The 72,089-nt window shown below is 37.6% G+C and overlaps 3 protein-coding genes across 5 annotated transcripts in view; all 3 read left to right on the forward strand.

The window, feature by feature from the left end:
* LOC114662969 (tripartite motif-containing protein 16-like) overlaps positions 1-1,663 on the forward strand; it is a 17,652-nt gene extending 15,989 nt beyond the window's left edge. For 2 of the 3 annotated variants that reach the window (XM_028816717.2, XM_028816718.2), the window contains exon 6: positions 213-1,663. In XM_028816717.2, the coding sequence (XP_028672550.1) occupies positions 213-736 (524 nt within the window). In that variant the 3' untranslated portion in view covers positions 737-1,663. The remainder of the gene's footprint in view (positions 1-212) is intronic. The other variant, XR_007936345.1, reaches the window with a different exon arrangement.
* A 14,777-nt stretch (positions 1,664-16,440) lies between these two features.
* LOC114662976 (tripartite motif-containing protein 16-like) lies at positions 16,441-40,565 on the forward strand. The gene is made up of 6 exons (XM_028816725.2): positions 16,441-17,078; positions 21,521-21,616; positions 31,653-31,886; positions 32,038-32,197; positions 32,338-32,403; positions 39,091-40,565. The coding sequence occupies exons 1-6, from the start codon at positions 16,491-16,493 to the stop codon at positions 39,618-39,620; spliced, it is 1,674 nt and encodes a 557-aa protein (XP_028672558.1). The 5' UTR covers positions 16,441-16,490; the 3' UTR covers positions 39,621-40,565.
* A 5,634-nt stretch (positions 40,566-46,199) lies between these two features.
* LOC114663008 (GTPase IMAP family member 4-like) lies at positions 46,200-49,902 on the forward strand. Its single transcript, XM_028816772.1, has 2 exons — positions 46,200-46,347; positions 48,304-49,902. The coding sequence occupies exons 1-2, from the start codon at positions 46,335-46,337 to the stop codon at positions 49,524-49,526; spliced, it is 1,236 nt and encodes a 411-aa protein (XP_028672605.1). The 5' UTR covers positions 46,200-46,334; the 3' UTR covers positions 49,527-49,902.
* Positions 49,903-72,089: the final 22,187 nt, after the last annotated feature.

A 72,089-nucleotide genomic window follows, 5' to 3' on the forward strand; every position in this document is an offset into this window, starting at 1 on the left:
TTAATGGTTATCTCTTATTGTTATAAACTTTTTGTTATTAAAAATAGAATTAAAGTACCTCTGAAAGTTGTATGTCAAACATCAGGTTACAGAGAGACAAGCAAAACACATGCACTTTCTATTCGAATGCTGCCATTTATGGTCTTTTTGACTTTACAGGAGAGCGGGTTTCTTCATTTTCTCTTTTTTTTATTCTTCTTCACTCCTTTTAGACGCCTGTCCTCTAAGTCTGGACGCCAATACTGTAAATGGAAGCCTCCGCATCTCTGAAGAGAACACGATGGTGAATTTTAACACTGTAAAAGCCCACTACCTAATCCACCCTGACCGATTTGAGCGATGGCCCCAAGTCCTGTGCCGAGAGGCTCTGTTTGGCCGTCGCTACTACTGGGAGGTGAAGTGGAGCGGAGAACACGCTGATATTGGAGTTGCGTACAATGGCATTTGTAGGAAAAGCGGGGATTCAAAATGTCTCCTCGGAGGCAATGACAAGTCCTGGAGTTTAGTCTGCTCTGGCTCTCGTTGTTCTGTACGGCACAACGGTTTGGATACTGTAATATCTGCACCCAGCAGCCAAACAATTGGAGTCTATCTGGACTGGCATGCCGGCACGTTGTCCTTTTATAGCATTTCAGATACACCGACTCTTCTGTTTAGATTTCATACCACTTTCGCTCAGCCACTCTATCCAGGATTCAGAGTGACCGGTAGTGTGAAAATCTGTCAGCTGAACTAGCTGGAATATTAAATGCTGTCGTGTACTGTGGGAATTGTGTCTCTCATATAAGGGGGCTACATGGACCTAAGTGGGAGGAGAATCAATAATGTCAGGATATTTAAAATGTTATCAATGAGTGAAGGTGAATGTTATTTAGTACTCAATGTAACAGTTATTACAGCCTTTCCAAAAGTATTGGAACAGCAAGGCCTTTTCTTTTGATTTTGTTTTGATGTCAGTTGCTCAGTACACCAGTGGTTTCTTTTTTTTCCAGAATATTCCAGGTGTTTGTATTGACTATATACTCAGTGTTTGTGCAATATCTCTGATTGCTTTTTCCCCTCACTTCTCCAGTTCAAAATGGCTTGCTTGTCTTCCATAGACAGCTCTTTGGTCATCATGTCGCTTTATCCTTTCTAACAACAAATGCAGTCTTCACAGGTGAAGCCCAAGGCTAAACCCAAGACATACACAGAGCTATTTATTGTTTAAACAATCAAATCTATACAGGGCACACTTGTGGAACTTGATTGGTTTTGGTCACCTAAAAAAATTGGGGTTTTGTTACAAAAAATGTGCTACCTTCATACACATCTAGATGTCAATACCAGGAAATAAAAGCTGAAATTCTGAACTCTAGTCTCATATTTATCTTTTGATCTCAAATCCAAATATCTTCAGTGTAGAGAAATAAGAAATGAATCAGCCTTGCCATTTCAATATTATTGGAGGGTACTGTATCTGATTAATAAAAAGGAATATCATATTCACAATAAAAAGGATTCCAAGGGTATTCTATAACCCATATAGTCAAGTCTGATGTAACTAAAACTGCAGAAAGCAATCAATATGCTTCATCCACATTGCTGTATCCAGCTTTCTAATATTTCAAACCTAAAACTGTTTTCTGATAATTCATAATATAACAAAAGTAAATCATTTGTATTAAGGCTGTTTATTATTTTTTTTATAATACTATTGTTTCAATACATTATCATATCTTTTATGACATGCACTTAACACAAAAGGGTTTGATTATTATTTTTTTTATAAAACTATTGTTTCAATACATTATCATATCTTTTATGACATGCACTTAACACAAAAGGTACCAACTAACCTCTTGCGTTCTTTTCTTAATGGGTGATAGGAAGAAATGTCAAAATCAGCTTTGCAATTCTTTCATGTAACTTCTTACCTGTTTCACTGTCAGTGCTGCATCCTGTTGTTTCAAGCCTAGGAACCTTTAATGGCAGGGTGCTTGCTGACTGGGACTTTTACTTCCAAACTTTTACTTCAACCCAGTTTACTACCAAAACAGGGCTTCACGAGGGCATCTTCATGAGCCCCAAAGGTCTGATGTTAGACAAGAAATGGACAACCTAGCTTCTTGGATTCCAAGCAATAATCAAGAAATGCTGACTTTAAACGTTTACTTGCAAATGATATCTGCATCAATATCAAAACAAACAGCTGTAAATTAAAGCAAATCCACAACCTGGGTGAGTTCATGCAGTCCACATTCAGTCCAGTTAGCAGCAGCAAAGATGAAGATGGTGCCTTTGCCAGGTGGTCCAGTTCCTTAGGTACAAATTCTGCCTCCTCAATCAAAAAATGAAAACTTTTTTTTTTTTACTGGAGAGAGAGAATTTGTTGCATTATTGGAACATCAACAGAAATAAAGAAAAGCTCACTGAAAGTGTCTGTAGCACCATCAAGGCTGAGCTCTTTTACGAAAGTGTTAGAAAGCAGTAACTGGACTAAAAAGTCCTTTTTCAAACAGCAGCTGAAAGAGAGTGCACACTTTTTGAAAAATGTCTAATTAAAAGAGGGCTGCTCTCCTCCACTCTTCTTGAACACACAAAACACCTGGTTTATGTGGTTTTATTTCTGTTTGCTGAATGCACCTTGACAGTTCACAATATCTGAAAACATACTGTATGAGTCAAGTTCTGTATTAACATTTTTATGTTCAGTTAATTTGAAAATATGTTTGTAGTTCAAGATTAGTTTATATATTAAGAACAGGGCTAAATAATTATTTGGTTCTAATGGGGTATTGTTACTTTAAGAAGGGGTGCTGGGTAGCGGGAACTGGGAACTTATTGTAAATTTGTCCATGGATTAATAGGGCTTTGGAAGCACACAGTTTTCTTAACGTGTCTGTCTTGAGTCTCATTTTGACTGTGGAAATATATAACCTGGAAAATAAACATTGTTTTTATAAAACAACAGAGTGGATTAAATATGAAACGGCAAGGACTGGACACGCGTAAGTTCCTGCTGCAGCCACACTTTTTGTTTTGCACCTTTACATACATAACTGTACTTTTAACTAAGCAAAAATACTTTGAATCCTGCTTTGCCTTTCAGCTTTCCCAGAATACACTGCACTCCTATTCTGCTTGACAAGATTTTCAGAAGTAAAGATAGGGGTGGTTTTAGGGCTGGAGTCTATCTACCCCAGATAGCACAGGGCACAAGGCAGGAACAAAGCCTGGACAGAGCACCAGTCCATCGCAGGGTGAACACACCACTAGGGCCAATTTAGCATTGCACCTAACCTGCAGGTCATTTTCTAACCTGCTTAATTCAGATTAGAGTTGTGTGGTGAATAGGAGGGCAGGGTGTGTACTGGTAGAGGTCTGGAGTCTATCCCAGCTAGCACAGGGTGCCAAGGCGAAAACACAATCGAGCCAATTTAGCATTGCCAGTTCACCTAACCTGAATGTCTTTGGACTGTGAGAAGAAACCAGAGCACCCAGAGAAAGTCTACACAGACACAGGAAGAACATACAAACTCCATGAAGGAAGAATCCAGGATGTGAACCCTCATCTCCTTACTGCAAAGCAGCAGTGCTACTACTGCACCAATGTACTGCTCCACAAAAATTATTAACAAAAGGTTATATAAAAATATAAATTGTATGTCATATCATTTTCTAACCCACTCAGACCAGACCAGGTTCCACACCTATCCAGGCTGTGCTGCCCATTATATATATATATATATATATATATATATATATATATATATATATATATATATACATACATACATACATACATACATACATACTATATAAATTTGTTTGACAGTAAAGGGAAGAGAAAGGGTGGCACATGAATGGAGGGGCGGAGTATTGGAAGTCAGGGATTTCTGAATGATTCAAAGAACAGCTAAGGAAGGGCTTAGTATGGGAGGGTCTCAAAGGTATTTACCATTACTGGAAGAACGTCAAAAATGGCTAGCATCAGGAAGAAATTTTGAACCAGGAGACATCGTTTTAATAGTAGACAGTGCAACTCTTGGGCAATGGGTTGAGTCATCAAGACAATGCCATCTGACAAAGGTGCAGTCAGAAGAGTTTGTGTGCAGACCAAAACCAGTACACTGGACAGACCCATAAATAAACTGTGCCTGCTGCAGGAAACAGCTAATGTGTGAAATAAGAAATTTTAAACGTTTGTCTGGAGTTGTATGAAAGTGATTTGAAAACAATATTTAGAGTATAATAGCATAACAGTATGATTGTAGCTCCTTTGAAGTGAAATATATGAACTCACTGTGCTCCTGAATAAACAATTAGGGTCAGAAATGTAAGAGCCAATGTTAGAAAGTTAATGCTTTAAGAAGTATTTGCTTAATTTGAATAGAATGTAATTTTCTCTCATAAATATAGATTATGGTATAGTCTTTACCCCCTGCAGTTAACATGAAATAGAACTTTCTTGGCTATACCTGTAAATACAGAATGTTTGTGAAGCAAGTTATGAATTAGTCTTATTGCTAGCATGGACTGTTAGACTCATTTGCAGTTTGTAAAAGGGATGGCACACAGTTTTCTGAACGTGTAGAAATGATTTGATGCTATGACCAAACTTAGAAAAATGAAACAAGGTAAAAGTCAAACAGAATTTTCTTTGAGCAATGACTTTATTTTTGTAATACCAACTTATTCTCTATTTTTGTGTGAACTGTTTTGCTTTGAACTTTTAGTAAATTTTTAAAAACAAAAACAAATATTTGGGCTGTGGAATTATTTCAACACGTGTCACACTATTGTTAGAATCCAATGAAGCAAACTAAAAGCTGCAGAACTTTGGTAATTTTGGATAAATGCAGCTACACCTGTTACTGTTTTGGATTAATCTCTCCTATCACTGAGAGATTCTTTTCAGTATAAATAGCATAGTTAAAACAAAACACAAAACAGCAATTAGCAAAATCTCAAAACAGCACAAATATATCCAATTATGTACTGTAGATGCATTCATACACATGTTTGCTCATTTTCATAATGAATTTAAATTTTAATAATATTTTTTACAAAAGTACACTAGGAACAGATGGCAGTGAAAAAACAAAACTACGTAGTGTCCCTAGGCCTTTGGCTAACTGGTCATTGCTCTTCCATCTGAGCACTCCAGCAATAATAAAAAGACTAATCCATTTAATAATAAGACTACCGTAACTTAAGAGTGGCAATTTACATTCAACAGTTTTGGGATGTGGGAGACCAAGACAACAGGAGACATGAGGAGGATCTGAAAAGTCCATAGAGACAGGGGTGGGCTGCAGGTTTTACTGTCTATGATGGAGCACTTCTAACCATTACACCACTCACTGATCCATCAGCAACTGTTTATATATTCAAAAATATTTTAATTTTTATAAAGAGAAAAAAACAAACAAACCTAATCTCTTCATCTGATTGCTTCAAACAGTTACCAGTGGCAACGGTTTAGTAATAATGTTGTAAATCTGACCGTTTCTCAATGTTTTTGCTGAATTAGTGTGTCGTTACTGCACTGTGACTTAGAGTTAGACAGACAGACAGACAGACAGACAGACAGACAGACAGACAGACAGACAGACAGACAGACAGACAGACAGACAGACAGATAGATAGATAGATAGATAGATAGATAGATAGATAGATAGATAGATAGATAGATAGATAGATAGATAGATAGATAGATACTTTATTTATCACAAAGGGAAATTCACATACTCCAGCAGCAGCATACTGATAAAAAAAACAATATTGAATTAAAAATAAAAAAAACAATATTAAATTAAATTAAAGAGTGATAAAAATGCAGGTATAACCGACAATAACTTTGTATAATGTTAATGTTTACCCCCCCAGGTGGAATTGAAGAGTCGCACATTGTGGGGGGAGGAACGATCTCCTCAGTCTGTCAGTGAAGCTGCTTCTCTGTCTGGAGATGATCCTGTTCAGTGGATGCAGTGGATTCTCCATAATTGATAGGAGTCTGCTCAGCGCCCGTCACTCCGCCACAGATGTCAAACTGTCCAGCTCTGTGCCTACAATAGAGCCTGCCTTCCTCACCAGTTTGTCCAGGCGTGAGGCATCCCTTTTCTTTATGCTGCCTCACCAGCACACCACCACGTAGAAGAGGGCGCTCACCACAACCATCTGATAGAAAATCTGCAGCATCTTATTGCAGAGGTTGAAGGACGCCAGCCTTCTAACGAAGTACAGTCGGCTCTGTCCTCTCTTGCACAGAGCATCAGTATTGGTAGTCCAGTCCAGTTTATCATTCAGCTTGCACTCTGCACTGTTACAGAAAGACTAACAGTTTGATCCTCTGCTGTCTAAACCCCTGCCCCCCTCCCTTACAAGTTTTAGTCTGATATGTTTAGACTTTAGCAGACTTCCTCAATTTGTTTCTTTATTATCTCCATTCAGATTTTTGTCATCTCACCCTGGAGCCCAACTCAGCACATAGACACCTACATCTGTCTGAAATAAACAAGACAGTTACACTGGGGTCACATATGTCATACCCAGATCACCCTGACAGATTTGAGCGTCTTCTCCAAGTTCTGTGAAGAGAGACTCTGACTGGGAGGTGGAGTGGAGTGGAAAGTGCATTGATATTGAAGTCACATGTGACGGAGCTGTCAGAAAAGGAGAGGGTAACAAGTGTCACCTTGGATGTAATAACAAGTCTTGGAGTTTGCAGTGCTCTAGTTCAGTTTATTCTGTGTGGTACAATAATAAAGAAACTAAACTCTGTGCTCCCTACAGAACCATAATTGGTGTATATGTAGATTATGTTGCTGGTACTTTACCCTTTTATATTGTCTCATTCAATTACTTTTCTGCACGGGTTTAATGCCACTTTTTCTCAACCACTCTGTGCCGGGTTTCAGTTTTATGTATGTTCACCTTCAAGTGTAACAATCTGCCAGGTGGTCAACTATGCCCCTAGCTGCTCTCCTATCCACATAACTTCAAAGGTCATGTTTTCCTGTTCTGAGGTTGTAATAATCATAAATGATCTTTTACTGATGCACAAGTTTAAGTAATTTATATTTATACACTTGAAAGAATTTCACCGATCATGTTTGAACTTGATATTACAAACGCTTTGCCAACTTACCTGTAACCACAAGACTGAAGTTCAGCTTTTATACTTCACTTGTCTATCAGCACACACAATGAACTTTGGATCAGATAACTGAAGGGATCAGTTCCCCTCAGTGGGCACCCAAATTACAGCCTGGTAACTTTCATTTTTACTCATAATGTATTTGATCCATCAGTCAACCAGAAAATCTACAAACATCAGTTAATATGCTCTGTCTCCCCATACAGCATGTAAATAAAAAAATAACATGTCCACTGTGTTGTTACTTTTTAAAAAAAATATTTTTCCTCATATAAATCAGGGTAGATATCATGAATGAAATTGTCCCTTTTTGAACAGCTGTTTCTTCCATTTATCAGTTCTTTAAAATCTTTGGTAATCTATGACTTATTTTAGGAATATAATTTTGACTTGTTTATCTGGGAGTTTTGGCGTCCTTGCAGAATCACATGTAAATGCTTATGGTGTCTGTCAGTTCATCAATTTGAGCACAGAATTGTTTAAATATGTCTCACTTAGTCCATTCCCCTCATGTACTTAGCATTATCCCAGATTTTGATTTGCTTAATTATTAGCTTTTTTCTTTTAAACACGGTTTTGTATAAAGAAATTAGTTGGATACAGTTATGTTCTGTAGAACCCAGTGGAGGCTTGGGTCCACATTCATAAGTACCTTCAGTGCTCCTTTAGCAGTGATCAAGCACTCTGTTGTAAGGAATCAGACAAGTCCCATACTAATAAAAGAGTTTTGTTTAGTGAACACTGATTAAAATTTTATCTTACTGTAATAACAAGCAGAGACATTAAAGACTGTTGGGATACCTCTGGGCAATCCCGGTATAAATGGTTTTGAAAAGAAAAAAAAATATCGTTGAAGAAATTGTCTTTTTAGACAGGAATGTGGTTGCAACTGATCAAAATGGCGGAGCTTCTGGTTATGTTGACTTCCGACAGGAACAAGCAGGTCCAGGTGGACGGACACCAGAAGTGACATTGGTGGTGGAAAACCCATCAATCTTATGGTCTGCAGTGGGAGAAAAGGAGAAGGCATTATCACACAGCATCAACCCCTAGAGTGGCAGAGAATTATTGTCACCAGAGCCCTTAAATTGTCCCTCATGCCCTTATCAAAGTTAAAGGTAAGTAAACTTACAATGCAACTGAAGCTAAAGATTCCGGTATATTAATGGAGGACCCACTGGTAATGGGCCACTGCAATATCACTAGATCTTCAACCTTATCGAGTATACTGTATGACTATGCTATCAATCTTTTTCCCGGGTAGTCCATTGTACAAAATAAATTTTTAAACTTGACTAGATTGAAAACCTAAGCTATGGAACATTACATTAAAAAAATCCTGAAAAATATAGTTTTATTAGATCATCTAATAGTTTTTGTCTTTGCATCATTTAACATCAGTTCATTAAAATAACAGTTAGAACACTTATCCATTCCTTTATATTTTCTTGGTTACATCTGCTTATTCAGCTCATGAGTCTAATAAAGATGATTGCTGTTGAAAGACTTTCATGCTCTGACCTCTGCCTGTTAGTTAGTTAATCTTTTACTTGATCATAATAATGGGCCTTCACCTGTTTTCTTATAAATAAATTGACACTAAAATTTGTCTTTGATTTTTTTACCCCAAAAACACCATTATTACTATTAATAAATTATAGACAATACACAAGGCAATAAAACAAAATCAAATAATTAGATTAAGATGCGAGTTTATTAATTAAAAGTCCAGTCAAACATGTTTTAGATTTCCTTTTTGTTCCCTTATAATAAAGCAATGGTAAGAATACGGCCTGTGATGTAAGTTTTAATGAAGCAGCTTAAGTTCTGCTTTGAAATGCAAACCTGCTGCAATGTTGAAGATAAAAACTAAACTTCACACATTAATGTAATCGATTAAAGGTAAATTTTCTAATAGCAAAATCGACAAAAAGATTTAAATTACTGAATCCAATGCAGAAGGGCACAAGGAAGACAAAAGATATCAGCAAATCAGAAATTATTGAAGACATGTCTTAGGATGACACAAATTAACACCAGAGGGCCCCAGAGAACACAGAAACTAGACACTGTAATGATAGAGTTCTGTAAAAATACACCACATGTAAAGCTGCTTATTCTTAAAAACCAGCAAGCCCGCGATTCTCAAAAGAATCGCCAATCCAAGAATGGCAATCACTTTCTGTTCCCTCCGATACTTGGAGAGGTGAAATATCATGGAGGGTGGGTGCGTCCTGGGAAAGCTCATTTAATTAAATAAACATATTTGTACTAAAGCGGTTTCTTTTTGGAGCTGTGACTCATCTGGTTCTGGTGTATCAGAAGCGCGTTGTAGGTGCCTTTGTTTATTGTTTTAATCCAGGCAGTCTCTTTTTTGTTTTTCTATGGCTGTGTCGTCAGCGAGAAGTCGTTTGCTGACGGCGGCGGATTTGCGTGCTGAAGTTACCAAGGCGGCGGAACCTCGCATGGAGGCTACATTAGTAAACGAATGTGGTATATGCGGTGGTGTGGGCGGTTGCGTTCGGGCGGCTTTACAACATGGTGTGCACGCTTTTCCTCAGGTTTAGTTCACAGGTCGTAGCCATGGTAAAGTTTTCATTTAATTAAATAAACATATTTGTACTAAAGCGGTGTCTTTGTGTGGGTGCCTCCGTTCATTGTTGTTATCCATACGGGCTCATGTTTGTATTACTAATTGTTGAGCTCCTTCCATTTGGAGCCATGACTCCTTTGCCTCCGCTGTGTCAGAAGTGCATTGTGGGCACGTTCGTTCATTGTGTTTATCCATACGGGCTCGTTTTGTATTTTCCATTAGTTGAGCTCTTTCATTGTAGAGCCGTAACGTCTTTGCTTCTGGTGTGTCGGAAGCGCGTCGTAGGAGCCTCCATGTATTGTTTTTATTCATGCGGTCTCGTCTTTGTTGTTCTGTGGCTGTGTCATTAGGTAGAAGTTGTTTACTGTTAGGAAGCATACTCCAACTTACACACACTGACTGCTGGCACAGTGGATTAGAACAGGTGTAGTTTACAGGTTGTGGTGTTTGGGCACCACGCACTGACTCTGGGAACTACGGGCTCGATTTTGTATTACAAATCGTTGGGCGCCACGCACTGACTCTGGGAAGTACGGGCTCGTTTTTGTATTATAAATCGTTGAGCTCTTTCCATTTGGAGCCGTGACTACTTTGCCTCTGCTGACACTGACTGCTGGCAAAGTGGATTAGAGCAAGTTTAGTTTACAGGTTGTGTTGTTTGGGCGCCACCTACTGACTCTGGGAAGCCGCTGGGTTTGACTCTGGGGTGCTGCGGCGAAGTGCGCATGCGCTTCGGTGCGTCCGCTGTGCATAAATTAAACTGTTGTTTAGTAATATAGATATTTTCATGTATAGATATTGCATATTCATTTTAGCATTATTGATACTGTATATGAAGAAACAAAGTAATTTAACAATTAATTCTTTCATATTGTAACTACTTCAAGTCCTCCCATGGCATTTCTTTAACGTGGCCTTTCCATAAACCTATATTTCTATCTTTAGTGCCATTTTTTTGTAGATTTGCACAAGTGTTTACTTTCATTGTCTTCTGGCAAGGCATATTTTTGTTACATTTTCTTACAGTTACTAGGGGGCTCCGCCCCCTGCTCGCTTCGCTCGCCAACCCCTGGTGTTGTGAATTTACAAAGAGCGTGATGTATGAATGAGATATAGCATAGTGTGAAGGTGTAGATGACGCATATAGGAAGCAAATAAAGTTGTCCATGTCCAAAAACGGGCTCAGAGAGGTAGATGCTAACTTTGTCTATGGTTTGTCCTTGTGATTTGTTGATGGTCATGGTTAAGGCAGGTCTAATGGGGAACTGCTGCCGTTTAAGTGTAAAAGGTAATTCCAGGTCAGAAGTTGTAAGGTAATTGTAGGAATTAGAACAGTATTGTTAGCATGTGATTCTGTAAGAAGTTTTGCTTTAATAACATTGTGTGGCATGGTGTTGACGAGTAAACGTGTACCATTGCATAAACCCTGTTTAGTGTTAAGGTTTCTTAATAGCATGATTATTGTTCCATTTTTAAGGCTAAGATTGTGTTGTGGTAATCCGTCTGGGTTAATAGTATTCAAATATTCTAAGGGGAAATTAAGATGGTCATTGTCGTCATCAGAGTCAACTTTGTCAGAGCTTAGAAAGAGCTGTGCCACTCCAGGAAGTAATGAAATGACCTGGTTATTATTGTGATGAACATTAATATTTTTTGGACATAATATAGTTCGTTGTGTTAAAAGGGGTATTTGGTGTAATGAGATTGTTGTTCCAAACATCTCCGTAACTGTTTTGAAAGCAATGCCAATTGTCTGCGTATTTTAAGGTGGATTGAAGAATAGCCGAGTGCATGGCATGTGAAACAATAGCTGAGCACAGTGTAAAATCTCCTCCTAATAAAAGTACCTTTCCTCCAAAGGGAATATTATTAATCATCAACGTTTGTAGAAGTTTATCAATGGTGTTGAGTAAGTGAGTGGATGCCATTAGATGCAAAAGCAAATGAACTATTGTAGGATGTAATCCATCCATCCATCCATTTTCCAACCCGCTGAATCCGAACACAGGGTCACGGGGGTCTGCTGGAGCCAATCCCAGCCAACACAGGGCACAAGGCAGGAAACAATCCTGGGCAGGGTGCCAACCCACCGCAGGACACACACAAACACACCCACACACCAAGCACACACTAGGGCCAATTTAGAATCGCCAATCCACCTAACCTGCATGTCTTTGGACTGTGGGAGGAAACCCACGCGGACACGGGGAGAACATGCAAACTCCACGCAGGGAGGACCCGGGAAGCGAACCCGGGTCCCCAGGTCTCCCAACTGTGAGGCAGCAGCGCTACCCACTGCGCCACCGTGCCGCCCATAGGACGTAATGCAGTTCATAAAGTTTTTACTTTCAGGTACTTCGTTAGTTAGAAGCTTCTGTAGATATGCAGGATATGAATGTAAAGGAGGCGGTCAAATTTGACCTTTTTGACAATAACGTGTAAATTCATTACTTGTATTGCCAGTTGTTTCTTCAGAGAAGTTAAGTGAATGACAATGATTGCAAATGACATTCATTAATCCCAATGAATTTTCATGAATAGTGGACTCATTATTGAACGCGTTGTCAGCTAACTGGCGCAATCGTTTAGCAGGTGTCTGTCGTTGATGTCCTTGACGTGAATGTTTTGTCTGTGCCATTTGAGAGGCGCTTCGTTGTATGTGCAGGAATTGGGACGTGCTATTCTGGAGCCGTAATCGATTTGCCTGTGCTGTGTGAGAAGCCCGTTGCAGTTTACAGCGGTCATTGTTTGTATTGAGCCTTGCCCGTTTTTGTATGTCGGTTAGTCGACCGACATGTATTGTTTTTTTTCATGCGGGTTCGTGTGTTTGGTCCCGTCACTCGAGCCGTATCGTTTTGTACCCGTGAGCGTGAATTCATGACTTGTTTATTCTTCAGCGTTATAAATATGGATAAGTAATAAGGAGGATCGCACTCACTGTTAATATGGAGCCTTTTCTGTGGTTGAACGGTTAATAGTGCATCAGTGTAATGAGATCGACCTATGCTGCATAATTTGAATGTGTTCAGATGACGTATATTTAATACGGACGGTTCGTTTAGTAATGGTGCTTTGTGTCTCATTTCTTATTTATGTTAGTGTGGTCGTGGGTCCGAATCCTGCTTTTTGTGTATGTTTCGTGTGCTATGTCCGTAGTCTGTCCCGTTTTGTGTCCAATGGGTTTGTGTGGCGCTCGCATGTGACTTCTTTTTTTTTTTTTTGTGCTAGGGGGCGTTGCCTCATTTGTGTGTCGTGGGTCTCAATTCTCTTCTTTGTGTATGTTCCGTTTCGCGTCTGACTCCTTTTTTCTGTGTGCTATGGGCACCTCATTTCTTGTTTTATGTTGCTTTGCATCCGGTTTCCTTTGCTTGGAAGGGAGGTTTTGTGGGGGCGCTTGCGCAGTACGTCTTTTGCGGCTACGGCCCATGGCCGGATGTCCCTGCGTCCATCCGGTTTACCATTCTCGTTTAGTAATATGGATATTGCATTGTAAAGAATATCTAGATGTGCAAAAGTCCATATTAAGGTGGAATAAATCACTAGAGTTAACTAGAGTAATTAAAAAAATTAAGTAATTTGACAGTGCTGGTTTTGTTAATTTAGGATTGTTTTATGAAAAATAAATGATCAAAATAAAAGTAAAAACAATAAACTGTGGTGCTTGAAATGGAAACATTAACACACTAAAGACTTTACAAAAAAAAAAAAACCTACAATAAGCCACCATCTTTATTTTCCATATTACTTTATTAAGCCGAATGCTTGTGATGTGCACATGTGCCTGTGTGATGGGCCACACACAATCTGTTACTGTAGTCCATTAGATGAAAGATCTCTTACTTGCTTTGGATGTTTGTTAAGACCAGATTAAGTGGGTGTGTGACTTTAGAAATAAGTGCATGAAGAACTTTGTTATAAAACATAAGTTGTATATTACATATAAAACTTTCATTATGATGACAAATTTAATACCAGAATACTTAAATATGTGATGTTTTCATATTTTGTATTTTTTTTCTATTTGGACATCAGTTATTCATCTAATACACCATGTAGCTGTTTGCTTCCTGGTAAGTTCTTGAAATCATTCACCATTTCTATTTATGTACTATTTCTGTACTTCTGCTATGCAGCCCTGGTTGTTGTCAAACCAGTTTTATCACATGATTATCTCATTATCTCCATAAATTTCCAAGGCTTCTCAAATATGTGTTTTGCATGTCACACTCTGTATTGTATTCTGCACTGTTTTTATGTTGTTTAGATCTGGGTATGACACTTAATGCTGGTGTTGCTTCTGTGCAGAGACACTGGGCTTGTCAAGGCCTGTTACTTTTCCCTCAGGATCTGCGTTGTACTGTGGGATCATATGTCAACAACATATGGCAAATTAAATTGTTCCTTTTTTCTTCTTGATTTTCTTTTTTGTCTACCTGTTTTGATGGATTGTGTGCTCAGTACAGCAATATAAACAGTCAGCATGATGTTTTTTATGGTAACTGGAGTGCCAGTCCTGCCACCGTTCCCCAAGATTTCCCACCGGGTTGGAGGGCCTACTTGCAAGGCTGGATGCAAATTAACGTCATACCCAGGATGAAGCAAACACAAGTTAAGGGCCTTCCTCAATGGCACAAACTAGTGGAATCACTTCTGGCGATCTGAACCAGCCTCCTGATTGCCAGTGCAGATCCCTTACCTCAGAGCCACCACTCTACCCCGATTTAGCTCCGCCACTGATTTAGATAAGAAATAAATATTTCTCTTAGGCAAAGTAGGTTCAGGTAACATATCTTTGTTAAAATCATAGCGCCAATGAGGGGTATAATTCTTAAGGTTCCTGTTTACTGAAACTACTGAAAAATCATCATATTCAGAAGAGATTTTTTTTACATACTTAAAAATATTGTCATGTTTATGGTAGTAAAAGCAACAAACTTTGTGATGCTATAAAGGCTGTAATTTAGGACAAGATCTTTCTGTTTTTATTTCATTTTAAGTATAGTGTGCTTATTTATTTTCTAAAGTTAAATGTATTCAACTGAACAAAGCAGCTGCAATGCTGAATACCTAAAATGTATTTTAGGGTCACATATGATCATCTAAGCTTTTTGCAGTGAAGCACCTTAGAAGAAAAGGTGTCCAAAAGTCTGAAACAAGGTAAAATGTCAAAATGAAAGAGTAGTATTGTTTTTCAAAATGAAGTGCCGCTAATCTTATCCAGGTTTCCTGGCCTGCCTTTATAGATCCATTCATACAACTGCAGTTTTTTAAAGCAAAAATAAATTAACAAAATAAATAATAAAAGCAGAAAAAAAATCAGAATTCAGAAAATGAAAATATTGCAGCCATACTGCACTTCAGGAGAATCCGTATTAAACCATTCTCTATATAGCTTCAGATTTTGCAGAGGTCATCTAGCCTTAAACATGAATAGAAACGAATGAATGCAAAGAAACGTTTAATAAGGATACTCCTGAAGTATATATATATATATATATATATATATATATATATATATATATATATATATATATATATATATATATATATATATATATAACTGCAAATATGCAAACCGTATCACAGACCTTCTCTTCCATTCGTACAACCTTCGGGCATGAAGCCCTCCAATGCATTAGACGATGGGAAACTTCGGCAATCCGTGAAGTGCACAGCTATGCTATATATTGCCTTTGATTCTTGTAAGTCTAAGCATTATCCTCTGATGAAGACCCCTGATAGGGGTTGAAAGCTCAGGAATAAAAACTATTTTATGATACGTGATTCGTTTTTTCTCCCTTTGTGGATCTCTAACTGCATATATATATATATATATATATATATATATATATATATATATATATAAATATATATATATATATATATATATATATATATATATATATATATTGTGGGGAACAGCCCGGACACAGACAGGCAGACATGATGGTTTTACCACACACGTGTTTATTCACAGTATATACAGTGCACATACCCAGTGCCTCAGCACCAATCACCCCTTAAGTCCTGGCCACACGCACAATGCCTTTCTCAGTCTTTGGTCCACCTCCACTCCTCTCCACCAAGCTTCGTCCTCTTCCACCCGACTCTCGCTGTTGACTGGAGGGAGGCGGCCCCTTTTATTCCCCCCGGAAGGACTCCAGGTGGATCCTGAGGGCTCATAGCCACACCCCTGTGTGGCGGAAGCTCCCACGGTGAAGCCGGAAGTCCACCGGGTGTCTTCAAGTCTCTTCCCCCCAGTACTTCCCGGTGTGGCGGAAGTACTGAGGGCCAACACTCCCAAGGCATTGGGGCGCCCCCTGGTGGTGACCACGGGCCCCTACAGGGTTGAGCTTCCAAGCTCCGTACCCGTGGTCCCCAAAGCCACCAGGGAGGACGCCCTCTTGTGTCCTGGAGGAGGCACAAGCCCTCCTCCACTCCTCCTGGGCGTCCCGGCCGGGCATGGACGCCCGCCGGGTACCACAGTATATATATATATATATATATATATATATATATATATATATATATATATATATATATATATATATATATTATATATATATATATATATATAAAACAGGAAAAGTCTAAGCTTTATTTTTTAAGTTTACTTTTTTCTCTGTCTGATTTCACAAATGTCCTCAGGGCTTAACAATTAAAACTCCTCCTCACTATCCAGGAAGTAAGTTAGGTCGTTTTCACTTTCTATTCTTCAGAAGCAATACCTACTTGGTGCCTGGTTTTTGACTCATAATGGCAGAAAATACCAATTCTCTGTCCCTAGATCAGTATAACTGCTCGGTGTGTTTGGAGGTGCTGAAGGATCCAGCCACTATCCCATGTGGACACAACTACTGCATGGATTGCATTAAGGCTTACTGGGATCAGTCTGATACAGCTGGAATCTACAGTTGCCCTCAGTGCCGAATGGAGTTTTTTCCAAGGCCAGTGCTTTACAAAAATTACATGCTTATGGATGTTATAGGAAAACTAAAACAAATGGGACCACTTCATACTTTGTCAGAAAGCTATGCAGGGCCTAATGATGTACCTTGTGATGTCTGTACCGGGAGAAAACAGAGTGCTGTAAAGACGTGTCTTACCTGCCTGGCCTCCTATTGTGAAATTCATATCCAGCCACACACTGAGTCTGAGGCTTTGAAGAAACATAAACTGGAACACCCAACTGTTAACCTTGCACAGAAACTTTGCTCTAAGCACAACAAAATTCTGGAAATGTTCTGCAGAACTGATCAGACCTGCATCTGTCTATTGTGTATGGCAACTGAACACATAAATCATAACGCAGTGACAACTGAAATAGAGAGAGCTGTCAGGCAGGTAAGAGTCAGGCCAGTCATTATTAGCTTGACACTATTGCTTGAAGTTCATGTAAATATAATCAAATAAGTACATCTTTTTCAATTTGTATCAATCTAGACTCTATTATTGGTTAAACAGATAATCTTAATACATTCCATGTAATTAGTCTTTACTTTTGTGTTTAGATTCACATTACATTCACACTCATCTTAATATAATTAATAAGTAAACAGAAATCAAAGTTTAAAATGAACAGACTTCTGTTGTTGACAATTCATTTCTGGCAAACGTTTAACACTGTGTGCTGAGAGGTAGTGCTGTTAAATAACTTAAAAAAAACATTTGATTAAACTGTAAACAGAATTTAATTGCTTGTGGAAGTTAAAAAAATAATTGTGCAGTTCCTCCATGTCACATGATCAATTCTGTTAGAGTGCTGCTTGTCACTGCTAAGTCATAAATGCAGCGTCCTGGGTTGAAATCCCACGTCTGGTTATTGTCCAACTGGAGCTTGCATGCTGCTCCCCATATACATGTGGATTTTCATCTGGATACTCTATTTTATTCGGCTTTTCTTCAAAAAATGTATATGTTTGCATAACTTACAATTATAAATCGGCCTCATGTATTTGAATGGAGTCCTGTTCATGGTTGGGTTCTGTTTAATGTAAGCGATGCCAATCCCCTCAACCTGGAATTACATCAAGCAGTAACACCTTTTAGAAACAATCTTACACTGTGCACCTTCAGCTGAAGTGCTAGAGATTAACAATATTTAGTAAACAGGAGACTTGTATTACTTATCTTTAAAGAGCGTTAACAGCTTTGATTATTAATTTATTAGATTTCTAGACTTGCTAAAATGTCACGAAGTATCCATATTACTAACCGAGAATGGTAAACCGGATGGACGCAGGGACATCCGGCCATGGGCCGTAGCCGCAAAAGACGTACTGCGCAAGCGCCCCCACAAAACCTCCCTTCCAAGCAACGGAAACCGGATGCAAAGCAACGTAAAATAAGAAATGAGGCGCCCATAGCACACAGAAAAAAGGAGTCAGACGCGAAACGGAACATACACAAAGAAGAGAATTGAGACCCACGACACACAAATGAGGCAACGCCCCCTAGCACAAAAAAAAAAAAAAGAAGTCACACGCGAGCGCCACACAAACCCATTGGACACAAAACGGGACAGACTACGGACATAGCACACGAAACATACACAAAAAGCAGGATTCGGACCCACGACCACACTAACATAAATAAGAAATGAGACACAAAGCACCATTACTAAACGAACCGTCTGTATTAAATATGTCATCTGAACACATTCAAATTATGCAGCATAGGTCGATCTCATTACACTGATGCACTATTAACCGTTCAACCACAGAAAAGGCCCCATATTAACAGTGAATGCGATCCTCCTTATTACTTATCCATATTTATAACGCTGAAGAACAAACAAGTCATGAATTCACACTCACGGGTACAAAACGATACGGCTTGAGTGACGGGACCAAACACACGAACCCACATGAAAAAAAAAAAAACATGTCGGACGACTAACCGACATACAAAAACGGGCAAGGCTCAATACAAACAATGACCGCTGTAAACTGCAACGGGCTTCTCACACAGCACAGGCAAATCGATTACGGCTCCAGAATAGCACGTCCCAAATCCTGCACATACAACGACGCGCCTCTCAAACGGCACAGACAAAACATTCACGTCAAGGACATCAACGACAGACACCTGCTAAACGATTGCGCCAGTTAGCTGACAACGCGTTCAATAATGAGTCCACTATTCATGAAAATTCATTGGGATTAATGAATGTCATTTGCAATCATTGTCATTCACTTAACTTCCCTAAATAAACAACTGGCAATACAAGTAATGAATTTACATGTTATTGTCAAAAGGGTCAAATTAGACTGCCTCCTTTACATTCATATCCTGCATATCTACAGAAGCTTCTAACTAACGCAGTACCTGAAAGTAAAAACTTTATGAAATGCATTACATCCTACAATAGTTCATTTGCTTTTGCATCTAATAGCATCCAGTCACTTACTCAACACCATTCATAAACTTCTACAAACGTTGATGATTAATAATATTCCCTTTGGAAGAAAGATACTTTTATTAGGAGGAGATTTTACACTGTGCTTAGCTATTGTTCCACATGCCATTCTTCAATCCACCTTAAAATACGCAGACAATTGGCATTGCTTTCAAAACAGTTACGGAGATATTTGGAACAACAATCTCATTACACCAAATACCCCTTTTAACACAACGAACTATATTATGTCCAAAAAATATTAATGTTGATCACTTTAATAACCAGGTCATTTCATTACTTCCTGGAGTGGCACAGCTCTTTCTAAGCTCTGACAAAGTTGACTCTGATGACGGCAATGACCATCTTAATTTCCCCTTAGAATATTTGAACACTATCAACCCAGACGGATTACCACAACACAATCTTAGCCTTAAAAATGGAACAATAATCATGCTATTAAGAAACCTTAACACTAAACAGGGTTTATGCAATGGTACACGTTTACTCGTCAACACCATGACACACAATGTTATTAAAGCAAAACTTCTTACAGAATCACATGCTAACAATACTGTTCTAATTCCTACAATTACCTTACAACTTCTGACCTGGAATTACCTTTTACACTTAAACGGCGGCAGTTCCCCATTAGACCTGCCTTAACCATGACCATCAACAAATCACAAGGACAAACCATAGACAAAGTTAGCATCTACCTCTCTGAGCCCGTTTTTGGACATGGACAACTTTATTTGCTTCCTATATGCGTCATCTACACCTTCACACTATGCTATATCTCATTCATACATCACGCTCTTTGTAAATTCACAACACCAGGGGTTGGCGAGCGAAGCGAGCAGGGGGCGGAGCCCCCTAGTAACTGTAAGAAAATGTAACAAAAATATGCCTTGCCAGAAGACAATGAAAGTAAACACTTGTGCAAATCTACAAAAAAATGGCACTAAAGATAGAAATATAGGTTTATGGAAAGGCCACGTTAAAGAAATGCCATGGGAGGACTTGAAGTAGTTACAATATGAAAGAATTAATTGTTAAATTACTTTGTTTCTTCATATACAGTATCAATAATGCTAAAATGAATATGCAATATCTATACATGAAAATATCTATATTACTAAACAACAGTTTAATTTATGCACGGCGGACGCACCGAAGCGCATGCGCACTTCGCCGCAGCACCCCAGAGTCAAACCCAGCGGCTTCCCAGAGTCAGTAGGTGGTGCCCAAACAACACAACCTGTAAACTAAACTTGCTCTAATCCACTTTGCCAGCAGTCGGTGTCAGCAGAGGCAAAGTAGTCACGGCTCCAAATGGAAAGAGCTCAACGATTTATAATACAAAACCGAGCCTGTACTTCCCAGAGTCAGTGCGTGGCGCCCAACGATTTGTAATACAAAATCGAGCCCGTAGTTCCCAGAGTCAGTGCGTGGTGCCCAAACACCACAACCTGTAAACTACACCTGTTCTAATCCACTGTGCCAGCAGTCAGTGTGTGTAAGTTGGAGTATGCTTCCTAACAGTAAACGACTTCTACCTAATGACACAGCCACAGAACAACAAAGACGAGACCGCATGAATAAAAACAATACATGGAGGCTCCTACGACGCGCTTCAGACACACCAGAAGCAAAGATGTTACGGCTCTACAATGAAAGAGCTCAACTAATGGAAAATACAAAACGAGCCCGTATGGATAAACACAATGAACGAACGTGCCCACAATGCACTTCTGACACAGCGGAGGCAAAGGAGTCATGGCTCCAAATGGAAGGAGCTCAACGATTAGTAATACAAACACGAGCCCGTATGAATAACAACAATGAACGGAGGCACCCACACAAAGACACCGCTTTAGTACAAATATGTTTATTTAATTAAATGAAAACTTTACCTTGGCTACGACCAGTGAACTAAACCTCAACACCATGCCACACAATGTTATTAAAGCAAAACTTCTTACAGAATCACATGCTAACAATACTGTTCTAATTCCTACAATTACCTTACAACTTCTGACCTGGAATTACCTTTTACACTTAAACGGCGGCAGATCCCCATTAGACCTGCCTTAACCATGACCATCAACAAATCACAAGGACAAACCATAGACAAAGTTAGCATCTACCTCTCTGAGCCCGTTTTTGGACATGGACAACTTTATTTGCTTCCTATATGCGTCATCTACACCTTCACACTATGCTATATCTCATTCATACATCACGCTCTTTGTAAATTCACAACACCAGGGGTTGGCGAGCGAAGCGAGCAGGGGGCGGAGCCCCCTAGTTACAAAGAAATAGTAAATTAATCACTCCCACAGGTTTGCATCATTCCTTTCATGTGCATTACTTTGTCTCTACACAGAGCCGACTGAATAACACAGAGAAAGAACTGAAAATCATAATACAGACAAAAGAGAAGAAGGTGGAAGATATCAAAGAAGCTATAAAGAGCATTCAGGTGAGTTTTACTGATAAGAAAGTCTGACTTCTTTAACTATTATAAATCTGAAACGGAGATATCTATAATGTATATGTGAAATGGCAAGAAAAATACTGATTAAAGTTTTCTGTAATTAGAATTCATCTTGTCATAATTTGAATTACAGATATCTGTAGTTCATTTTTAATTACTGAAAATTGAACAGATATATACACAAAACTGGTAGATATAGTAATGCTGTCTGTTTTTTAGGTAAGAAAGACATTGTTTTTGGGTAAGATTATTACACTTGATAATCATGATTCCTAAGATTGATGTAATGTTACAAGTGAGTGAGAATTTCTCTGAACTCTGTACAGGTGACAATAATGACCCTATAAACTTACAGATAAGCATATATTATCTAAAACACTATATCCCAGAAGTCATTATTGTCTTCTGAAGTTTCTTCTTCTGACAGGTCTCCATTTTCACTTGTATGACTTAATTATCTTTTCCATATCCTGTAGCTTAGACTGAAAAGGCTCAGCTATCCAGCTGCTGGCATTTGTGGGTTTCCATATAATAATGTGAGGGGATAGCAACTTTTATAATATTAAGCTTAAATATAATTTGAATAATTTACATAAGGTTGGCTAAGAATTGTACGAATTATAGTACAAAGGAATGCTACGCAGGATATAGTTGGATGTTTCAGGGGACATGAACTTGATTGTTTGCTGTTGAAGTTACCACATGATCAAATGCTAGACCTAATTAGCTATTCCTTTCAAATGGTTCAGTATCTATAAGACAATTTACATAATAATACAATTCTTGTTGGTTTTTGTTCATTAAGAGGTAAAACAGATATTAATAACAGTGGATTAATTGTATTTGAGCACGTTATTTGTAGTAAACCTACAAAAGAAGAGCACTTACATACCATGATTTCTGGTTTAATTCAATTCTCTTGTAATGGATTTCTTCATCATGCTCCTGACTTACGTTTTATTTGAAACTACAATTTTATTAATATCACTGCTAAAGAATATGTCTTTCATTCACAATGTATTCACTGTCAATACTGACTAGATTACATATTCTCTTCTCAGTTGTTTGATCCTTTTTTACTGACTTGAGTTGAAACAGTATGCATTGAATAATAATGACCAGGAGATGAAGAAAGTAATCCAAGGTCAATACCAAAAGCTGAACCAATCGGTTGTTAAAATTAAATTGCTAGTCAGAATTAGAACACCTATAACTGGAGTTAATTTCTTAAATTTGGAAGACAATGATAAAAAATATCTTTCTTAGTAAGCTACACAGGGATATTGACACTGTCAATTAGCCCTTAAATGCACACTCCAACCTTTATACGGTGGCATCACAAACTGAGGATTTCTGGGCACGATTGCCTAACATATTTGCTTTGAAATGGAGGTACCCATAGCAAAACAAAGATATAATTGGAGCATAACGCTGTGAATAGTTCTTCAGGTCCAAAACTCTTACATTTTACAAATTAATAAAAACTGCTGATCAAAACACTTTTATTACATCCACCAAACACTAGTTCTAATTATCTGCCAAATCACAAATACAGTATATCTTCATTCAATGTTATCACTCACCCTATGGGCCTACTACTGGATTTTGCAACAGTATACTACTTCAAAATGAAAATTGCTGTAAAGACTCTCTTTTCAATTGAATGATTTTACTTCCATTAACTAGAGTTTCAGTACATGATCCTGAGTTAAATTGATAAGCTATCGTTGGTGAATTTGTGATTTTTAACATATTTTTTGAAAGTAGCTTGACCTGTATCAAAAGTTATCACTCTGTAGAGCCAGAATGGAAACCATATGTTGCTTTGTGGTGAAATGTAATCATGAAACTTTATCATATCATGAAGCTGTTTAATGGTTTGTGACTGAGTCACTTTAAAAAATGAAATTCACCAAGTTGCCCTTTTATCCCCTGAACCACCAATGCCAAAGTGCTAATCTCTACTCATTGATTCTTATAACAAAATCTTAGAAATACTTTGGTATAGATATTTCTGCCTAAATACAAAACATAGTTTTTTTATTCTCTTAAATGCATTGCAGTTATGTATTAACTGAAACTGTAATTTCAAAATAAAATTTAAAGATGTAAAAACACAAAAGTCAAAAATCACTAATTCAGATAATTTCAAAAAATTTCCTAAAACACAAAGTAATCTGTTACAGTACAGAAAATCTAAAGTCCATAATCTTAAACACAAAGATCAAAGGGTCAAAAACAAAGAATTCAAAAGCCAACAATGATTAAAAAAAAATAACCTAACAAGACAAAAAGGAAGAAGTACAATTGGGAGCTGTACAACACTTGCCAACAAGCTACCTAAAGCTATAGAAAATGGCTGCGGCAACAGTTGCCTTAAATTGGGCTCTTCATGAAACACATGAAACACCTAATTAAGTGATTTTGAGAAAGATGTTTGGGGAATAATTATTCAAAAAGCTACAGTGGCAAAAAAAAAAAAAAAAAAAATTGATTTAGTGTGTTCTCATTTAATTTTGCCTCTAATTTTGCATTTATTTTTTAATTTTTCTGATTTTCTGCAGTTTTGGTATGTGTTTTTATTTTTGTTTTATTGTTGTACATTGTTTTGTTTTGATACACCACCATTTTGTTTTTAGTGGAGTCATTTTGAGACTCTGTGTAGCGTGTTTTAGTTGGTAACATTTCTTGTTACAGTATAATGGTTAGTCTTATGGTTTCACAGGCTATCAAGGATAGTGGATATTAAATAAAACTATATGTGGGCTTTTTACTTTAAAAGTGCCATGAATTTTATGGAGCAAGTGCAAATTATTTTCATTTCAAATTGTCTTTGTATTTGTTCAGGCATAGTTGCTGCATTATATTAACTACTGCTAGGATTGCCTAGAGCAGTGGTTCTCAAACTGTGGGGCGGGCCCCCCTTGGGGGGGCACAAAGTGACAAAAAGGGGGGCGCGAAGATGTGCAAAAAAGAAAATATGAAAAATACATCTATTGAAACCAAAACAGATTAACTTACTTACTTACTACATTCTGATACTAGAAAAATAAATATAGAGTTAGATAAATGTCAATAAAAGTTAAGTAGGTATAATAAAATATGCATCTATGATATATCATTAATTAAAAAAGAACAAATTGGTATTAGTGGGATCCTTTCAAAAAAACGTTAGGGGGGCGCGATTAAAACTGTTATGAAAACTCGGGTCGCAAATACTTAAAGGTTGAGAAACGCTGGCCTAGAGCCTTCTCATTACTCTGAATTGGACTAAATAGGTTTAAAAATGTTATGTTTTCTGTCTCCATTGGTAAAATAGCTGTTATTGTCAAGACTATTTTCAAGGTTCCTATGTATAATTCAGTTATTTGAAAAAGTAAGAACACGCATGAAAATAGTTGACTTTTTCAAAATATTTGAACAGGCAAGCAACAGATCAGATGCAGTGAATACATATACAAGTGATATACTTGAATAAAAATGCAAGGAAAACTTGTCTTTTCAATCATTTACAGTATGTAAGAAAAATATAAATAGATATAATAGTCCACTGGGTACTTGTTGATGTTTTGCAGAACTGCCAACCAGTCTCTGACACCAACTCTGTGAATTTTTTTACCATTTCTCCAAGTAAAATTCCTTCATTTGTAAGATGTTTGTGGGTTTTCTTGAATGCACTGCTCAATTCAAATCCACCCAAGATATTTCAATGGGAGACAAATCAAGACTTTGACTAGGCCAATGCCAAACCCTATGTCTTCTTTCTGAGCCATTCTTTGCTGGATTTTCTAGTGTTCTTTGGATCATGATTGTATTAGAATGTCCATTTCAAAGTCGACATTTGGACAGGCAGCCTTATAAATTGAGTTTGTGACTACAGGTTGCCCAGGCACTGAGGGACAAAAGCAACCCCAAACCATAACATTTCCACCACCTTGTGTTCACAGCTGGTATCAGGTACTTCTCCTGAAATACCGTTTTGGTTTGCACCAAACTGTTTCTATGGCCAATCAACTCTATCTGTCATTTCTCTTGAGTACATTGTTCCATAAGGTCTGTTTTCTGCCTGGACGTTCAATAACAAACTACAGTCCTGCTCTGATGTTCTTTCTGGGGAGCAAAGACTTCTTTTTTTCTGGCACATCTCTCCTTCAGGTCAGATTTTTATAATCTCTTTCTAATTGTAGATGCATGCAATTTGACACCAGCTGTTGCCAAAGTTATATACATATCCTGTGATGAAATTTTGCGGTTCATGGAGACTTCTTTTAGTATCAGATAGACAGCTTTTGGGCCAAAGTTTCTGGACCAGACAGTTCAGGACAAACTAAGTGTCACTTTAAATCTTCAAAATTTCTAGATTACTTTTTTTACATTGGGTTAATTGATTTTAAATTATTGGGTGATTTTTTTTTTAAATCCCTTGCCCTGCTCGTAGGAATACACAACCTTTTTTTTGAGGTCATTAGAAACTTCTTCTACACTTGATAAGATGGCACCACTTATGTCAATAGTGAAGAAATTACCAGACCCTTGATATCTGTGGTTTAAATAAGACAGGGTCCACCTGCATACTGTCTATGGAATTTTTACCATTGGCACCTATTATAATCTATAATCTGTAACATCTGATTTTCATTTTATGAATCTGAAGTGGTGATAAATATGTCAGTGTAGTTACTTTTCCACTTTACAAATATGCATATTTGTTAATTTAGATTGTGGGAATGAAAATACCATGCCAACTTTATATTTCATTTGTTTAAGTACAGTATATCACCTTTATTTACAGATAGCATTTGTATGTATAGTGTTTGCCTGTTCTGAAAAAGTCAACAACGTCTACATGATTGTCCCTCTCTTGTCATTTAAGAATTTATTTTAAAGTAACAACCTAGCTGCACCATACCGATTTCCTTCATAATTTTAAACTCTTCAGTCACGTCGCCTCTAACTTTATTTGCTTAAACTGAAAGCATCTAACTCCTTCAGTCTTTCCTAATAGCTCAAACATCTCAGTCCTGGAGTCAGCCTAGTCACTCTTCTCTGGACTTTGTCTAGCACCACTTTCTTTTTTTTTTGTAATATGAAGGCCAAACTGCATCCCCTAACTTGTACTATACACATCACGAGTGCTACATAAACTAACATACTATTAGCCTTCTTGATTGCTTCTGTAGGATGCCTGAATATAGAAAATGACAAGTCCACAATGACTCCTAAATCCTTGGTGTACTTTCAACTTTCAGCATCCCATTGTATAATCCAATCTAAAACTTATACTTCCTACGCTTAATACTTTATATTTACTTACATTAAATTTCATCTGCCACAATACTGCCCAAGTCAGTATGCTGTCTAAGCCTGTAATGATTCAACTGATTCTAGATTTTCTGCCAATCCACCTAGACTGGTAAGTTCTGCAAACTTATCCAGGTTCTTATTTATATTCCTATCTAGTCATTTAAATGAGTGGTTCGTAAACTCGGTCCTGGGGACCCACTGTAGGTACAGGTTTTTGTTTCAACCAGATTCACAATCAGTGATAATAATCGATAACAACTGATCTCATTTAATTAACTGTTCTTTTTTTACTCTTCTCTTATTCTGCATTCAGAAAAACACAACAGTATGGTTTTTGCATTTATAAGACATTTAGAAATTTCTGTTTTTTTTCTAAAGTTATAAAAGATTAACTCTCTTTTGTTGTTTTCCTATTATTTTCCATTTTTTCTGTGTAGTATCTCCCTTCATTTAACCCTAATAGTGACACCAGCATAGCAGACACCCGGGATGATGAAAGTAGAAACTACTTCAGTGTCAGACTCGTTAATTAGTAAATAATCAATTAAATAACCAGAACACATTGAAAAACAGAATGAAAATTAGGTTGAAAATACTGTTAATGACTTAAAAAACCCTACATATTTTTCATATAACTGCTTATTACATTTTGAGAAAAATCTGCCAAACTTAATTTGTAATTTCTACATTGACTCCAAAACACTGAAAGTGAGAAATTACTTGCTTAATTAGGCTAAAGAGTCCAATGAAAAACGGAAGTTGGTTGGAACAAAAACCTGCAGCCACAGTGGGACCCCAGGATCGAGTTTGGGAAACACTGAAACTGTATCAGGTCATTTATACTGTATATATGTATCTCTCTATATATAAAATCCAATGTCTATCTGTCTGTTTGTCTGTCTGTGTTTATGTCTGTCCGCTTTCACAAACTGCTTAACGGGTTTGGATCAGGTTGTTTTCTTTAATTTGCTTGAAAATTTCGGTTGATTTTGCAACTTCTTTCATTGCGCTAATTATCATAGTTCACTTTCGGGACCAATTTATTTGTGTGAATCCAAGAGAAATGCAGCAGGCCAAGGGGAGGGCAGCTGGGTCCTCCTCATTCACATGCCAGCCTCACAGCGTATCTTACATCCGCTTAGCTAGTGAACGAGAGAACTACTTAACGGATTTAGATCATGCTTTTTTCTGGATTTTGCTTGAACATTCCAGTTGATTTTGCGACTTCTCTCATCGTGCTAAGAATCATAGTTCAACATACAGGAGCAATATATTCGCACTAATCCGAGACAGAGGCTGCGGGCTGAGGGGAGGGGAAGAGTGATGTCAGGAGTGGGGGAGTTGGTCCACGTCTGTGTTTTGGAGCATAACATGCCTCCACTTACCTTTTTGTTTATTGATTTTAAAAGTTTGTCCTGTTTCACTACTACACGGGTGGAGCCGCAGGGAACAGCTAGTACTGTGTATATTAAAAATAGCAATGGCTACAGCACTGTCCTCTAAGGAACACCACTTTTTACATTGCCTAACTCAAGTAAAGGTTCCTCTCACTACAGCTCTTTATTCTCTGTATTTAAACCAATTTTGTACCCACCTTATACATGGTGCCCTGAATATTTATCACTTTTAGTTGGAAATTCCCATTTCTTTTAGTTGCTTGAACACTTGTCTTCCTTGGAGTCTTTTCTTGTCTTAAAGCACAATTCAGTGAACGTGATAACCTTTTACAGCATGAAAATCAAAATGTCATATGCAGGAAGCAGTTGGTTGGCAAACAAAATGGCGATGCCCAGGAAAGTAATCAAGAAAACAACCAAAAGAATAGTGGTGCAATGATATCACTGCTATTATATTAAAATATACTAAAAACAAAAATTACAATTAATTAAATTTAGAAATCAAAATAAAACAAAGCAAGGAAGGTCCCCTAATAGGCTCCTAACTTGATTTTTGTATGCCAAAATGTTGTCAAAAACAAAGTGGTGCATGCCATAATGGGCATAATGAAGCTTTCTGACATACTAAATAGAACTTAAAAGAAAAGTATTAAAAAATTAACTGTCATAACCAGATGGCACATAACATAAATAAAAATGTTAATAGGATTAGTAGTGACTAGGAGACAAAAAGTGGTAACAGCTATATGATTTTAAAAGTTCTAATAAATCCTAACACCGTACTGTTACAGCTGGAAAATGGCATGCTATAGAATTGTAAAAATTGAAGAAAGGGTGAGGTCCTAATTCCCTAATAAAATTTCAGTGACTAAACACTTCACAACAGATTTACATTTTATCCAGAAACCTGGGCACTGTTTTGAAAAGGGTGATAGGACATAAAAACACATGTCAAGTGACTTCCATGTCACGTGACTGTCATCTGACAGTAAAGTTAGAACTCCTAAAAAGGAGGCAGAAACCAAAATGTACATACATACATACATACATACATACATAAATAAATAAATAAATAAATAAATAAATAAATAAATAAATAAAAAAAAATATGAACATCATTAAGAACAATATGTGTAAAATAGTAACAGAAAAACTCGAACTTACAAAAAACATGGATAGATAGATAGATAGATAGATAGATAGATAGATAGATAGATAGATAGATAGATAGATAGATAGATAGATAGATAGATAGATAGATAGATAGATAGATAGATAGATAGATAGATAGATAGACATACACACACACACACCTTATGGCCAGAACACAGACCAGAATAACTAAAAAGGAACAAAATATAAAAAGGAAGAAAATCATCTGACTTGGCAGTTACATTTCTATTGAGACATATTGCTGTTGGTAAAGGATGCCCAATCGCATTTCTTGACACACTGAATGATTTGTTGGCTGAAAGTCCTTAGTGTTGGTGTGTCAGAGAGAGGATGTGCAGCATTGTTCATAATGACACACAGTTTTGTTTTAACTCTCTCCTTTCTTATGATTTCCAGGGGGTCCACAGTGTGTCCCATATATGGGCATTCCCTTAATTATCCCAGCACAACACAGTGTAGAAAATCACACTGGCCATCACAGAGTTGTAGAAAATGTGAAGGCCTTTTCTGATATAGTTGCTCTTTGATAGGAAACTAGTTCAGTATGTCATTGATATGGACCCTCAAGTAATTGTAAGAGTGGACCACATTTATATCAATGCAAAAGTGAAGAGTGAAGAAGAAAGGAGACAGGACTTACCTGAAAAAAAAACAATTTAAGCAATGAAAGCCTTTGGGTGGAATCAATGCCCACTGGTATTTCATGGCTAGAAGTGGGTTCCAAAGGAAATGCTAGCTAGTTAACTAGCTTCTAAAAAGATAATGAGGAAAAAAGAACAATAATGTTGGAAGAGATTAAAGAAAAACTGAGTAGAATAAAATAAGGTCCACAAAAATCTCCACTCAAAAAATAAAAATAATGTATAAATGGAAACTGTGCTTCAAAAGCAAACTGGAAGTTCCTGACTCTGTGATATTATCATATTTTGATGATTTTTTTTTGTCTCTGTAGCACTCTTTTATTATTAATATTATATTTCTGAAGCTTCAATTTAGTTGCAATTTGCTTTCGAAAAAGTGTTTTATTTTTTTCCAGTCTACTAGTTTACATGATGTTATTTGGATACACCACATAATTGTGACTGTTGCATTTCTGATGTCAAGAATATAATATTAATATGGTGGCATCTTCAGTATGTGCTATTCCTTAGTGGATAAAAACATTTTTTTAAATATACTTAGTGCAGTTAGTTTGAAATATACTGTATGTAGGCCTTAGGCTTGCTTTCATCCTGGTTTTAGGTTTTTACTTTCACTTCTTTTCTTGCCCTTTTGTGCTTTGTTGCAATTGCAGGGTATTTATCAATCTGACAGTTCTGACCTTTTGCTGACTTTGTTATGACTCATTTTGCATCTCACAGTTTCTTTGACTGCTTACAATAACCCTTGGCATGCTATGCCATAACAATGACAACAAGGAATCATGGTTTTGCTGGGGTTCAGTACCTATCTTTAGTTTGTCTATTATTTTTTATTTTTCTTTACAATTTTTTTTAATGAATTAGATTATTTGCACATGTGCCGCTGTTGGGGTAGTCATCTGAAGCTGCAATACTTAAAGACTCTATTATGTGGGAAGCACAGGGGTGCAATTGTTAGCATTATGGATAAAAAATGCTGGGTTTAACTCTTCATTGTCAGTGTGGAGTTTGCATATTCTCTCCCTGTCTGCATGGGTTTACCTTCAGGTGCTTATGTTTTCCACTTGCATACTGAAATACATTCATGTCAGGATAATTAGTTACTCTAAATTGGCCTTGTGAGAATGTGAAAGTGTGACAAACAATGGCATCTCTGCATTAACAGCAGATAAGGCACTGCATCCCTCATCCCCCAGCAGATGGCACTTCTTTGCAAAAATAAATAACTATATTAACTCACCTCAGTAATTTTATGTGTATCGTGAATTTGAAATTCATAAGCACAAAAGTCCAAAAAATACCTTAATACTATCAATGGACTGGTTCAAAGCTGACTCCTATCTTGTATTCATTGTTTCCAAGATAGGTTTTGGCCTCCTATAAATTTAATTATAAATAAACATGTTTGGGAATGTTATGTTACTGTAAAGTGTATACTTTCATTGCAATAAAGCCCTGTTCATAGTGATTAAGCTATTGATTAATATGTTTTGGGTATTTCCTCAGAGTGCTGCAGTGATAGAAGTACAGGAATTTGAGGAGGGCTTCACTTCCCTTCTACAGTCTATTCAGCGGCTGAGATCAGAGGTGAATGACCTGATTACAAAACAGAAGCAGACAGAGGTGAGGAATGCTGAAGCAGTCATAGAGCAACTTGAAAAGGAAATCAAGGAGCTGAAAATAAAAGATGCTGAGCTGGCAGAACTTTCAAAAACAGGTGACCACGTCCATTTCCTCCAGGTAACATCACTGCTTTAGACAAAATCTAAAGAATACCAGGAAATCTGTATTAGAAAGACTGCTTTCAAAGTAAAATTTTATTGACTGTGTGTTTTCCTTCTTTTCCCTATTTTCTTTGATCCTGCACCATAACAAAATTAAAATTATATAGAATGTCCCAACTCAGTACTTCCCTCCCGCAGCTGAAGAACAAAGTAATATTGTTATCAATAAGGATTTGTTCCGGGATGTGCTGAAAAAGAACCTGTCTAATCTGAAAAAGCATCTGCAAGAGATCAGTGTCTGGGAGTTTGAAAAACCAAGTGAAGATGGTGGGTCATGTGGTATTATTTTTCCTTGTCTCTTGTTAAGAAAAACAGGAGAAGCCTTCTTAATGCTTAGACATAGAGAATCTGAAGAGGGAAAAGAAACTGGTATGGTTAACATTACACTTTCCTCTGTGTCATCTCAGGGTGTATGGCTCTGGCATGTGAAAGGGACCTTCCAAAAAAAATGACCAGAACTGACTTTTTAAAATGTAAGTCTTTTTCTATATCTATTGCTTTATATTCTATGTTTGAATATCAAAGTTTTAACATTAAACTTGCCATTGAGAAAACCTGTAGTGTTAAATTGAATTCAGACTGGATTAGTTTTACATCTGGAAGTGGGGTAAAATAATTATCATCAAATGACCTACAGTATGCAATTTTAGTTCCATTCAAATCACTCATATCAGTAACGTTTTATGAACTATGCATTCATCTCATTTTCATCTCAAAAAACATTATGGAGCCTTTTAACATCTATAAAAATCTTTAAAAAATAACCCAGGTTAAATTTAGTCTCATGAAAATTGACATGTCAATAGAATTCTGTCATTTGAGTTATTTGGACGGAACCAAAATTACAGATGTACTCCAGTAATTGTTGCTTTACCCAGTGCCTGAAGTGGAAAAAAGAACTGTTAGAACTGTATTTGTTACATAATGGGAGGGGGTGGGCTATCCTCTTGGAGGTTGTATATGTACAATTTATATCAAAGTATGAAGGAGGTTCCCCAATGCAGCAGCATACTGATACAAAAAACAATATTAAATTAAAGAGTAATAAAAATGCAGGTAAAACAGACAATAACTTTGACTAATGTTAACGTTTACACACACACCACCCCCCCCCCCCCCCCCCCCCCCCCCCCCCGGGTGGAATTGAAGAGTCGCATAGTTTGGGGGAGGAATGATCTCCTCAGTCTGTCAGTGGAGCAGGACGGTGACAGCAGTCTGTCGCTGAAGCTGCTCTTCTGTCTGGAGATGACACTGTTTAGTGGATGCAGTGGATTCTCCATGATTGACAGGAGCCTGCTCAGTGCCCGTCGCTCTGTCACAGATGTCAAACTGTCCAGCTCCATGCCTACAATAGAGCCTGCCTTCCTCACCAGTTTGTCCAGGCGTGAGTCGTCCCTCTTCTTTATGCTGCCTCCCCAGCACACCACTGCGTAGAAGAGGGCGCTCGCCACAACTGTTTGATAGAACATCTGCAGCATCTTATTGCAGATGTTGAAGGAAGCCAGCCTTCTAAGGAAGTATAGTCGGCACTGTCCTCTCTTACACAGAGCATCAGTATTGGCAGTCCAGTTCACTTTATCATCCAGCTGCACTCCAAGGTATTTATAGGTCTGCACCCTCTACACACAGTCACCTCTGATAATCACGAGGTCCATGAGGATCCTGGTCCTCCTAAAATCCACAACCAGCTCCTTGGCTTTGCTGGTGTTCAGGTGTAGGTGGTTTGAATCGCACCATTTAACAAAGTCCTTGATGAGGTTCCCATACTCCTCCTCCTGCCCACTCCTGATGCAGCCCACGATAGCAGTGTCGTCAGCGAACTTTTGCACATGGCAGGATACAGGCTTGTGCTAAAATCAGTTAAATTCATTTTTCCCACATCAAGAAACACTCAATGCCCCAGAATGACAAAGTGGAAACAGAATTTTAGAAATATTAACAAATTGATTGAAAATACCATCAGTGAACGACTATTTTCAGGTCTTTCCAGAGATGTTCAACTAAGTTCAAGTCTGGGCTCTAGATAGGCTGCTCAACGGACATTTCCAGAGTTGACCCTAGGCCAATTCTATATTTCCATTGGTTTGTGTCCTGTTGGAAGTTGAACCTTTAGCACAGTATGTGGTCCTGAGCACTATGGAGCAGGTTTTCATTACAGATTTCTATATACTTTGCTCCATTCAGCTTTTCCTCAACCGTGACTAGTCTCTGAGTACCAGCTGTTAGAAACAATCCCATAGCATGATGCTCCCACCACCATGCTTCACCATTGGAATGGTATTGCACAGTTCTGTTTATAAACTCTGCAGGCAATTACTTCAACTTCATAGCTTTGTTTTTGATGTGATGCACATTGTCAATTGAGAGCCGTTATACAAACAGGTGTGTGCTTTACCTAGTCATGCCCAATCAATTGAATTGACCACAGGTGGACTCCAAACAAAGTGTTAAAACATCTCCATAATGACTAATGGGATGTACCTGAGTCAGACTTAAAGTTTCATAACAAAGGGTTTTCATACATAGTTGTGTCAAAATGATATTTCAGATTTTTCATTTTTTTTCATAACAATTTCCAAAATCCTGTTTTTGGAATAAAACTAGAAGTTGTTTCTGTGACTAGAGATCAAGAAATAGAGATGAGGTTACATATGAAGAGGTAAAAATAACTGGTTGCAACATACAATTGCTACACATCTGTTTAGGTGTTTGATTGCTCCTTCTTCCATCTTTCAAGTCCTTTCATTCAAATACTCAATAAGTGCTGTCACCCACTCTATGTAGTTTAGAAGAATCTTCTCAGGTTGAAAGATGATTAGCACAATTTGGAGTAAAAATTTTTCTATGTGAACTCTTCTGTTTTTAGACATTAAGTGCAAATTTTAAATAAACAAATCAAGTAACATGCAAATATGTGCAGGAAGAGTTAACACAAGCAGTATCCTTTGTGAAATGATTTGACTCGACACACTTTAAAAAAGGTTTGGGACAGCTACCCATATAATTTCCCTGGCTGCAATGGGTTTTGATAATCATGACAGATGTGTCCTTGATGGAGTCCAAAACAAGACTGAGGGTTCTTGGACCTGTGGACCTGGGTTCGCTTCCCGGGTCCTCCCTGTGTGGAGTTTGCATGTTCTCCCCGTGTCTGCGTGGGTTTCCTCCGGGCACTCCGGTTTCCTCCCTCAGTCCAAAGACATGCAGGTTAGGTGGATTGGCGATTCTAAATTGGGCCTAGTGTGTGCTTGGTGTGTGGGTGTGTTTGTGTGTGTCCTGCGGTGGGTTGGCACCCTGCCCTGGATTGGTTCCTGCCTTGTGCCCTGTGTTGGCTGGGATTGGCTCCAGCAGACCCCCGTGACCCTGTGTTCGGATTCAGCGGGTTGGAAAATGGATGGATGGATGGATGAAGGCCAAACTGCATCCCCTAACTTGTACTATACACATCACGAGTGCTACATAAACTAACATACTATTAGCCTTCTTGATTGCTTCTGTAGGATGCCTGAATATAGAAAATGACAAGTCCACAATGACTCCTAAATCCTTGGTGTACTTTCAACTTTCAGCATCCCATTGTATAATCCAATCTAAAACTTATACTTCCTACGCTTAATACTTTATATTTACTTACATTAAATTTCATCTGCCACAATACTGCCCAAGTCAGTATGCTGTCTAAGCCTGTAATGATTCAACTGATTCTAGATTTTCTGCCAATCCACCTAGACTGGTAAGTTCTGCAAACTTATCCAGGTTCTTATTTATATTCCTATCTAGTCATTTAAATGAGTGGTTCGTAAACTCGGTCCTGGGGACCCACTGTAGGTACAGGTTTTTGTTCCAACCAGATTCACAATCAGTGATAATAATCGATAACAACTGATCTCATTTAATTAACTGTTCTTTTTTTACTCTTCTCTTATTCTGCATTCAGAAAAACACAACAGTATGGTTTTTGCATTTATAAGACATTTAGAAATTTCTGTTTTTTTTCTAAAGTTATAAAAGATTAACTCTCTTTTGTTGTTTTCCTATTATTTTCCATTTTTTCTGTGTAGTTTCTCCCTTCATTTAACCCTAATAGTGACACCAGCATAGCAGACACCCGGGATGATGAAAGTAGAAACTACTTCAGTGTCAGACTCGTTAATTAGTAAATAATCAATTAAATAACCAGAACACATTGAAAAACAGAATGAAAATTAGGTTGAAAATACTGTTAATGACTTAAAAAACCCTACATATTTTTCATATAACTGCTTATTACATTTTGAGAAAAATCTGCCAAACTTAGTTTGTAATTTCTACATTGACTCCAAAACACTGAAAGTGAGAAATGACTTGCTTAATTAGGCTAAAGAGTCCAATGAAAAACGGAAGTTGGTTGGAACAAAAACCTGCAGCCACAGTGGGACCCCAGGATCGAGTTTGGGAAACACTGAAACTGTATCAGGTCATTTATACTGTATATATGTATCTCTCTATATATAAAATCCAATGTCTATCTGTCTGTTTGTCTGTCTGTGTTTATGTCTGTCCGCTTTCACAAACTGCTTAACGGGTTTGGATCAGGTTGTTTTCTTTAATTTGCTTGAAAATTTCGGTTGATTTTGCAACTTCTTTCATTGCGCTAATTATCATAGTTCACTTTCGGGACCAATTTATTTGTGTGAATCCAAGAGAAATGCAGCAGGCCAAGGGGAGGGCAGCTGGGTCCTCCTCATTCACATGCCAGCCTCACGGCGTATCTTACATCCGCTTAGCTAGTGAACGAGAGAACTACTTAACGGATTTAGATCATGCTTTTTTCTGGATTTTGCTTGAACATTCCAGTTGATTTTGCGACTTCTCTCATCGTGCTAAGAATCATAGTTCAACATACAGGAGCAATATATTCGCACTAATCCGAGACAGAGGCTGCGGGCTGAGGGGAGGGGAAGAGTGATGTCAGGAGTGGGGAGTTGGTCCACGTCTGTGTTTTGGAGCATAACATGCCTCCACTTACCTTTTTGTTTATTGATTTTAAAAGTTTGTCCTGTTTCACTACTACACGGGTGGAGCCGCAGGGAACAGCTAGTACTGTGTATATTAAAAATAGCAATGGCTACAGCACTGTCCTCTAAGGAACACCACTTTTTACATTGCCTAACTCAAGTAAAGGTTCCTCTCACTACAGCTCTTTATTCTCTGTATTTAAACCAATTTTGTACCCACCTTATACATGGTGCCCTGAATATTTATCACTTTTAGTTGGAAATTCCCATTTCTTTTAGTTGCTTGAACACTTGTCTTCCTTGGAGTCTTTTCTTGTCTTAAAGCACAATTCAGTGAACGTGATAACCTTTTACAGCATGAAAATCAAAATGTCATATGCAGGTATTTCCAAGGTTCTTGGAAAAAAATGCGGCTTTAAAATGCCAACACAGAATTTGACGTAGTGAACCTGGAAGTGATGTGTTTCTGGTGCCGGAACCGTAAGTGGCACTCTTCTGGGTTCCACAACCAGAAGTGATGTCTTCAGGGTTGAATCAGGCAGGTTTTCCCATTTTTGGTCTTCAGAGACAACAGAAGAATATTTAGCGCACCTCACCATCCCCTGGCCTGGTGTGAAGTTAGCTTCACTTGGTCCATACAATGTCCTCCTACTCGCATGTGAGTGACACCTTCAAATGTTTACATTCTCCCTATAACCTGTTAAAATAATTGGTGAGTATTTATTTATAAAATCATTTGATTTTTTTTCTGAGAAAGGGCACCTTTGTGTGCCATCCTAAGCCAGAAAAAGCATGAAATTCAAAGTCAGGTTAAAAATGGTAATTTGCTTTAACACAAAAACACATGGGTAGCATAACAATGGGAAGAACACAATATAACCAATTAAAAATAGAAACAAACACTGCCTGTCCCCAGTAAACTTACCAAAATAATGTCTTGCCCCTAGCTGTAAGAAGTGTCTCATAAAATGAAACTCCACAGAAATCACTTGGTGGTTCAAGCAACCCAATGGTCTGTACCCACTCCCTGTTCCATCTCTTGTTGGCTATGTCATGACTCTGGCCACATTACCTTCCTGCCAGGCAAGCCTTTTGTCAAAACAAACCTTCTGACTTTAATCTTTAGAAACTACAGGCAGAAATCAGTCTTTACATTTCAACACAGGAATCACCTTAGCAAAGTGTACTGAAAGGTGTAAGTCCATCTATCTAGAGATCCTTCTAGTTGCAGAAGGTGTCCCTGCATTTCTGTTCAGCCAGCACACTGTAAAATGACAAGTATTTTGATGAACTGTCCTGCCATTTTTACTACCATACCCAATGAGTAATCACCTCTTGGGTGTTTCTTATTACACTTTGCCCTTTTACTGTTATTTTACCCATGTGACATGTGGTTTACCCTTCTAATTAACAATGTCTGCTCCTCTTTTGAAATATGATCTTTGTTGAGTATGTGTCATGTTTTTTTTTACAGCTGTTTGCCTCTCAGGCAGTCCTGTCACACTTTATCAATTGCATCTTGAATCTATTCTATCAGTTATCTCTTTCTTGGAGCCTAACCACTTTAAAAACTAAAACAAAATATCTAAAATATGTAGGGGTCCTTGCTGTGTTGTCAAGTGTTTCTTTCTTTAACAGATTCCTGGAATCACAATTAAACAGATACTAATCTGTAATTTAAAACTGACACTACTATTATTTTGACAAAAATGATACGCTTTATATGTCTCTTTTAGAAGGAAGTGGTCTGACTGTAACTAAATAGACTAAGAGAAAAGTAATTTGTACTGAATTTATTTTAGCACAGTTTAACCCAGATTCTTTGTTTTGCTAACTTGTAGTATTTTCTTATCTCAGGATATCATCTTCTGGTACCCATTATTCTGATTCACAGTGGCTCTGTTTCTGCTAAAATGACTTCAAAATGACTTAAAATCATTTTTTGCATTACACATTAAAAGAACAAGGAGGATAAACACTTAAAAAGTATTTTCATGCATTAAAAAAAATAAAAACACAGCAAATCTAAGTTCCAGTGGGAAATTTTTATATCATGTATGACAGTGAAGTATTTGTATTGCAACCCCTGATCTTTCCTATGGAAAAAAACGTTTTAATTTACAGGGGAGTAGAATTCCTGACTGGTTTCTATTTCTCTCCCCTCAGACTCCTGCCAGCCTACATTCGACTCCAATACAGCACACAGAAGCCTCCATTTGTCTGAAGGGAACAGGAAAGCATCACGAGGGTCAAAGAACCGATATTATGATCATCCTTGCAGATTTAACTACTGGTCTCAAATTATTTGCAGAGAGCCTCTTTATGGGGCTCGATTTTATTGGGAGGTGGAGTGGAGTGGAGACAGTGTTGATATAGGAGTTACATACAAAGGAATTAGCAGAAAAGGAAAAAGTGATGAAAGTTGCCTTGGAGGAAGTGATATGTCCTGGTGCATATGTTTCTCTGATTCTGAGTTCTCTGCCTGGCATGATAACGAAGAGATTCAGATTGATGCATCCTGTAGTCATAGAATTGGAATTTATCTGGACTACTCTGCTGGTTCACTTTCATTTTTTAATATCTCAGATTCAATGGCACTCATTTATAAATTCCAAGCCAACTTCACTGAGCCACTCTACCCATGCTTTTGGGTTGACAATAATGGTAGTGTAACAATCTGTCAGCTCATCTATTAGAGTCAGTAACTAGTTTGATGTCCATATAACATCAGCTGTAGACTCACATTGCATTTCTCCTTTTAATAAATCTACAATAAAAGCTATTTTTAAAACTAACGACTTTTATATAAATGCCTTAAAACCCAGGATGGAAAAAAGATACAACCTATGTTATAGTTTGAATATGAAACTGACTTAAATTTGTTATTATATGCTCTATATGTGTAAATGTATGAAGTAGCACAACAGCACAGCAGTTATTTGAATCTCCTGCTCAGTTGTTGTCCATGTAGAGTGTGCACATTGTCCTGTGATAGACTGGCACCCAGTCTGAGTAGGTTTCCTGCCTTCCACTCATTGTTGCTGGGGTAGGCTTTAATCTCCATGATCCTAAATTATATTAAGCAGATTTTGGGATGTTGCATATATACTTATTAGAACCCTTTCCTTCCAAGAATGTAAATTAACAATGACAGCATTAAAATGTAATGTTCTTTAATGTTTAATTTATTCATGCTTCATGAGCAATTTAAGAAGAAAAAAATATTTTCAATGTTTCAAATTAAAATAAAGTGCACACTAGAAGGCCTTCAGAATGGAGTTGGTTTCTACAAAGTATGCATAACAAATTGAGAATAAGTTGAATAAGTCATTCTAGAATAAACATAAACTTACATTTGAGGCCCAGCTGGTTCCACTAATTCAAAATGTTTCTTTTTATCTCAAGATGGTCTTAGGTCATCCAGGATTATGCACACACTCCTAAAATTTAAGAAACCTTGAGAATGGATCACTGCGAATTTTAATTATAGCTCAAAAAGCACAGAAAAGAGTGCAACATTTACAGACAGAGTGCATGTGAGGTTAAGTGTGAAACTGATTATGTGTATACTGTGTTATGGTATAGAATCAAAATATTTGGAGTTTTAATTGATGGAAAATAGAAAAATAATAACAAAGAAAGTGGCCATCCTTTAAGCATCTGAATATGAAGTAGTACTTGAGTTGTACCAGCTGTATAAATCTGTAGTAATATGAAAAGGAAATACATTTGGTATTAACAAAACGAGGCAATATTGCACTCTGTAGTGGACTAATTAAACTCTTAAGTACATTACAGAACTAAAATCTGTATATTGCTTGTTTAAATTTGAACAGAATTATTCAAATAAAATGTTTCCTATGAATTTCCCACTTTGATTGTGAACTAGTTTAATATCCCACTATAACATTATACTGTAACAAGTGTCAATTACTACCTTACCAAAGAAAAAGAAAAACATGCTTAAATTTGAATCATATTGGCTAATTTCACTTCTGCATAATGATAATAAGATCTTGGCAAGTTTTAGCTAAAAGAGTACACAAAATGTTTTCATCAGTCTTGTTCAATATAATACATTTTACCATAGAATTTGAAATTCCTGGGCTCATACAATCTTTAGATGCAAAAGAAGTTGAATGAGGCAATCTTCTTACCAAATTGTGCAAATTTAGGTTTACTTCCAATGTATCAAATTGGATTGGATTAAATTACTCCATGCAAATCCAGAAGCCTTAGTCCATATAAATAATATGCTGTACATTTGGAATATTTTAAATTAGATTGTGTAAACAGACAAAGGATGTCCATTATCAGCTGTTCTTTATCTGATTGTTATTCAACCACTAGCCATCCATTACCAGAGTCAAGCTGAAATAAATCATAAAAAAGAGTTAAAAGTATACATATTTTTATGCTGATTAAATTCCAGACCAATACTTACTGTATCCTTCTGTTTGTGTTAAATTTTCAAGGTATATTTCTTAAGATCTCAAGATTCAAAATAAATTCAAATTTAAGTGTTTTTAAGTGAATTCTCTTGCATTCCAGAAATGTTATATGCCTGGCAATTGTTCCCACAAGAAAATGATATCAAAAAAAAAAAAAAAAATTATACATATGTTTTATCTTTAACATATTGGTGATATGATGAAAAACATTAAGCATGATGTTAATAGATACTCTTTCATCTTACATTAGCAAGGAAATTTGATTTCATTAAAATTATTGTCATCCCAAAGCTGTTATATCTTTTCCAGAACATCCATATATATATAGAGAGAGCGTAATCACCCAGGGGTTCACGAGATGGAGAAAGGGAATAATCTTCTTCACACAAATTTCTGGTGAGTGGTCCTAAAAAGATTTCTTAAGCACTGTTTCTGCCATACATGTTCAGATCTTTAGCGGCACCATACACTCTCAGCTGATTTGTCCCTTTCTCCTTCCATGCATGCCACCTGGCTCTGCCTGTACTGACGTCAGAGGCAACACTATTTCCCCAACCCAATGCTAGGGCCCAATCCAAGGCTGGCCAGTAGCTAAGCATTTGGGCTGATGGTCTTCAGCAGTTGGGAGATGTGTCTGATCAAAGTGTTCTCTATGTGTTGTGTCTGCTCTCCACTTTCCCTACTGCTCACAGAGCCACTTTATAACTGGCTTCTCTATGTATTCCTACCTCTTCAGACAGTCCACCATCACAATCAAAACTGTGTCCCTCTGAGTTCCTGACCCAGAGATTTTACAATAATATCTTAACAAATTTTTCTTTAGATTCAATTTTAATTCAATTTATCTGGAATTAAAAAATAACCACATGTTAAAAAGGTGACTCTACAGAGATCCAAAGCTGAAGGTGACATGACACTGCCTAACTTTTAGTTAAATTATGGGGTTTTGAGACAATACATTATTATCAAGAGGCGGCAGTTCATGAAGCCACACCTGCTTGGGTAGTCCTGGAAAGGAAGTTTTGTTCAAAATCCCCACTGTATGTTGGGCTATATGCTCTAGTTGTTTTGCCGGTATGGAGCTGGAAGACCATGAAGGTAGCAAATAGGACTGTGAAATCTTAGGCAAAGCACGGTGCTGTCAGCTGAGAGTAAGACAGGAACCAAGATGAAATGTTGAGGTGCCAACCGGGCCACCCCATTGACTCAAAATAATAAGTATGCTAAAATTAAGACAGTACTTTGCGGTAAATAAGCAAAAACTAAATATATTGGACAACTGTACTCTAAAGGCTCTGGAGATTGTTCAGGCTTCAGTGTTGGAACTCCATAGCACAAATGGCTTGACTCTTTTTATAGCTTGTGGACCAGAATGGGTAGGGTTAGTTTAATTAAGTGGGTGTCTTCTCCGAATTGTGGGTGACAAAAGAAAAATAAGAGTCAGTGATCACAGCTCACTGGTGTCCATGGGTGATAATGCTTACCTCTGGCAAACCAGGAAGGCGACCCTTGAATGTGCATGCATAACAATGGGAAGGGTTACAATCACAAAAATAGAAGATGGTTCATCAAATCAAACACCTGAAACAAATTTGAAAGTCAGAAAAACCTAGCTAGAAAGTCATTAGCCTGAAATCAAGGGTGAATTGCACATTAAAGTCTTTGAAAGGTTATCAATAAGTGAGACACAGAAACAGGAAGGCAATGCCATGGCAATAGGGGTGCAAAAAGGTTCCAACCATAATAAATTTAAAACTGTGCCATAAACCAACAGTTAAATCAGACAGCAAGTCTCAAAAAAAAAAAAGAAAAAATGAAGAAACAAAGCAAAACAAAAGTGATACCAAAAATAATACAGTTTTCAAAACTGGACAAAAGAAAATTTTAAAAGGTCAAGGTAAAATTTATCATACTCGTGACAAGGCATTCCTTGCCCTGTTACTCAGATTGGCTAGATGTCTTAATCTTGGATGAGTCCTGGTGATTCAAAACATCTTACATTTCACATTTATTGAGGCAACTGAACTCCTGGGAACACTCAAAGTTGTAGAAATGGTTGTATCCCCTTGCACCGATCTATGCTTCACCACAAATTCCTTCGACTTCATGGTTTGATTTTTGCACTGACATACAGTGTGAATTGGACCTTCTAAACACAGGTATGTGCCTTTCTTAATGGTGTTCAGTCAATTCAGTTTGCCACAAGTGGACTCCAATGAAGTTCTGGACACATCTAAAGGATACCTAAAGCAAACAGGATGCACCTGAAAACAATTTGGAGTTCCACAACAAAGGCTCTAAACATTTTTATGAATTAAGGATTACAATTTTTTTAATAAATATGCAAACCCTTATGAATGCATGTTTTTGCTTTGTTATTAGGAGTTGTTCAGTGTAGATTAATGTGCAAAAGTGGCAAATGTATCCATTTAAAATTAAATCTACAATACAAAACAGTGTGCAGAAAGTTAAAGGAGCTTTCTGAATACTAGCAACAAATATACGCAGTAAATACTTGTCAAGATAGATAGATAGATAGATAGATAGATAGATAGATAGATAGATAGATAGATAGATAGATAGATAGATAGATAGATAGATAGATAGATAGATAGATAGATAGATAGATAGATAGATAGATAGATAGATAGATAGATAGATAGATAGATAGATCTTTATTGTCATTGTCACTTTTACAAAGGAACAACGAAATTGAAGGTGCAATCGACTCAGTGTGAGGAATAAGAGTTAAAAAGACAAAAAGACAAGAAGAGAGAAAATAATAACAAACTGAATAGTAATAAATATACAAATTGCACTTGTTGACTCAAGGTCTATATTGCACATTGTTATGTTATGTTCTAACCTGCCTGCTTAATTGTGGCAAAAGCAGTTGTTGTACTCGCTATCAAGAGATGTGATGATTACTGCATACCTCTTTTTTTGCAAACCCATATTACCAACTGACATCCCGCAAAGCTGGGAAATGTGTGGTACAAAGTTTCATTTGTAACAAGTGTCTCTGGAAAAGTTGCAGTTTTATTAAAGGCCTTTATGTGTGAATATAGTTGGCACACTACTGCGTTTTGTCCTTAAAGGCTAACGTTCAGCACATTCAAATGCTTTGTTATGTCAACCAAAAAAGCCAAGTCTGCTATTCACTCAGTATGTGACAGTTCTTGCATTGGCTGTTTCTTTTCAGCCAAATACTGTCCAATTTCCCCTTTAAGAGAGAAAAATAGTGCTGATCCCCTGCTGAGCCACCTCACGTCATTGTAATATGTTACATCTCCATATTCAGCCTGGATTGCAAGCCAAATTATCATTCAGAGATATCTTTAAAACATTTGGCACAAAGAACCTGCTGATGAATGATGCAATGGAGTTTAACAGCGTCGCTTCATTAGTCGCTGACTTTGTTACAGATAAGCGTGGACAATCTACTTGAAGTTTTATGTCAGTTGGCAGACTCTGTTATAAAGTGCTGCCACCATGAGTTCAAAAGAGAAACTGCATGTTGAATTGGTATGATTTATTTATTCTTTTTGTGCATACGGGCCAAAAATAACACATTTTGAGACAAAAGGCGCGGGCCATATAAAACCCGATCTCGGGCCGTGATTGGCCGACGGGACGGACTTTGGACATGCTAAGGGAAAAGTCTAATAAAATAACAAATGCTCAAAGAAGCCTACTAGGGTGTTGTACCGTGTTAGCCATTAAGAACGTAGTGAGAAGTCAAGCAAATTGACACCTTTTATTGGCTAACTAAAAAGATTACAATATGGAACGTTTCTTCAGGCAAGATGCATGAAGAAGGGTCCTGAGTTGCCTCGAAATCTTGCATATTGTAATCTTTTTAGTTAGCCAACAAAAGGTGTCAATTTGCTTGACTTCTGCTCAAAGGAAACTCACGGCTACTCACATTAACTAGGCCAGTTTGCCCAATCACCTTCCACTTTCGAGAGCTCCACCTCTCTCCTTAAGTTACTAATGACCACGTATCTAATGTAAGACCTTCCGTTTATTGTCTCTACTCCAAGTCTCTCCTAGCATTCGTGAACCTTCTCGGCCTTCCAGACGCTATTGATCACTGCTCTCCTAGTCCTGGTAACAAGTCACGTCACTCAAGTGTTCAGCCCCGACCTTCTCTCTTTTGACTCCTACAATATTTTTCACGTTGATTTTGTAAGGGATTTATTATACTTAAGGTGTGAAGGGAAAAAAAATCTTATAAAAAGTACATGAAGTATTGAAATAATCTTTGAAAACCCTGCGGTTTCTATTTTCATTTATTTCTAGCTGTATATATTGCAATTCCAAACTAAAGTTTAAATAACCTAGTAATTTAAAGAAACGAATAGTTTACTGTTTTACTGTATCCCATCCACCCATACATCAATACTATACATTTGTAACCAGCATATATCCCTTGATAAATCTCACGTGTACGCATCACTCATCATTCCATCCATTGCCAGACCTCACTCAGTCCAATTACAGTGTTAAAGAAACTGTCCTTGGACAGATCAATTAGCAAGCTATAAACCTCGTAATTTAGTACCACACGTCCACCCATCATCCCTCTGAACACTCTTAATCCAGGTACTGGGACACGTGAACACTGTCAGGTGTAAGAGCAGCAGCAATTAATAAACAAAATGTAGATGTAATTTAACATGCTGACATCTTTAAAATGCTACCAAGCAAAGTTGTCAGCGGCAGTTTACCGTCATTGTCGCGTGACAGACACAAGTCAAACGTTAACGTTTACCCTTCCTCCTCCTATTATCTCTCATCACATCTGTCCAGCCTACAACCTTGCACAACTCTCTGCATCTTCACTTTCAAACACACCTTGAGCGTTAGAGACGTGTTATCGTCAATTCTTGAAAATAATAAACGAAAAAAATAATAATTTCATTAAAAAAGAAGACGGCAATCGACAAGTGACCCATTATGCATGTCCCAGGTATGTAATTTCTATAAAATGTATTAATTTCAGTTCAACTTTCATTTTCGATTAGCCTAACTAAAATGAAAAAGAAAGAGTAAAAAAATAATTTTACATTTACGACAAAGTATTAGCAGCTGTGGTTGCCAGAACTTTACCGTAAAAAGAAGGTGACAATATTTTTTAGGTCTAGGTATAACTTTGAAATAAATAAATGTTTTTTCTTTATAGAGAAAAGCCAAGCAAAATGACACCTTTTATTGGCTAACTAAAAAGATTACAATATGCAAGCTTTCGAGGCAACTCAGGCCCCTTCGTCAGGCAAGATGTAATCTTTCTTTGTTATTTTTTCTTTACAACACATTCTAAAAAAAAGTGAACGTTTAATTATAACCTGATATCCACGCACTGTAATAAATATGCCAATCAATAAACCATTAGAAAACACTGTCAGGATCAAACACCAGCACACAGTTTGTATCAGTAAAGTAACGACAACCAATAACAAACATGTATCATTTAATTATATACATTAAAAAACAATTCAATGGTTAAGGAAGTTATGGCACGTTGTCTGGTGGAGAAGTAAAGTTTGCTTTTGCGGTCTATGGCGTCCTAAAGGTGTGCCAGCTTATCGAGTACAACCCACCCGAAATCAGCTTTCATAGACTCAAAAAATTTTCAGCACGTAGAGAAAAATAAGTCTGCTAAATCTGTTTAAGTTTTTTCCCCTACAGTTCAAATGTATGCGGTTCACCAGGAAAAATATGGTAAACGGGGACGTTTCCTTTTGCAAATATCGTGACTTTGTTACTGAAACAGCACTTTACCGTTGTACATTTTACAGTTCGCTTTCGCTATTTAACAGTTTTACACTTTTACACAATTAACAGGGATTTTTTCAGTGTAATTGTAATGTATCAGTAAACGGTATGTAGCATATTCTGAAGGCAGAAAAATATTGATTTTACATAATTTGGCTCTAAAAAATAATGAAATGTATTGTTTAAGATATACAGGTCGTTTTCAGTAGAACATAAGGTAACTTTCATTTTTTTCAGAAAAGGTATTTTACTTTCATCATTCACAGTATTTTTACCATTAAATCTACTGACATTTTTTACAGTACACGGTTATTAAACCTTTCTTTACATTAATATCTATTGCATATGCACTTCCTCCTACGACCATTTCATTCTGGGAAGGGATCCTTACATATGAAATTGTGTCTTTTGGCTTTGAAAAGATTCCTAATCTGTGGACAAAACATAGTAATCTTTAATGTATCGGAAGCAGCATACTAACAGATCATAAAAAAATTGAACGTGCGTGCTTGTGTTATTGTATGCATCGAGAGTGCGTTTAAAACAGGAGCTCATTGATATTTTACAAATGTATTATCATCTGTTTCACATTATTAAAGGAAATAATAAATCATGTGATGTCTCTTTTGGGAACCAAAAGGATTTCCTTATGGCATTGCTATGAAGAATCTAACTGGCATCTTTATTTTTAGAGTATGTGATTCTACTACAGCTTTAAACCAAATGACCTATCAGCTCTGTTTACATGATTGTGTGTAAGCTTTAAGAGAATTGATTATTTTAGTTTTCAGTTTGATTGTGAGAGTTATTATTTATTCAAGTATTCATAGTGTTATGTCCTGTACCTTAAGTTTCAGTAACTGGCAGCCTGTCCTGCCTTGAGTCTGATGCTGCTGTGCTCCCTGTGAACTTCATTTTACTAAGGAAACCATTTGTCACCTTCTCAGTTCCAATTTATTTAGTTTGGTGTGGTGAAATGGTGGACTCTATTCATTTAGTAAGTAGTGTAATCTAAATTAGCCATAATTTCTTTAGATTTTGCTCCTGGTTTAGCTGGAATTTTCATAAAAATATCTGAAAAATGTATTGATGGATTAAGTTAAATGATAGCTAATATGTTAAATAATTTTTACCATTTATCCCTTGAAAGGAAATACAGACATCCCATCTACGATGAAGCCCTCTGAGTTAAGACTGGTGCTTCTTGGGAAAGCAGGAGCTGGCAAAAGTGCCTCAGGAAACACCATCTTGGGGGAAAAAACATTTAAATCGACTCTCAGCTCCCGCTCCATCACAAAAGAGTCCGTAAAAGGAACGGCCAAGGTGGATGGCAGAAATGTCACTGTGGTTGACACCCCAGGCTTCTTTGACACTGAACTTACAGAAGAGGAAGTGAGAAGAGAGATTGTGAGATGCATGACTCTCTGCTCTCCTGGGCCACATGTATTCATGGTGGTGATTCCTGTTTGCAGATTCACTCAGGAAGATAAGGCCGCTGTGCAGAAGATCCAAGAGCTGCTGGCAGATAGCTTCCTCCATTATGCTTTGGTTCTTTTTACCCATCAAGATAATTTGGATGAGGAAGAAACTATTGAGGAGTTCATTGCTGATGATAAACACCTTAAGAAGTTGGTTGAACAATGTGGTAACCGATACCATAGCTTCAATAACAAAAACACAGCAGACCACACCCAAGTGACTGAACTTCTCAATAAGATTGTCAAGATGGTGACACTCAATAGAGGGCAGTGCTACACAAATGAATTGAATCAGAAAGTGGAAGAGGAAATCCAGAAGAACCAGCATGAGATTTTCATGGAAAGAAATGAGCAGCAGCAGAAAGAAAAGGAGGACAGAGAAAGAGAGAGAGTACAACCTCGGCAGAGGAAAATGAAGCTTAAGGAGGAGGAGAAGAGTTATGCCTCCAATGATGACCCATTCTCAACAGCAAAAAGGCATAAAGTGCAGCAAATGCAAAAGGACTCGGATCAGAAAACAGAGCCACTACCAGCACTTGGGAAGGCAAATTATCAAAAGAAGAAAGAAGATGACCTGAAAAATCAGGCAAAAGCTGAGGCAGAGAAGTCCAGCAGCTGGTTATGGAAGATTCTGAATCTGGTGACAGCTGTGCCAAGAGGGTTAGTGTACGGTGTCTTGGAGTTTGCATATAGTGCTCTCGATATCATAAAAAATATACCCATTGTTTCTAGATTGATAAGTTTAGAAGATATTGCTGGATTGAGTCATTTTGTAAGAGGTTTAATTGGTGCGGGTGTTGCTATAAAAGATGCTTTTGATGCAGAAGGTCAAGTGGAAGCAATAAAAACCATCTGCATCAACATAACTGAGTGTGCAAAAATGTTTGGGATGTGATGAAATTAGCAAAACTAATAAAAAAGCAGTACAACTACAAAAAAATAGAAAAAATGTTGGCAAAGTTAACGTCAATGTCATTATAATTATAGAGACTTTAATAATTGACTCTTACACATAGCTGGGAAGCTGGAGTGATTAGGCTCTTTTCTAATACTTAGTATATTATACTCTGTAATTAAAAAAAGATAAAGGATCATACCTCGTGATAACTTCTTACTTTAGATGTAGATAAAGAAAAAAATAAAATCAAATAAACACAACAATTAAAAGTCTTCAATCATATAGCATAATTATGTTTCTCTTCTTCCTAATATTGTGAACTCCTTTGTAATTCTAGTGATGTAGGCAGCAATAAAGTTCAATCAACAATCAATATGTCACTGTGGTCTGCTGATTTATTAAGCTGTGCTCTTATATAAATAGACTGCATATGAAGCATAATTCTTTCATATACAATACAACAAATATTTTCATTCCAGTTTATTATTGCAATTATTATCATGGCAAATTGCTTGCTTTTCCTTTTTATTGTACTTTCTTTCTATTTTTTCATTATTATGCAATATCAGTCTGTGTATTTCTTGGCCTCTGTCAGGAGAAATACTGAGAAAGTTATCTGTTGCCAGAGACATTTAGCAAAAAGAGAACAAAGCTTAGAGTGTTACAGCACCCTGATATTTAAGAACTTCACAATCACTAGACCTCAGATATTGGGTGGATTTAATGGGGTGGCCGAAGGGGATTGATCCACTGTAATGGATACACTTTGCTACTAAAAGAAATGTTAAATGAAAAGTTTTTGTTTTTTTTTTAATTTTCAAAATCTTTTAAGGTCATATCTCATGTAAATATACTAAACAAAGAATAAAATAGGTATGTTATGTTCTAAGCACACATCAGAATGACTAAAAAGGAGAAAATTATAAAAGAAAGAAAACCTTTGACTTGGCAGTCCCAGCCCCAGGGAGGCATTGTGCAGACGTATCACTGTTGGTATAACAGAGCACCAATCACTCTTCTCCACAGTTTTTTGCTTAATGATTCATTCGCTGAAAGTCTTCAGTGTTAGTATGTAAGTGAGAGGATGTGCAGCGTGGTTCATAATGGCACTCTGTTTTGTCTTCATTCTCTCTTGCTACAATCTTGAGGGTGTCCAGAGTGCATCTCATAACAAAGTTTGCCCTTTTAATTAGCTTGTTGATTCAGTGGACCTCTTCTGAAGTGATGTTACCAGTCCAGTGCACCGAACTGGTCATCATCGAGTTGTACAGGATGTCACTTGCCTAAATTTAAGGAATGCAGTCTCTGCAGGAAAAAGAGCCTGCTCTACCCTTTCTTTGACAGTTCCCCTGAGTTCCCAAACCAGGCCACTCTGTCACTGATGCGGACCCCCAAGTAATTGCATGTCCACCTTCTACATCCTGTAGCAGGGCTACATAGTAGTAATAGTGTTGTCAATGTTTGTGCTGGGTGCATTTTGTTTCCATCGTCCCATTTGCTGTTTATGTGTGCGTCAGTGAATGTCGTCCCCGTAAATACAGGGGGGACAGATGATGAAAAGAGACTGCAGCCCCAAGATGGAAAACACCTGTTTTCAATCACAATCAGTTACATCAGGCTCTTAACTATTTAAACAATCAGGAGGGAACAGAGGAGAGAGAGAGGAGAGGAGAAAGACAGAGATTTTCATTTTCACGACAACGAACCAACTTTACCTGCTGTTTACCACATCGCGCTTCTGTAACCAGTATGTTCTTCATTCCGCCGGACTTACTTTAATTCCCTCATCGCCAGAGACCCCGGGGTCGGACTACATCATCCACCACAAGCCGAGGATTTACGGTGACGTTGTTCCATTTGTTCCCGGAAATACAAACACATCACATATCTGTTGACCAGTCATCCGCATTCAGGACAGTTGTATATTCGGACTCAAGTTCACGATCATTCATTTCCGTATCTCATTCATTGTTGTTATTCGTGTTGTTTGTTATATGTTACAGGGGCAAGGGAGGGTTTGTTATTGTGTATATATATATTTCAACTTTCATTTGTTAGAGGTATGGCTTGATATATAAGATTCAGCCTCAGTAATTTATCCATGCCACAGGTCTTGGAGGTGTAGCTGCCGGCTGGGTAAGGGGTCGATCGTTATAATCCACTCCCTGAACAGTGACCAGACATGAAGGCTGTATAGTGCAGCAAAAGTCAATAACCAGTTCCTTGTTTTTGTGAGGTTAAATTGCAGCCAGTTCTCTCTGCACAAAGAAATAAATTCTTCAACTGACTCCTCTCCTCTGTGTCATCCTCCTTATTGATTAACACCTTAAGTGAAGAGTCATCTGACAATACCTGCAAGTGACTTGACCTGGTGTTGTATTTATAGTCAGATGTGTAGAGAGTGAAGAGAAAAAGAGACAAGACTGTTCCTCGTAGTGTTCCAGTGTTGCTGACACAGTCCTTGAGTCTCACAAACTGCGGTCAGCCCATCAGAGAGTCCATTATCCAGGACACCATTGGCTCATCCACCTGCATATTTCTGAGCTTACCGTTGAACAGGGATGGCTGGATAGTAGTGAAGGCACTGAAGAAATCAAAAAACAGAACGCACACAGTGCTGCCAGCTTTGTCCAGGTGAGAATAAACCTTGTGGAGCAGACAGATAATTGCATTCTCCACTCCAATTTTTGTCTGATAGGCAAACTGCAATGGGTCCAGGTGGTCTTCCACCAGATGACTCATATAGTCCAGGCCAACCTCTCAAAGGTCTTCATGATCTGAGACGTAAGTCCCACTGGTCCTCAGTCATTAGGTGAAGATATGCCCGCCTTCTTTAGAGCAGGAACAATGCAGGATGTTTTCCACAGCAGCAGCACATTTGGAAGCCTTAGGGACAAACTGAACAGGTGACAGAGGACACCACAAAGTTGGTCAGCACAGACCTTAAGAACTTGAGGACTGACTTCATCTGGTCTCAAGGCTTTTCCTGTGTGCAGCTTTCTCAGTTGTCTCCTCACTTGGTCTTCGTTTGTGGACAGCTTATACTGATGGACGGAGGTGGTCTTGTCACTAACCATTCCAGTTAAAGCAGTAGGAGTTGTTGATGTAGTAATGATGGTTTGGGGGGGACTGGCCATTGGAACAAGGTGGAGATGAAAGGGAAAAATTACTAAAAAATTATTTGGGGGTGCTAGCTTTGTCCTCATTCGCTTTTATAAAATAGATGTTCATTATGAAGAATGAAATGGAGGTAAATTTTCATATCATGAAAGGGACAGACTGTTCTTTATGTGTGTACTGAATACAGGGTGGAAGCAGGTTTGAATGGAAATGGAATCAGGAGATATTTCAAAGTTTAAATGACAAGACAAAAAGGCATAACCAGAAAGACAAAAATCAAATAAACAAAGCTCAGAATGTGTAACAAAAATTCTGGGGAATTTATAAATCAATGAGTGAACAATAATATATACCAAATCTTAAGTATTAAATCAGAGTAAAAAATTATAGCAATTTCATAACCAGAATATTCAAAACACAACAAACAAATGGTTACTAAGGGTTTATTGTGAATCCACAATCTTCAGTAAAGTGACCCAGAGGAGATCCAGCATAAATAATATATAGTCATGTTAATTACATTAAAGGATGAAGCTTCTGGGAGACGCTGTTAAGAATATTTTCTTAATACTTAGCTCTGTTGTTGATGTCCAGTCATCCACTTCAGTCAATCTGACAGTAATGCATGAACTTTAGCATGATGGAGGCACAGCAGATTAAAAAGCATCCTAGCGTTGTGACACAACAGTGCTAATTACTGGACCTCAGCACTGGGTTTGATTCCTGTTTTTGGCCACTGTCTGAGTCCATCTTCTTCATGTATGCACATGGATTTTTCTCCAGGTATTCGAGTTTCTTCTCACATACCATACACATGCAAATAAAGTGACCTGATATTATTGAATGGATTTGTGATTTTACCCTGCAGTGGAAACAAGCCCTGATTAGGCTTTCTACCTGCCCTGCCTCTGATACAACTTTAGGTTTAGCTTTCCATGAGAGTGTAATTAGATTATTTACACAGTAGATGAAGAGTATCACACTTGTAGACAGGTATCAGGAGGTGGGTAGGCAACTAATGTTTCAGCTGGAAACTAAAATAAGATATTGTGGGGTTCCTGATTTTTTATATTACTAAATTAGAATGGTCTGCTCATCCCTCCAACCTCTAAACCCACCTATCCAGACAAGGACGGTGGGAAAGCTGGTGCAGGCGCAAGGCAGGAACAAGACGTGGACAGGGTGCTATTCCATCTCAGGGTGAATGCACTCAAACACCAACACCAATCCATGTAACCTGCATTTCTTCAGACAAGGAGGACCAAAGAGACCAGAAGCTGAAGTGGAAACAAATAAGTACCATTATTTTCTTTTTCTTTTTTTTTTGGCTTCATAGTCCACTGCTGCAAATTTTACAAAATTTAAGGTTTTTTTTTCTTGTCTCCCTCAGAGTTTTGAGTATGATGACATACTGTATGAACATTAAAGCTAAAAGTGCAAACTATTTACTGCCAGTATGCCACTGTGAAAAATGTGTGTCCACCGGTCACAAGGTTTTGGATCATGGCATCACATGTTATCTTGACATTTCAACTTTAATCATGAAAAAGAATTTTTTTTTCTTCTGTCTGGCCATAATAATCCTCTGTAAAAAAGAACTTTCATCATTAGCACATTTATAAGTGGATGGAATTGGTTAAGAAATAAAAAATCAGATTCCTGTTGGCTTTGTGAGTGATATCATGTAATAATCAGCTGTTAGTTGCAGTTGTGTATTAGAATGAGGGAGCTGAAATGATGGACAAGTTAACTGACTTATAATAAAGCATCATACTTAGCCATGATACATCCTCTGATTGTAGTGAACATGGCTATAGTTGTGCCTCCCATCCATTTTATAACCAGCGTATTCAGTTCAGGATCAGTGAATTCTTACCCCGATTATGCCAAGTGTGAGGAAGACACTGCGGGTCGTGGCTTCAACCTTACATATATCAAAGGTAATGATCTGCTTCATATGTAATCTCTATTATAAAAGAAAATCTTCACACGAGAGGAGATTATTGCCAAGAGATTTTTTCAAGTTGGTCTAAACCACTTCCAGCTGATGGCCCACGGTCACGGCCCTCTCACCTCTCATTAATGTGAATGCTTTTGTCAGACACACTTCCAAGCGCTCTCAGCTCTTATAAATTTTTATGTTTTCCTCATTTTAAGTCGTGAATGAAAAGTTATCAGTTTCATCCTTTAATGAAGCTTTTCTGGACAGTATTTTTATAGATACAATCTATTTGTTTTCTTCGTTGTAGTCCATTTCTGGAAAATAATTTTATATGTTCTAGATGACACTTTGAAAGACGGAGATATCAAAGATAGAGCTGATATTCATGTTTATCCCAAAGCACAGCATGATTCGTCGTTTCAGTCTAATAATTCTCCTCATTTAGATCTATTACTCTTTCCTTTCCTTTTCCCTGGTAGCAAAACAGGATGGTCGTATAATATGGAACACATGAATTCGGTTAAACGAATACACCCACACAATTTTGAGGATCAAAATTAGCAATATGTCCCAATGTATTTAACCCACTTCTGTAATCTCTACGTCTATCACAACATTACATTATTAATGTGTATCATAAAGTCAAAGGAAATCATCTCTTCTTTATTAAATCAAATAAAACAAAACTTAGAACAGAACATATGCAAGGTCTCATTGATCATGTTCAAAATTCAATTATCAATAGTTCCAGCAAAGTCAAAGTAGGTAAAGCAGTAATATTACCAACATCATATCAAGGTAGTCCAAGAGAATTGCAACAGTTATATCACGATGCAATGGCAATATCCTGAACTATAGGTTGGCCAGATTTATTTATTACAATTACTTGCAATCCACAGTGGCCAGAAATTTGTCGATTCTTGAGAACAATGCCACCGGCTACTTCGCTCTGGATATTCTGACTTTCGTAAGTATATACTGTTGTATCAGAAAGTCTTAATTTTATTGAAAAACTCGATTCGGTGTTCAGTCAAATCAGAGTATACATTTACACGATCGAATTTCAAAAACGGGGTTTGCCTCACATGCATTTATTGGTTACTGTGCAAAATAAATTATAAACTGCTGATGATGTAGATAGGTTTGTCTGTGCTGAAATTCAAAACAGAGAAACCTATCCTGAATTTTGTTACAAAATCATTAAACACATGTCTCACTGACCTCATTTAAAAGATTCAGTATGTTGGGACCAAAAAGAAAAAAAGTGTTTAAAGAAATTTCCTAAAGCTTTCATTAATTCAACAGATATGACTAAGGTTGGCTTTCCTGATTATCGCCACAGAGATAATCATCATGAAAAACACACTTATCATGGAAAGAAAGATGAGCGACAGAGCCACAAAGTGGCTGGCACATACTGTAGCAGAGCCCCCTAGTTTTCAAAATTAAAACTATTTAATTAGTATTTCAAAACATCCAGATATGTATTTTGCAAATGTCTAATGATAGAACAAGCATTGCTTAGTCTTACAAACCTGAACTTGGCTACTTATTCTCTATTCACATTTTTCCATCCATCCATCCATCCATCCATCCATCCATCCATCCATCCATCCATCCAGCCATCCATCCATCCATCCATCCATCTATCCATCCATTATCCAACCCGCTCTATCCTAACTACAGGGTCACGGGGGTCTGCTGGAGCCAATCCCAGCCAACACAGGGAGTAAGTCAGGAAACAAACTCTGGGCAGGGTGCCAGCCCACCGCAGGGTGTGCACACACACACACACACATACACCCACACACTAGGGACAAATTAGAATTGCCAATGCACCTAACCTGCATGTCTTTGGACTGTGGGAGGAAACCAGATGGGAGTGCACACCTAATCGTGAACATATTATAGTTGAATGTTGAAAAACTGCTAAGACCTTCTATTTTCTGATACTTGAATATAAAATACATATGTTTAAGCATACTGTATAGATATATGCTGAGTTAGAAGAAAATTAACTTAAGATAAGGCCAAACAACATTCAGCTATGATATGCTCAAGAATAGGTGAACAAAGTACATAATAATTTAAGGTGGAGTGAAGAGAAAGGACAAGAAGTTCGGAAATAAGCAGTGCTTGAAGTGGAAGCAAATTACTGGCAGTACTCATTTCATTGTGATTAAAGTGACATTCGAATATCAGGATACGTTACCTCTCGATCAAAGATTCTTAAAGGGGTTCAGGAGCTCACCAGTACTCTAGAAACAGGTGCCAATATGGTGAAACATGGATCGATTTTTGATAGATATTGAGAGTCGATTGAAGGGTTCCCCATTGAAAATTTTCGAATAGGGACCCATACTGTTAATTTGAATTTAGAAGAGGCACCAGTGCTGCATACCAGTGGACACCAGCCCGCTTCAAGCACCATGAGTAAGTAACAAACTTCAGCCTCATCATAATCTTGTAGGTACACAAAGAGAAGCGCTGCTTAAACAACATGCTTCATTGCTGAAATCGAATCAGCAAACAATACAGTTAGGTCATCTGTTGCATAATTGAGGTCAAATTTATGATTTTTACTATAACAACTGACATGTGCCAAACTTAGCGAAATCACAAATTATTAGAGTGAATAGAAAGCGTATCCTGCAGCTATAAATACTGCTAATTATTGTAATTAATTTCTGAATTAGTAAACAGGCATAAGTAATGGCAAAGTCTGATCAGTTATGGGAGTCTGCTTGAAAACAACACAATTAAGCTGTTTGATAGGAATCTTAATACATAATTCACGTAATAACTCACGTCTGTCCGAAGCCGAATGCGCAGTCACCTTCTGTGCACGTTCAAAGCCGAATGCGCAGTTGCCTTCTACGCAGCTGCCCGAAAAACCTTACGAGACCGACATCCAACCCCAACATTGCCGCAGGTGGCGGATTTACGGACGCTAAAATTCAAAGAGAAAGGCGACTTCAATTAAAGCTCTAGAGGCCTGAAAGGCGATTTCGACTACAGCTCAAGGTCTAATTACGCATTCTGATTCAATTACGCATTCATTCAATACACCTATATCAGGTTTGTGGTGCTTATACTTATTACTATTCCATATTGTACTGGAACATTCATCATTCAATATTATACTATAGGCCTGGAAAATTCATTAACTAACAGTTCAAGCCTGTACAGTAATGAGAAAAGCGGACTACAATCATTACAAAACAACTTCTTCGTTACTTATCATTTGTTCTTCATACACTGACACAAACTCGTGCCTGTTTCATCTTACGTTGTCGAAACGGGCTCTTTGTCTAGTCCTAAAATAATAATAATCTTAAACAAGTTAATCATTTTATAATAATAATAATAATAATAATGCATTATTCACAATGGCATTCTTAACTCTGCTGCAAATCTAAAACAAAGGAGGGAAAGTCTTGGAAAATTAGAGCATTAAGAATTTGTGACATTTGAAATTTAACTTAATTTGATTTGTCCATTAAATATTAGTCTTCTGTAAGTGCTATTAAATAGCCAATATCTGCCCCATTATGCTGGTGTAGTCTCACAGAGTGAATGTCACACACCTAACAAAGTGATTTGTAGACAAATCTTGAAAATGTGCTGTTATCAAAGCACATTTAAAAGAGTTTATGTGAATAAAAATATCCTGAATTATCTTAGCAGTCACTAACTCATTTAGCAATCACATAATAATGTCTCCATTTTTACTACTGGATACAGTTAATAGATCAAAAGTGAATGTGACTAAACTTAGCACACAGTAAGATAAAATGGCTAGTCCATGCTGATCATATTTTTTACAACCCCTATGGTGGAATCCTCTAAAGCCAATAAAATTCCTTCCATTAATTAGTACTCGGCCTCTCTGTCACATAATTCAATCTCTGAACTGTTTATTTTTCTTAATTAAAAGTAAGGAAATTTTAAGCTTTCTAATTTTTATTCCAAATTAAACTATGCTATTGTTTATTCATTAAAAACAAATAAATAAAATTAAATAAGATTTAGATAAGAAAAATTAAAAGGCACACACAAAAACTATCCATGATAAGTTGTTATCACGCAAAATTAGGGTTAGAGTTAAACATATTGGACATACTGTTGAGTAAATCTAAAGGCAGTATTTCACAGTTTATTGTACAAATCTTAACAAACACATCACATTCACAGAAATTAGTTTACTCTTTTATTGTGTTGGCTTTATATTTGGAAAAAAAATTGAAAGAGAAAAAACAAACTTATTTAAAACCTAATTCTTTATGCACCCTCTGTTAATGGTGAAGTGGGCTGCCTTTCTTATTGTCTGTTGTTGTCTAGCCCAGGTGCACAACATACACTCACCGTTACAGCAGTCCTACTTGAACTGAAACTGCTTGGTGTCATGGACCAGGAACACGCTGTATTTGGACCACTACAGTAAGTCCACATGCTGAAGTCATCCCAGTGTCATGACCCTGGGACACGCCACTCGGACTTCTTTCTTCTAAGATCAGGACGTACTCAGCAAACAAACTGACACTGAGCCAGTGTAAGTCTATTGTGTACAACCATACTTTATTGGCCCTATGTGGGCAGCCAACAATGACCCAGTTGGAATTTGCACATTTGCTGCAATATTAACCCCAAAACACTGGCCCAGTGTGGGAAAACAGACAGGGAACTCAAATTTGGTCATGAACCTGAACAAATTCCATATGTTACTAGTCCATTCATCCATTTTCTATACCCGGTTATCCAGGGCAGTGCCTTTGGGCATCTGGACAGGATCCCAGCAAGCAATGGGCATAGGCAGGAACAACAATTGGATATGGTACCAGCCTATCACATGGTGAAAACACACACATACTCAGCATAGGGCCAAATTCACACCACCAGTCCACCTAACCTGCATGATTTTTTACTGTTCAGGACAAAACTACACCACCTGGAAGAAACCAACACGGACACAGAGAAAACGTGAACTCTACACAGGGAGGACCCAGGATGAGAACACTAGTCTCCTTATTGTGAAGCAGCAGCTTTGCCACTGCACTAACCCTTTACAAATCCTTTCCTTGAAAGTTTTATTTAGTGTTTAGTTATCAATTAATTTATGTGTAATTATGAATATTCACAATTAATCAATTCATATGACAAGGAATAAAAGGTGTACTGGTAATATGGCTTTAAACAGTTTATTTATTCTTACAAATGCCCAAGCATGCATTTATTTATTTATTTTTTCAGTGTTACAACCTTGAAAACTCTGAAAACATTATCATATATACAGTATATACAGTAAATATATATTGTCACACACGTGCAACTAGGAGCGAGCTGAATGGAACAAGTGGAGGTGAATACCTGCCGGGCCAGAAGGTGGTGGGGTGCTCTAAACCTATTTCTCTTATCTCTGCAGACCAAATATGGGAAAACCTTCCTGATTTAACATTTTGTCCTGTTCTGGTGCCCAGACTGACGTCACTTCCAGCTCAGGTTAAATGACATCACTTCCGGTTTACTGCCTATAAAATCTCCATCTTGCCAAACTAGTTCAGTTCAATCTGGGAACTCAACCTGAGAACATCCTATTGTTTCTTCAACACTAGAATTACCAGAGCCTACAAAAAAACTTGTAGAACTGTCTCACCTTAAATCGCTTCTCACTTCTCCGTCTCTGTCTTTTGTCCTGTAACTGTGTTGATAAGCAGCAAGCAGTCTGCTATCACATCTCCAATGCTGCACAGTTTTCTCAGCTCAAGTCTGTTTACCTGCGTGTCAGTTGCTTAGAGCTGCATAGAGTAAGAAGTCAAGCAAAATCACACCTTTTATAAATACTATATTTTTATTTATGATATACTGTATGTAAACACATCGTTAAAAAAGAAACATTTTCATGTTTTAGTAATAATTGATAAAATGTAGACATGAAGTTTATAATGTGTGAAGCCTGAAGTCCAAATATCAAAGAAACACTTTCACAAAAGGTACAAATATAACAGAACAAGTGCGCTTTTATTCAAAAATATAACTGCAGAAAAACAACACATTAGGGTGCGACATTGACGCGCATTTGTAAGACTGCTTCGGTACAACAGTATCAACTGTTGATTGGTAATCAAGCTTTACGGGTTTGAGTCTGTTTTGAGAAGTGAACTGCTCTTATTCTTACTATTTTAGAATAAAAACATACATTTGATTTAAGTCTGTAACAGCCAGTGTAAATGTATGATACCCGTAAAGGTTAACTTTGTTTGTTTTTTTTTATTATTCAGTTTCATTCTCTCAGTTGCGTTCATGATCTCTGCACTCTGTAGGAAGGAAGTAAATAAATCCAAACAAATAACATTCGATCTGGCTTTTATGTAAGTAACATATACTTATGAGAATGCAGTCAGACTTCTTTTTAGGGCAGTTTCATTCTCTCAGTCACGTTCACGATCCTACCCTACCCCTGAGAGAATGAAACTGTCCTAAAAAGAAGTCTGACTGCATTCTCGTACCAATGCTTGCGAAATGAAGTGTCTGTGTGCACTTTTCGTGGCATTACACATGTATTTTTTTAGCATGCCCGTGTTGCTCAAACACAGGAAGCTCTGCAGTGTACTTGTGACTTTCTTTTTTCTTCAGTTATAGTCTTGAATAAAAGTGCACTTGTTTTGTTATACTTGTACATCAACATTTATATGTTACTCACATAAAAGCCAGATTGAATGTTATTTATTTGGATTTATTTACTTACTTCCTACAGAGTGCAGAGCTATAGCGTGTCTTTATATGAAAACAGCAGTGTCAAATGGGAGGGGGGGTAGGGTAGGATCATGAATGCGAATGAGAGAATGAAACTGAATAATAAAAAAAACAAATGCAACTGAGAGAATGAAACTGAATAATAAAAAAAACAAACAAAGCTAACCTTTACGAGTATCATACATTTACACCGGCTGTTACAGACTTAAATCAAATGTATGTTTTTATTCTAAAATAGTAAGAATAAGAGCAGTTCACTTCTCAAAACAGACTCAAACCCATAAAGCTTTGATTACCAATCAACAGTTGATACCGTTGCACCACCGAAGCAGTCGTAACAACATAGTAGTAATAGGGCTACATAGTAGTAATAGTGTTGTCAATGTTTGTGCTGAGTGCGTTTTGTTTCCATTGTCCCATTTGCTGTTTATGTGTGCATCAGTGAATGTCGTCCCCGTAAATACAGGGGGGACAGATGATGGAAAGAGACTGCAGCCCCAAGATGGAAAACACCTGTTTTCAATCACAATCAGTTACATCCGGCTCTTAACTATTTAAACAATCAGGAGGGAACAGAGGAGAGAGAGAGGAGAGGAGAAAGACAGAGATTTTCATTTTCACGACAACGAACCAACTTTACCTGCTGTTTACCACATCACACTTCTGTAACCAGTTTGTTCTTCATTCCACCGGACTTACTTCAATTCCCTCATCGCCAGAGACCCCGGGGTACGGACTACATCATCCACCACAAGCCGAGGATTCACGATGAGGAAATACAAACACATCACATATCTGTTGACCAGTCATCCGCATTCAGGACAGTTGTATACTTGGACTCAAGTTCACGATCATTCATTTCTGTATCTCATTTATTGTTGTTATTCGTGTTGTTTGTTATATGTTACAGGGGCAAGGGAGGGTTTGTTATTGTGTATATATATATATATATATAGTATATATTCTATTTTTTTATTTTGCATTTTTTGTTATTGTTTTGTTTAATATAATTAACGACCTATTTTTACATATCATCTTTTTTTGCGTGCTTGTGTAAATCGTTGATTGAGGGGAAAATTTCATTTGTTAGAGGTACGGCTTGATATATAAGATTCAGCCTCAGTAATTTATCCATGCCACGGGTCTTGGAGGTGTAGCTGCTGGCTGGGTAAGGGGTCGATCGTTATAATCCACTCCCTGAACAGTGACCAGACATGAAGGCTGTATAGTGCAGCAAAAGTCAATAACCAGTTCCTTGTTTTTGTAAGGTTAAATTGCAGCCAGTTCTCTCTGCACAAAGAAATAAATTCTTCAACTGACTCCTCTCCTCTGTGTCATCCTCCTTATTGATTAACACCTTAAGTGAAGAGTCATCTGAGAATACTTGCATTTGACTTGACCTGGTGTTGTATTTATAGTCAGATGTGTAGAGAGTGAAGAGAAAAAGAGACAGGACTGTTCCTCGTAGTGTTCCAGTGTTGCTGACACAGTCCTTGAGTCTCACAAACTGTGGTCAGCCCATCAGAGAGTCCATTATCCAGGACACCATTGGCTCATCCACCTGTGTATTTCTGAGCTTACCGTTGAACAAGGATGGTTGAATAGCAGTGAAGGCACTGAAGAAATCAAAAAACAGAACCCACACAGTGCTGCCAGCTTTGACCAGGTGAGAATAAACCTTGTGGAGCAGACAGATAATTGCATCCTCCACTCCAATTTTTGTTTGATAGGCAAACTGCAATGGGTCCAGGTGGTCTTCCACCAGAGGACTCATATAGTCCAGGACAACCTCTCAAAGGTCTTCATGATCTGAGACGTAAGTCCCACTGGTCCTCAGTCATTAGGTGAAGATATGCCCGCCTTCTTTAGAGCAGGAACAATGCAGGATGTTTTCCACAGCAGCAGCACATTCGGAAGCCTTAGGGACAAACTGAACAGGTGACAGAGGACACCACAAAGTTGGTCAGCACAGGCCTTAAGAACTTGAGGACTGACTCCTTCTGGTCTCAAGGCTTTTCCTGTGTGCAGCTTTCTCAGTTGTCTCCTCACTTGGTCTTCGTTTGTGGACAGCTTATACTGATGGACGGAGGTGGTCTTGTCACTAACCATTCCAGTTAAAGCAGTAGGAGTTGTTGATGTAGTAATGATGGTTTGGGGGGGACTGGCCATTGGAACAAGGTGGAGATGAAAGGGAAAAACTACAAAAAAATTATTTGGGGGTGCTAGCTTTGTCCTCATCCGCTTTTATAAAATAGATGTTCATTATGAAGAATGAAATGGAGGTAAATTTTCATATCATGATAGGGACAGACTGTTCTTTATGTGTGTACTGAATACAGGGTAGAAGCAGTTTTGAATGGAAATGGAATCAGGAGATATTTCAAAGTTTAAATGACAAGACAAAAAGGCATAACCAGAAAGACAAAAATCAAATAAACAAAGCTCAGAATGTGTAACAAAAATTCTGGGGAATTTATAAATCAATGAGTGAACAATAATATATGCCAAATCTTAAGTATTAAATCAGAGTAAAAAATTATAGCAATTTCATAACCAGAATATTCAAAACACAACAAACAAATGGTTACTAAGGGTTTATTGTGAATCCACAATCTTCAGTAAAGTGACCCAGAGGAGATCCAGCATAAATAATATATAGTCATGTTAATTACATTAAAGGATGAAGCTTCTGGGAGACGCTGTTAAGAATATTTTCTTAATACTTAGCTCTGTTGTTGATGTCCAGTCATCCACTTCAGTCAATCTGACAGTAATGCATGAACTTTAGCATGATGGAGGCACAGCAGATTAAAAAGCATCCTAGCGTTGTGACACAACAGTGCTAATTACTGGACCTCAGCACTGGGTTTGATTCCTGTTTTTGGCCACTGTCTGAGTCCATCTTCTTCATGTATGCACATGGATTTTTCTCCAGGTATTCGAGTTTCTTCTCGCATACCATACACATGCAAATAAAGTGACCTGATATTATTGAATGGATTTGTGATTTTACCCTGCAGTGGAAACAAGCCCTGATTAGGCTTTCTACCTGCCCTGCCTCTGATACAACTTTAGGTTTAGCTTTCCATGAGAGTGTAATTAGATTATTTACACAGTAGATGAAGAGTATCACACTTGTAGACAGGTATCAGGAGGTGGGTAGGCAACTAATGTTTCAGCTGGAAACTAAAATAAGATATTGTGGGGTTCCTGATTTTTTATATTACTAAATTAGAATGGTCTGCTCATCCCTCCAACCTCTAAACCCACCTATCCAGACAAGGACGGTGGGAAAGCTGGTGCAGGCGCAAGGCAGGAACAAGACGTGGACAGGGTGCTAATCCATCTCAGGGTGAATGCACTCAAACACCAACACCAATCCATGTAACCTGCATTTCTTCAGACAAGGAGGACCAAAATTTGTTAAGGGTTTTTTTTCTTGTCTCCCTCAGAGTTTTGAGTGTGATGACATACTGTATGAACATTAAAGCTAAAAGTGCAAACTATTTACTGCCAGTATGCCACTGTGAAAAATGTGTGTCCACCGGTCACAAGGTTTTGGATCATGGCATCACATGTTATCTTGACATTTCAACTTTAATCATGAAAGAGAATTTTTTTTCTTCTCTCTGGCCATAATAATCCTCTGTAAAAAAGAACTTTCATCATTAGCACATTTATAAGTGGATGGAATTGGTTAAGAAATAAAAAATCAGATTCCTGTTGGCTTTGTGAGCAATATCATGTAATAATCAGCTGATAGTTGCAGTTGTGTATTAGAATGAGGGAGCTGAAATGATGGACAAGTTTACTGACTTATAATAAAGCATCATACTTAGCCATGATACATCCTCTGATATTAGTGAACATGGCTATAGTTGTGCCTCCCATCCATTTTATAACCAGCATATTCAGTTCAGGATCAGTGAATTCTTACCCCGATTATGCCAAGTGTGAGGAAGACACTGCGGGTCGTGGCTTCAACCTTACATATATCAAAGGTAATGATCTGCTTCATATGTAATCTCTATTATAAAAGAAAATCTTCACACGAGAGGAGATTATTGCCAAGAGATTTTTTCAAGTTGGTCTAAACCACTTCCGGCTGATGGCCCACGGTCACGGCCCTCTCACCTCTCATTCATGTGAATGCTTTTGTCAGACACACTTCCAAGCGCTCTCAGCTCTTATAAATTTTAAGTTGTGAATGAAAAGTTATCAGTTTCATCCTTTAATGAAGCTTTTCTGGACAGTATTTTTATAAATACAATCTATTTGTTTCTTTCTTGTAGTCCTTTTCTGGAAAATAATTTTATATGTTCTAGATGACACTTTGAAAGATGGAAATATCAAAGATAGAGTTGATATTCATGTTTATCCCAAAGCACAGCATGATTTGTCGTTTCAGTCTAATAATTCTCCTCACTTAGATCTATTACTCTTTCCTTTCCTTTTCCCTGGTGGCAAAACAGGATGGTCGTATAATATGGAACACATGAATTCGGTTAAACGAATACACCCACACAATATTGAGGGTCAAAATTAGCAATATGTCCCAATGTATTTAACCCACTTCTGTCATCTCTACATCTATCGCAACATTACATTATTAATGTGTATCATAAAGTCAAAGCAAATCATTTCTTCTTTATTAAATCGAATAAAACAAAAGTTAGAACGGAACATATGCAAGGTCTCATTGATCATGTTCAAAATTCAATTATCAATAGTTCCAACAAAGTCAAAGTAGGTAAAGCAGTAATATTACCAACATCATATCAAGGTAGTCCAAGAGAATTGCAACAGTTATATCATGATGCAATGGCAATATCCTGAAGTATAGGTTGGACAAATTTATTTATTACAATGACTTGCAATCCACAGTGGCCAGAAATTTGTCGATTCTTGAGAACAATGCCACCGGCTAATTCGTTCTGAATATTTTGACTTTCCTAAGTATATACTGTTTTATCAGAAAGTCTTAGTTTTATTGAAAAACTCGATTCGGTGTTCAGTCAAATCAGAGTATACATTTACACGATCGAATTTCAAAAACGGGGTTTGCCTCAGATGCATTTATTGGTTACTTTGCAAAATAAATTATTAACTGCTGATGATATAGATAGGTTTGTCTGTGCTGAAATTCAAAACAGAGAAACCTATCCTGAATTATGTTACAAAATCATTAAACACATGTCTCACTGACCTCATTTAAAAGATTCAGTATGTTGGTACTAAAAAGAAAAAAAAAGTGTTTAAAGAAATTTCCTAAAGCTTTCGTTAATTCAACAGATATGACTAAGGTTGGCTTTCCTGATTTTCGCCACAGAGATAATCATCATGAAAAACACACTTATCATGGAAAGAAAGATGAGTGACAGAGCCACCAAGTGGCTGGCACATAATGTAGCAGAGCCCCCTAGTTTTCAAAATTAAAACTATTTACTTAGTATTTCAAAACATCCAGATATTTCTTTTGCAAATGTCTAATGATAGAACAAGCATTGCTTTAAAAGAAATAGGTATAATCTTACAAAGCTGAACTTGGCTACTTATTCTCTATTCACATTTTTCCATCCATCCATCTATTATCCAACCTGCTATATCCTAACTACAGGGTTACAGGGGTCTGCTGGAGCCAATCCCACGCAGGAAACAAACCCCAGGCAGGGCGCCACACACACACACACACACACGCACACACACGCACACACGCACACACACACACACCAAGCACACACTTAGGACAATTTAGAATCGCCAATGCACCTAACTTGCATGTCTTTGGACTGTGGGAGGAAACTGGAGTACCTAGAGGAAACCCACGCAGACAGAGAACATGCAAACCCGGGTCACCTAACTGCGATGCAGCAGCGCTACCCACTGTGCCACCGTACTGCCCTCACATTTTTCATCCCACTTTAATTCCACTGTATTTTGCATATGCAGCCTGTAGATGGCAGTGCACACCTATTTGTGAACATATTATAGTTGAATGTTGAAAAACTTTAATCAGTGTTTCCCAATCTCGGTCCTGTGGCCCCCCTGTGACTGCAGGTTTTTGTTCCAATCAGATTCCTAATCAGTGACAACTCCTGATAGCACTGATCTCATTTAATTAGCTGGTACTATTTTTCTTTTATCCTACATTCAGAAAAGCACATCAGCATGATTTTTACATTTATAAGACATTTAGAAATATTTCTGCTTTTGCTATAGATTTAAATGCTTAATTCTCTTTTGTTGATTTCATCATATTTTGCCCTTTCTCTGTGTAGTTTTTCCCCTTTGTTGTATCTTTTTAATGACAATTACAAATGAGAAGAGCAGACACGCTGGCAAACAACACTGAATAATCAAAGGCTGCAACTACTTTAGCATCAGATCCATAAATAATGATAGTAAATAATGGATTAATTAAACAATTAGAACACCTAGAAAAGTAGAATGAAAATCAAGATGAAAATATTGTTAAAAAGAAAAAAAATACATTATTCCCATATAACGTCTTGGTAGATTTTAATACATAATGTATATATTTTTTTCTTTTTAACCAAACTTAGTTTTCTAATTTCTATATTGTTCCCAAAACACAGAACCTGGGAAATATCAGTTCACTTAATTAGCCCAGGAGTCCAATTAAAAACAGAAGCTGTTTGGAACAAAAACCTGCAGCCACAGTGGGTCCCCAGGACCAAAGTTGAGAAACACTGGGCTAAAACCTTCTATTTTCTGTTTTACAACGTCAAAAAAAATCTGATACTTGGATATAAAGTACATATATTCAAGCATACTGTAGGCCTATAGATATATGCTGAGTTAGAAGAAAATTAACTTAAGATAAGGCCAAACAACATTCAGCTATGATATGCTCAAGAATAGGTGAACATCCATCCATCCATCCATCCATTTTCCAACCCGCTGAATCCAAACACAGGGTCACGGGGGTCTGCTGGAGCCAATCCCAGCCAACACAGGGCACAAGGCAGGAACCAATCCCAGGCAGGGTGCCAACCCACCGCAGATAGGTGAACAAAGTACATAATAATTTAAGGTGGAGTGAAGATTGAGGACAAGTAGTTCGGAAATAAGCAGTGCGTGAAGTGGAAACAAATTACTGGCGGTACTCATTTCATTGTGATTAAAGTGGCATTCGAACATCAGGATACGTCAGCTCTTGATCGAAGATTTTTAAAGAGGTTCAGGAGCTCACCAGTACTCTAGAAACAGGTGCCAATATGGTGAAACATTGATTGATTTTTGCTAGACATTGAAAAACGATCGAAGGGTTCCCCATTGACAATTCTCGACGAGGGACCCGTAGGCCTACTGTTATTTGAAATTAGAAGAAGCACCGGTGCTGCGTACCAGTGGACACCAGCTCGCTTCAGGCACCGCGAGTAAGTAACAAACTTCAGCCTCATCATAATCTCGAAGGCACACAGAGAGCAACGCTGCTTAAACAACATACTTCATTGCTGAAATCGAATCAGCAAACAATACAATTAGGTCATTTGTTGCATTATTGAGATCAAACTAATGTTCTTTACTATAACAACTGACATGTGCCAAACTTGGCGAAATCACAAATACAGTATTTGGAGTGAATAGAAAGCGCAGCCTCCAGCTATAAATACAGTTAATTATTGTCATTCAATTCTGAATTAGTAAACATGTATAAGTAATGGCAAAGTCTGATCAGTTATGTGAGGCTGCTGGAAAACAACAGAACAAAGGCTGTTTGATAGGAATCCTAAAATAATCATCCTCTTTATTAAAACCCCTGTGTGCATCCATGTGTCCGTGTGTGTGTCTTCTGGTGAAGTGCGCATGCACGGGGCATCCTAAGGGACATCATTGCTGAAGAGAGTGCTGATTGGGTAGTCGCGGCCAAGGCGGAAGTACAGGGTGGAATGAGTGGCAGAGTCACCAGCCTCTAGCAGATGCTTCAAAGGCCGCCTGACGCGTCACAGATGACAGACAGGGCGGGACCTATAAAATATCGCTCGGCCGATCCAATCGGATTTCGGTAAATGAGGTAAGCAACATCTCCTGGAAGAAAGGTCAGCTCAGCAAGTAAACATCAACAAAAGAAAGGCCGACAGACAAAGAAAAATACGAGCAAATAGATCGATTTAAGAAAAAGAAAATGAGCGTCAGAAAAACGCTAAAAGAGAAAGACTCAGAAGAGTAAATAGATCTATAGAAGAACAGGAAAATGAGCGTAAAAAAATTCTCAAAGAGAATACATTTAATATAGACTGTACCTACTAATGTTTAAGCACTACTGTTCTAGCGCCTGTTATTGTAATGGGCTTAATGTCTAGTTTTATAATAATAACAATGGTATTATTCACAATGGTAGTCTTAAATCTGCTGCAAATCTAAAACAAAAGGAGGGAAAGTCTTGGGAAATTAAAGCATTAAGAATGTGACATTTGAAATTTGAGTTAATATGATTTGTCCATTAAATATTAGTCTTCTGTAAGTGCTATTAAACAGCCAATGTCTGCTCCATTATGCTGGTGCAGTCTCATAGAGTGACAAACCTGACAAAGTGATTTGCAGACAAATCTTGAAAAATGGGCTGTTATCAAAGCACATTTAAAAGAGTTTGTGTGACTAAAAACATCCTGAATTATCTTAGTAGTCACTAACTCGTATAGAAATCACATAATAACGTCTCTATTTTTAGTACAGATAGAAACTGAATGTGACTAATTTTATCACGCAGTAAGATAAAATGGCTAGTCCATGCTGATCATATCATTTTTTACAAACCCTATGGTGGAATCCATCCATCCATCCATTATCCAACCCGCTATATCCTAACTACAGGGTCACGGGGGTTTGCTAGAGCCAATCCCAGCCAACACAGGGCACAAGGCAGGAGACAAACCTTGGGCAGGGCGCCAGCCCGCCACAGGGTGGAATCCTCTAAAGGCAATAAAATTCCTTCCATTAACTGGTACTCTGCCTCTCTGCCACACAATTCAAACTCTGGGCTATATATTTTTCTTAATTAAAAGTAAGGAAAATTTAGGCTTTCTAATTTTTATTCCAAATTAAACTATGCTATTGTTTATTCATTAAAAACAAATAAATAAAATAAGATGTAGATAAGACAAATTAAAAAGCACACACACAAATGATCCATGATACATTGTTATCCCACAAAATATAATGCTGTTGGGTAAAACTAAAGGCAGTATTTCACAGTTTATTGCACAAATTTCAACAAATACATCACATTCACAGAAGTTAGTTTACTCTTTTAGTGTGTTGGCTTTTTATTTAGAAAAAAAACTTAAAAGAGATAAAAAAAACTTATTTAAAACCTAATTCTTTATGCACCCTCTGTTAATGGTGAAGTGGGGCTGCCTTTCTTATTGTCTGTTGTTGTCTGGCCCAGGTGTATAACATACACTCACCATTACAGCAACCCTACTTGCACTGAAACTGCTAGGTGTCATGGACCAGGAACACGCTGTATTCGGACCACTACAGCAAGTCCACATGCTGAAGTCATCCCACTGTCATGGCTGTGGGACGCACCACTCAGACTCATTTCTTCTTAGATCAGGACATACCCAGCAAACAAACTGACACTGAGCCAGTGTGGGCCTACTGTGGACAGACATACTCTATTGGCCCTATGTGGGCAGCCAACAATGGATTTTGCACATTTGGTGCAACATTAACACCAAAACACTGGCCCAGTGTGGGCAAACAAACAGGGTGCTCAAATTTGGTCATTCCATAACTTATGAATCTATCCATCCATTTTCTATACCCAGTTATCCAGGGCAGTGTTGTTGGGCATGATTACCAAACTCTCACTTGATCAACGAGTGACTTAGTGAACATGTACCGCCAGCATTCTTGGCCAATAGTGGAAGTGGAAGAACCCCTTGTAGCAGCCCCTGTATTGGATCAGAGCAGTTTTTAATGGGGTTTTCCCAAGCCCACAAGTGCGCCCAAAGTTGGGATGGGCAATTCAATACCATAGCAACCTTCCTTAGTAAGCAACTATACTCATTTGCCATCGATTAGCATTGTAAAGGAGCAATTACGTTATTTTTTTTTTCTTGCTTTAAAATGCAATAGCAGGGTTCCCGCAGAGGCCTACAATGCAATTCCTCACTTTTTCTTTTATGCACTTAAACAAGCAGACTTAGTTATGAGACAATTGAAATTCTATAAATCGGAGCAGGGTGCCTTTCTTTGACTGACAATTGCCCGGCCCTTAGACCCACCCAGAAGTACTCCAGTCTGCAGCAGTATGTGTTTGGAAGACAAGCAAATAGACGGTACAACCACAATGGCTAAGCATAAACATCGGCATATTATGGTGTTAAAGCACAGAAATGTGGAAAATGTAGCCTAAAGTTCAATACTAGCAACCTATTAATACAATCAAAAAAAAGCTTAGACGATCTGACCAAAACTTTTAAAAATATGGCAAAATGTAATTAATACAATTTTAGAATAAGAACCCCCCATATACTGTATTATTATTATTATCATTATTATTATTATTACCATGCTTTATAGAGAATTCACAAAAAAATTCTTTTTGTTGCCAATAGATGGGAGCACCTGCCCTGCATTCCAAAATGGCAGGGTGACAGTTACCAGTCGAACAGCATGTGTGATGTGTTCACCTGCATAATGTTGCATAATTAGATCTGGACCACCCTGTATATACAGTGGTGTGAAAAACTATTTGCCCCCTTCCTGATTTC

Source organism: Erpetoichthys calabaricus, chromosome 12, assembly GCF_900747795.2.
Source record: "Erpetoichthys calabaricus chromosome 12, fErpCal1.3, whole genome shotgun sequence".
Classification (NCBI taxonomy): Eukaryota; Metazoa; Chordata; class Cladistia; order Polypteriformes; family Polypteridae; genus Erpetoichthys; species Erpetoichthys calabaricus.

Excerpts from the sequence above, each read along its gene's own strand:
- LOC114662976 (XM_028816725.2), top strand. The coding sequence starts at position 16,491 with ATGGCAGAAAATACCAATTCTCTGTCCCTAGATCAGTATAACTGCTCG. Across the intron at positions 17,079-21,520 it reads TAGAGAGAGCTGTCAGGCAG|AGCCGACTGAATAACACAGA; the intron begins GTAAGAGTCAGG and ends GTCTCTACACAG. Across the intron at positions 31,887-32,037 it reads ACCACGTCCATTTCCTCCAG|AATGTCCCAACTCAGTACTT; the intron begins GTAACATCACTG and ends AAAATTATATAG.